Source organism: Vigna unguiculata, chromosome 2, assembly GCF_037176805.1.
Source record: "Vigna unguiculata cultivar grain cowpea cultivar isolate G323 ecotype 2 chromosome 2, ASM3717680v1, whole genome shotgun sequence".
NCBI lineage: Eukaryota > Viridiplantae > Streptophyta > Magnoliopsida > Fabales > Fabaceae > Vigna > Vigna unguiculata.
Genome location: NC_140793.1, coordinates 22,189,965 through 22,262,053, shown reverse-complemented (window position 1 = coordinate 22,262,053; position 72,089 = coordinate 22,189,965). Strand labels below are relative to the sequence as shown.

Here is a 72,089-nt window from a genome sequence, read left to right as displayed (position 1 = left end):
GTTTATTACAAATCTGGTTTGTCTTCTCGTCCTAATTCCAATTATCGCAAGTTGCTGCATTGTTCTCATTGTGATAGAGATCACCACACTAGAGAGACATGTTGAAAATTACACGATTATCCACTAGGACAGTCCAAGCATGCTATAGTTAAAAACCATCATTTCAAGCCAAATGACAACAATCAATCTTCTGCAAATCATGTTAGAGATGCCTCAACAACACATGTTTAGACCATTGTGAATGGATTAACTGAATTGTAATTACAACAAATTTTGTCTGATATTCAAGACAATGGAACATCTCAATTAACTACTCCCAAGGCAAATAATGTCAATCATTCTTCAGGTTTGTCCGCACCCAAGTTGATAATTGATAGTGGTGCAAAAGATCACATAATTTCCTCTACATATTTTCTTGTCAATAGTAAAGAAAATACATCTTTACCACCGGTTGTTATGCCAAATGGAGATCAGACTCTAATTCTTTTTACTAGAAATTTACCCTTGGATCCTATAATTAATTTGAAGAATGTGCTTGGGGTGCCATTATGTAAGGTGGATTTGATGTTTGTGAGTCGAGTTACAAGAGATTTAAATGTTCAATAACTTTTTTTCCTCAATTGTGTATTTTACAGGATTTGATGAAGGGGATCACGATTGGTTTGGGTGAACAAAGAAATAAACTCTATTACTTGTTTGAGATGAATACATCACACAATCCTATACAATCAATGTATACCATTAAATCATTTCCATAGTTAAGGTCAATGAGGAAGATGACTTTGATAAACTAATCTGAACATTTTTTTTCTTGTAAAAACATAAATGTATCACTTTGCCAAATCATTGCCTTCTAATACCATTAACCTTGATTTAATGAAAGAGACCCACTAGCTCCTTTCAATAAATATTGAAACCACATTGAGTTAAAAATTAATAAAGAAAAATATTAAACAATTAATACTTGATACCAATAAAAAGTATTAAGTTATGAATAATTCCTTTCTATGAATACATTTATTCATCATCGTTAATAATTTTTCTATCTTAGATATGCTTCTCTTCTCTATACAACTTGAATATATGAAAATTTATTTGAGAAATTTGAGTTTAATTTATGGGATTGTTTATAAAATTATTAATTAATGAAGGGTTAAATATGTTTTTGGTCCCTCAATTTTAGTGAATTTTGGAATTAGTCCATCTTTAAAACTTTATACCAATTTAGTCCTTCATTTATAGAAATGTGTGGATTTAGTCCTTCTTACCAAATTTTGTTAAGTTTATTTGACATTTTAAACGTATTTTATGATAATATTTAAGTTAACATTAAAACGAAAATGTGTCAAACGGTGTAAATAATTCAAATACTATCATAAAATGCACTTGAAACGTTAGATAAACTTAATAAAATTGGGTTAAAATGACTAAATTCACGCATTTTTAAATGTGAAAGACTAAATTGGTCAAAAGTTTTGAAGATGGACTAATTCCAAATTTCACTGAAATTTAGGGAACCAAAAACATATTTAACCCATTAATGAAAATAAAAATTTAAGAAATAAAATACTTACTACGTAAAAAATGTAAAACTTATTCACTAATATAAAGATATTTCTTAATGCATAACATTAGTGTATTTGTTAATAAAATTGAGAGTTACACAAATTGTTGACTTTAATTACTTTGTTACATACAAGCTTTTTACTTTTTTAAAATAAACATTGAGCTCAATCTAAATGCATAATTTAACTTTTGTGTATATACAATAAAAAAAAATGTATGAATTTATTTTGAGTATATTGTTGGATGAGTGTACATAAATCTAGAAAAGTCCATTTCATGAGATTCCTACACAAACATGTATTTTAAGTTTGTCATATGACTCACTTATAATGTATTTGTGTGGGTTTGTAGTAACATACTTTTGTTTCTCTCCTAAACTTCTTTTGTTGATTCCTTATAATTACCCTCTTTAGGAATGAGGAAGATGATAGTGAAGGAAGCACACTTTTTCTCTTTGATTTGTTCTTTGTCCACCTTCAACAAAACCCACTTTACTTTTTGCTTAAAAAAGAACCAAACTCAATACAACTTTCATGCAACAATTTTGGTCATAGTCACATACCCCATGGCCCATCTACCTTTATTCTTTTTTATTTTCATTTGCATCTTAGTTTTAAATATATATATATATATATATATATATATATATATATATATGCATGCATGTTGAATGAACTAACCATTACCACATATCTTCCAAGTATCACACCATATGATATTATTTTGCACTAGAATTGACTAAAGTTAAAAGAGAGATTTTTCCCTTAAAATCTTCAACAATGCTTTTGTTTTTATTTTTCATTAAATAATTTACTAAATGATAAAGATTTAGTATCAAATTCCTGTTTCATTTGAGATGTCATACTCCCACTTAATCCATTTTTCTAATGAATTAATTAAAAAAATTATTTGGTAATTATATTTACTTAGGGTCTTTCAGGAAGAAATTAAACAGTTTAATTTTAATTTTATTACAATTGAAAATCATTAAGAACTTTAACTTTATTAGCTATCGAGGACCTTAATTAGAAAATCTATGAAAAGAAAAATGTAAATAACAGTCATATCTCTTTCTTTATATACATATCTCTGATTCTCTTGTTACATTAAGTTAACAATATATTGTGGAAATGATAATTATTATTTATTGTTTTTAGAAACTCAAGTGTTCACAGTTAATGTTGTATGTTTAGTGTTTATTATTCAAATAATACTTTACTGATTAAAGTAATTTTAAAATATTTATAAAACGTTTTAAATATTTATTTTGTGCGGGACTAACCAATGATTGTAATTCACGTGGATGGGTCATCTTGTGATGTGCAAGTTTTATGCAGACCAGATCGGACCGGACCGGTCCATCATCGTTATGTTTTTTTTTATATACTTTATATTATAAAAGAAATAAAATATTAATTTGAACATATGTTTTTTTTTCTTAGAATTAATTCAAGTACACTTATACACATTTGTTTAACATGGGAACAAGAATAGTAGTTTCACTAAATGTAAGTTGGCTTGATGCTAATCTGCATCTAGCTTTTAATTTTTTATGCAAAGTGCATAAAAAAACACTGACGCAACTAGTAAGTAGAATATTAAGATTGATTCCTGGGATTAATATAAATAAATAAGATGCCATTTGTTTTTTAAATCAAGATCCTCTCCACTTGCAACAGAAAATGGAAAATAACACGAATTTTGTGGAATTCACTAAACACAACTTGGAGATTTTTTTTCCCCCAATTGTTCGTTCTTTTCATTGTTAATGGAAATACAATTGATCTAACGCATGAAGTTGAGGATTGCAGGATGCAGAGTTTTGCACCTGATACTGTTAAGGTTTGTGTCTTAATCGATCTCATTAAGATAAGATTACAATTTAACATAAGAATCTTCTTAAACTTTTGTATTTGTAAAAAAAAAAAAAGTAAAAAATAAAAAATTTAGATATATAAAACAAATACAGATCCGGTTTACTAAGACAGATAGATTATCTTTTAATCATTGAAAAAACGTTGTTTGACACAATTTAATAACCATTTAACATTTATATTGAAGTAAAATGATTATAAAAAAGATAAATTTTTATATTTGTAAAAAGAAAAATTGAAAAATAACGAAGGATAAGTAAAAAAAATTTAGACGTTAAAATACAATTATCTTAAATTTTTGGTGATACTATTGTGCTTCCAAAATATAAAATATATTGATTTTGATGTTTTAAAACTTAATAAAAATCATTGTAATGTACCAATATCGATATATTTTGAAAAACTAAGCACAGAACACAGAAAATCTATACTTATCTAACTTTCTAAATTATTTTTATCGAACCAAAGAAAAAAAAAAAGTCATCTGATTAGATATAATGTGCACTTTTAAAAATATCTAGTTAGTATCTTAATGTATAGTTTATGAAGTGGTTGTAGGGTATTGAAAAACAAAAGATTCCTAGATAGTGGCTATGAAACTTGAAACAGAATCTTGATCTTAGAACTTTAATGATATGAGAATGGCACCTCATAAATGATTGAAGAATAAGAACCCAGCAGAGAGATAAACAATTTCTGTAAATGGTTCACTTCTCTTTCACAAAAGAACATGTCCTCTTCATCACTCACACACACTCTTCCAAAAGCTTCCCAACTTTTTTTTTCATGCAAAGGAGATGCATTTAGGATTTGTATATCCAAACAGGACATTTCTTTTTTTGTTCCACAACTGCAACTTGCTATCCTAAATTGTTTTTTTTTTTTATTATTTTATTGATTCTCATATCTATTGATTCCATGGCCATAAATATTTTTCTGTTTTCTCTGTGCATTTATTTGACCATTTTACCGAGAATATTTCTTTGCATAATTCTCTTAATAATTAGAAATTTGACCAGGAAGAGAGCATTGATTTGGAAGGGAATATTTTTCAAGACGATGTTGCCAGCTTATTTTAGATATAAATGTAATGACAAATAATATTATAACAATTAAATTAAATTTTGACAATCTCTTTTTCAAATTGAAGTAACATTTTTTAAGTAATTTTGAAATATAATTCACTTTTTAATGTTTAATCGTATAATCTACTAACCATTTTTTTTCTTTTTTACTTTTAGATTACCCATTTCAAAAAGTTTCAAGGTTGTACAATTAAAAAAAAAAGATAAACCAAAAAGACAAAGCAGAGTTTTCATATTTGTTGGGTTGCAAAAGGAAAGCATGGGAATGCAAAAAGAAATCCTAGAACAAGTGTTTTAAAATTGATATGAGGGTCTTCTCCCTACACCCTCAACCCTTTCTCCCATATCTCCAAAAGCATTTTTAATTCCCGTTTTGCCCTTGTAGTAAAAATAAAAGTAACAAAGAGAAAAAAAAAGTATAATCCGAATGTCGACATTCGTAACGTAACTTGACATTTGTTGAAATTGTATTGTGAATGTCAACATTCACAATGCATTTTTTAATTATCATCGTTTTTCAATTTTTTAATGAAAACATACTCAAATAAATGAAAAAAAAAATATTAAACTAATATATTAATCTTTATACATATTATACAATTTTTACTGGAATTTATGGATCATAAATTTCATCCAAAAACATTACATATGAAAAGAAAAAAAAGTATGTTGCGGATGTCAACATCCGCAACATAACTTGACATCTGTTGAAATTGTATTGTGGATGTCGACATCTACAATGAATTTTTTTAATTACCATCGTTTTTCAATTTTTTTAAATGCAAACATATTCAAATAAATGATTTTTTTTTTATCAAACCACTATATTAATCTTTATACATATTATACAATTTTTACTAGAATTTATGGATCATTAATTTTATCCAAAAAAATTACATATGAAAAGAAAAAAAAAGAGTATATTGCGGAAGTCGACATCCGCAATGCATTTTTTAATTACCATCATTTTTCAATTTTTTTTAATGCAAACATATTCACATAAATGAAAAAAAATTATCAAACCACTATATTAATCTTTATACATATTATACAATTTTTACTAGAATTGATGGATCATCAATTTTATCCAAAAAAAATTAAATATGAAAAGAAAAAAAAATACGTTGTGAATGTTGAAATTCGCAACATAACCTCACATCCGTTGAAATTGTATTGCAGATGTCGACATCCGCAATGCATTTTTTAATTACCACCATTTTTCAATTTTTTAATGCAAACATACTCAAATAAATAAAAGAAAATTATCAAACCATTATATTAATCTTTATACATATTATACAATTTTTACTGGAATTTATGGATCATAAATTTTATCCAAAAAAAATTACATATGAAAAGAAAAAAAAAGTATGTTGTGGATGTCGATATCCGCAACATAACCTGACATCCGTTGAAATTGTATTGTGGATGTTGGCATCCGCAATGCTTTTTTTAATTACCACCATTTTTAAAATTTTTTAATGAAAAAAAAATTATCAAACTACTATATTAATCTTTATACATATTATACAAATTTTACTATTTTTACTAGAATTTATGGATCATAAATTTTATCCAAAAAAATTACATATAAAAAGAAAAAAAAATATGTTAGCAGATGTCGACATCCACAACATAACCTGACATTCGTTGAAGAGTTGATGTTGGAGGTGTAGGCTCGCAGAAGTAGAAAGCAAAGTAACAGTAACAACGTAGTAAATATTTTTAATTACGTTCAACCACCAAGATAGGGAAAAGTAGATAAGGGTAAAAGAGTAATTTTGGGGTACTTGAGAAAAGTTGGGGGTGCAAGAAGAAACCTCCTTATTTGAAGTCTAACACAAAAGTTCTCGTCACAATAGTTTCTTGAGTATTTCTTTCTGCACCCATAGAACTTCTTCCTACAGTTCTTCATTTTAAAATTTTTCATTTTTAAGCAATTCATACAAAATTATGTAAATTTATAATTTTTTTCTAGATTATATAATCTAAAATTTCAAAATTAGTATTTCAAACTACTCAATTTAAAACTTAAAAATTTAGGTATTATTATTCTGCATTACAATCTAGAATTATTTATTTTCTATGTTGATTAAACATTGTGAATTATCCAATTCAGATTAACTCTTTCATTTCGAGACTGGTTAATCAAAAATTAATCTTTTCCAATTCAGATTAGGAAATTGGGAACTTTCTCTTTCCTTATCCATTTTGAGTTAGAGAAAATGTTAGTGTGAGGAAAAAGCAAGAAGAAGCATCTTCTGGATTACAATTTCTCTATAAATTTCAGATTATTTAATTCTGAGAGAGAAAAAAATTATTCATGAACCAATCCAGAAGTGAAGAAATAAATTAAAATTGAGTAATTCAGAATATTAAACAACACCTGAAAATAAATAATTATGGACTATGCAAATTGGAAATATATATCACCCAAATTTTTAGCTTCTGAATTATTGTAATTCAAAATACTACTTTTAAGTTACGAATTACAGAATTAAAAAGTGTTAAAATTTACATATTCCTTAACAAATTGTTGAAGCCAAAAGATTAATAAATTACACCATCCGGTAAGAACTTTAATCTAAAGACAAAAGACTAATATAAATAACAAAAGGCAAAATATTTGCTTTCTTTTTTTAAAATATAGAAGCGTAGGAATACGTTATACGGCATATAAAGACGTATCCTGTAGTTTCTCTTCATTTAAGGAGATTGTGGTAAACTGGGACAGGATTCCATAGAAAATGTAATTTTAAGTAACACATACATGATTATACTCTACATAAAATTATAATAATATTTAAAAAAACTTTCCTATATACCATTTTTTATTAAATATTGATAACTTTTTATATTGCACAAATTTAATAATTTAAATAAATAAAAGTATTATAATTGTACACTACAACTTTAGTTATGAACATGTCAATGACAATGTTGTTCTTATCGGAAAAAAATAATAATATCGGAAAAAAAAATGATATTGATGTCTAATAGAGTTGGTCATCGAGCCTTTAGTGAGAACCAAAAATAACAATTTATGAAGATTTTTCAATGTTGAAATATGCAAAGACATAAAAAAAAATTGTATATAAAGTATATATACAAGAGATTGAGTGTGTACTCTATATAATTAAAAATAATTAAAATATATCATTTTTTCAGGATGTTGACTATTAAATTTGTTATTACGAATATGTGTCAGTAATAAGTAAGATCATGAAATTCCAACAATTTAGAGTATATTACAATATTTGATTAGATATCGATATATTATTTAGTTAAGTATTATTATATTACTGGATATAATTAAATGTCGGTGTACATGTTAATGAGAATGATAATATAGTAAAGGTTTGTAAGAAAATATTTTATTAATAATAATGATGAAGAATAAAATAAAAGTTTAAAATTAGTTACTAATTAATTAAAGTAATTTAAAAATAATTTTTTTTGATAAAAAAAGTTTTAATAGTTAATTTTTAGTGTTCATTTGGTAGTTAAATTTAGAAATTAATTTAGAAGTTAACTGTAATTTTTTATTCATAATAATGATTATTTTAATAATTAATAAATTTTTATTATAAATTAATATTTAAACCGGTCATTATAGTGATTAATAAATTTTTGATTTCTAAAATTAGTTATTAATGAGACTTTTTTTTTGTAGTGGAAGGAGGTTATGCAATATGGTTAGATGGATCTTTTGTATTGTTTTTTTATTATTGTATTGTAGGTTTAATTATTTCTTGTTTGCATTTTGGTTGAAAAGTTACACTTAGGTCTTTACTTTTATATTTGTTTCAGTCAAAATCTCAATATTTGAAAAAGAAAAATTGATTCAATTATGTCATTTTCGTTAGTATTTATAAACGGTGTTAAAAACATATCACGTGTCAATTTATAATTTTTATTAATTTTTTAATTTATTTTTTGCAAAAATTTTTGTTGTCATGGTCAAGTGCATATAATAGTGAGCTTTAACTATTGAGTGGGCCCAGACTCTTATCTTTTGAACCAACTTTATTTCTAAATATCAAAATAGGTTTATTTTACACCGTGTATTTTGGCTCAAGTAGTATAGCATTTTCTTTGGGCCTTATATTTGGGTCTTGATGGGCTTTTAGGCTTAGTAGGAAGTTTTGGGCCTAAAGGAGTTTGGACTTTGGAGGAGATGTATGAATTAGGATTTTTACCCTAGTTTGTGTGCTAGCTTGGAGAGCAAGCTAGGGTTTTGGCCCTCCATTTAAACCTCATGGCATGAAAAGTGTGACCTTGCCACTTAGGCAAGTCACACTTGTTGCATGCCAACTTTTGGCTCAATTTTTCAAATTTTAGAGTTTGAATTTCCTTCTTATTTTGGAAACCATTTTCTCTCCTTTGCTCCTATAAATAGAGGAGCACCTCTCATGTAAAATCATTCATAAATATGCTAGAGAAACTTTGTTGAGATGACTATAGACTACTCTCTTTTCTATTTTGTGAATCCCTTATGCTAGAGCTCTTCTTTAGGTTTCCTCTAGTCACCCTTCCTTGAGAGTTGACCTAGCCTCTCTTGAGACACCCTTCAACACCTCCATTGCACTTTCCATGCTTCTCTTCAAGCCATGCACACAGGATGGTTGGAGGAGGAGTTATCAAGTCTTGTGGTGTGACACATGACACTATCAATGCCATGTGGTAGGGCAATGCCACATGTTGGTGTCAAATAACATTGTCTTGTATTCAATTCAGTCTCAATATATTTCTTTTTATTTAATTTAGGTCTTGTCTTTTTAAAATAGAGTAATATTGTCTCTCCCTAAATTGAGACCAAATTTAGTATTTGTATAATATTATACTAATATTTTTATTAACATATATAATAAAAAGTAATGTTAAAAGAACAAGTTATTTTAGTAAAACTATATCAAAAGATGATAATTAGTATTATATTTCATCTAAGTGGAAGAAGTTTATACTAAATTTATTAGAGTGAAAGAATGAATAGTTAATCCCTTTATGGCAAACAATTCTAATAATTAGAGTCCTTAAGGAATCATTTGGGCACCTCACCAACTCTTTAACGGTAAGGCCCAGTTTTTCCTACTTTACGATTTTAGGAGCTGCCCTTAATCTAATGGGCCTAAGGGCTGGCCCAAAGAGGCAAAATCAGACCTAATGTGCCCTAATCCTAACGCTTTGCTCACTTTCGAAAAACAGAACTCTCACACCCTTGAGTTGTTGTCGTCTTCCTCTGCTAGGGTTTACTCCCAACCTTGATCTAGTGAGCTCAGTTTCGTCTTCTAGCCTCGTGTAAGTGTTCTACACCTCATACCTCGTTTTTTCGCTCGTATGTTCGTACTTCTAGTTAGGGTTTTGTCGTACACTTACTTCAATACTCGCTTCACTATTCTTTTCCAGCTTGGTAAATCTGTCCCTAGAGCTTCTGTGTTCCGCTGTTGGAGTCACACTCTTCTCTTAGCCTTTTTCCAGGTACGGGGAAGTTAGGGTTTACTGCTCTATTTCGTTTTCTCACATGTTCTGATATTGTTTCGTGAGTTGATATTTGGTTGCCATTAAAAATGATTTAGGAGCTGTTAAAAGTATGTTTTGGTCTGGTTGGAGGTATGTGCGTGCGTGAACAGTGACAGGTTCTGGTTGTCTCGCCCAAGCGAGTGTGTCTCGCCTAGGCGAGATTAGCAGCAACTCGCCCAGGCTGCTTGTGCGAGCGGTCGCTCAGACGACGAGTGCTTGTTTTTAACGAGAGCACATCTCACTCAAGCGAGGAGGTCTCGCCTAAGCGAGAGGGCGCGACAACACCACTGTTCCTGATTCGAGCCCTCGCCTAGGCGAAGGGAGCTCGCCTGAGCGAGGGGCATGCTTGTTTTCATATCTCTTTGTTTTTGGACATTGACCACATGTTTAGACTGATTATGCCTTTTTAAAGTATGAATTAAGTGACTTTGTGTGAATATGATGAACGATGGTTTGTGACTTATGAGCTTAACATGAATTGTGAATGATATACTTAGATAATCCTTGACATGTAATGAACATGAAATGGTTGGTTATGAAAGTGACATGGTATTGCTGTGGGATAAAATTCTATATTCATGGGTGGATGATGATGAGTTGGTAGGGATTTGACCTGGAATATGAAAGAGGTTGGTTATAAAGTTTGACACTATACATATATATATATATATATATATATATATATATATATATATATATATATATATATATATATGCATGATAAATATTACTTGGTTGTTTGCATATGATTGGTCTGTAGTCAGTGCGTAATTCCTTGAAACCTCTAGGTGAGATTTCAGGGTCGTGCTTCAGTGGTCGGGATGTAATTCCATGACCCCTATTAGTGGGAATTCATGGTGGTGCCCCATCTATATAATCTGGTAAGGATTCAAGGTAAGGTTGCATCCTGACACTTTAAGGAGTCAGTTAGTCTCACTTAGAGCGGATTGACTCTTGTGGTGAGGGTAGTAGGAGGCCTAAAACTCATTAAGAGCTAACCTTGTGTGTGTGGGATTGAAACATTGTAACACTTGTAACACATAGCTCGGGGGTGAGCAGAGTAGTCCACCACAAGTGCAAGCATCCGCTGAATCCGACTAGATTATATGTATCCGGATGAGTTGAGTCAGAGTTTAGTGTATTGCTTGAGAAGTCATAACATGATTGAATGATATATGTACTGCTTGGACTGTGTAATAGCATGTGACTGCTTGATATATGGTTTCTACTCTAGCTTACCCTGTTTGCTTGTTTGATTGTCTTGTATGTCGTTTTTCTTCTTTTGCGATGATCATCAACTTGTTGATGTGAGCAGATGTGAGAGGCACTCGAGGTCAACAAGGAAGGGATGATCTCGCTGCGTAGTCTGCCTGGATTGATTCTCCTACTTTGGGTCTTACTATAGGGCTATGGCCCATGTATTGCTTGGTCTTTACATTTAATGAGTTTACCTTTGAACCTTGTATTTTGTTATGGTTTGGCATTGTGGTGTGCCTCGAACGTTTGTAAGGAGTGAGGTTTAAACTCCTTGACCGCGTTTTTACTTTATTCAGTGTGACGTTTCTTTTAATTATGTTTATCGATTAGAGGAGACGTTACATTAACCACATTGATAATTATAATTATGCTCATTTACTCTTAATCACTTATAAAATCAAATTATTCAAAAGGTGATATAATTAGTTTTATCTTTCATCTAAGTGCATGAATTTTATACTTTTATTGAGGTGAAAGAATGAACAATAGTCTCTTTATGACAAGCAATGCTAATAATTAGGATCCTTAAGGAATCATTTAGACACCCTCATAACTCTTTAATGACTGATAATTATATATAATTATACTCATTTACTCTTAATCACTTGTAAAATCAAATTATTTACTATGGATGGAATTACTCAAAGGTATATTTAGTGAGATTAATTTTTGTATTTCAAAAATCCTTTTTCACATATAAGTTATAAGTCACGTGTTAACACAATATTTGTTATTAAAAATTACTTTTACCTTCACAAAAATATAATATATGTTGATATATTGTTAAAAAGTGCAAGTATAGACGGTAATAACATAAATCTAACTCAAATAATTTGTAAAAATTATATTTATATTTATGTTATACCTATGGGACACTTTTATATTATTATATGTATGTATGTATGATGAAATGGATAATCTCCTCTCTTATGATTTAGTTCGACATGTTAAATAATTCTATTATAATCGATAATTAAAACTTAATTTATAAATATTAATGATTTAAATTATAATACTATCATATATTTACATTTTAAAGTAATATAATATAAAAAATTTAATCTTTAAAATTATTTTTTATTTTAATTTTTAATTTACAAAAAACATACCAATTTACTCTAATATGCAAATTTAGCAAGTTAGAAAAGACATGCCAAAATAAGCTGGCAAGTTAAAAACTCTCAATCCACTAAATTTTAGTAGACTGAACTTGCATGTCTATGAACTAACTCATTGTCACTCCTACTTATATATAATATTTATATAATATTGTAGTGTGAGACAAATTTGATGATTAAATACTACATTTACTCAAAACAGCTAATATATAAAGTGATGGGTTACCATAACAAAAAGAAAGAAAGAATAAGAAATAGAAAAAAAAAATGTAAACTTGTATAACTTGAACTTAGATGTCAATCATCAAGGTACAATGTAAAAATCATGTATGTGATATCATGTTATGAATAATATTATATAGGGTGTAGGACTTATTTGAACCCAAAAATCAGAAAAATGATCGGAACTAATTCATATGAAGAAATGGGAAGACCTAAAATAACCCTAAAACTGATAAATCTCTTTAAATCTTCTATATCTCTTGAGAAGGTTGGGGTCATTTCTCCCTTAATTTCTTGGCTATAGCAAATGCAGCTCCTGCCAAAGCCACAATTATACCAGAAATTATAATTGCTGATTTTACTGTTCGTAGTGCATCCTTCTTTTCTCTGTCATGTTTCTCTTGTTTGGCCTCCTTTTGTGTCTGAAATCAATCAAGCAATGACATGATATGATTAAGAAAACTAAAAGAAAAAAAAGTTAAATATATTTTTGGCATTCAGATTGTTGTATAAAAATATGTTTAGTTCTTAAACTAAATTATAAAATATTTAATCATCAATGAAAACATCATTCTTAACAAACGACATGTAGAAGCTATATTTTAATTTATTATGAGATTCCGTTTGTCACATGACAAATACTCAATATGTTTTGTTTTGAAAGGATGACTTGACTTTCACAAAATACATGAACAAATATTTTATAATTTAGTTTAGAAACGAAATACAATTTTTTACAATAATTTAGAGATAAAAATATATATTTAACCAAAAATAAAAAAAGATATTCCAATAGCATGTTGATCATAGGTGATGATCCATTGTATATGAAAATGATGAAATGTACCTTCTTTTCCTTGTAGGCTGCCATCTCAGAAGATGAAGGATCAACCTGAACATTTGTGTTTATCTCAGGATGAAGTTCTCCCACAACATCTGCTGGTGGGAATGTAAGATCTGAATTTTGAGGTTCGCTTGCCATTTTTGTTTTGGCTAGCTTTCAAGCAATGCTGGTTATGGAATAATCGTGGGAAGGGGAAGAAGAGAAGAGACAGAAATAATTCCCAACATTATTACCAAGGATTCATACAACAAATGCCAAAAAAGGTTGTTCATTATAGATTGACACGTGTAAGTATTGCAAATTCTTAGGTTGTTATAGCTTTGTGGGTCTCAACCACGCCTTTTTCTTCTCAAGCTTGCCGATATACTTGCTCAATCTTAGCTAAATTTTCGATAATAAGAAAATAATTATATTTTTCTCCCTGTAATATTCGAAAAAGGAAATCAATATACTAAGAAGAGAAAAGAGATATAATAATAATAATAATAATAATAATAATAATTTTATTATTATTATTATTATTATTGCTGTTTCGGGTGTAGGTTAGAATGTCTACTAAAATACTTTGTTGATCTTTTAAGTTAATGGTTCACCGTTCGTCATTTTTGTTTGTCAACTGAACGATGATACATGTTAAAGATGTTCCAACATTAAAGTCAACTTATGATCGATCGATAAAAACAGTAAATGTCATAATTAATGCGAGATAAAAAGTCTCAACAACCATACATATTATTTATATCTATAGTTTTTTCCATGGAGGTTTGATTAAGATGGCCTTATCATGACTGGATTCTCCTTAATCATATTATTGACCTTGCTTACAAATAGGATGATTAACTGATTTGAAGTATAACCAATCCACATCTATAGTGACCCGAACAGTCAATGGCATATCATCGTGGTCGATATACTAATTAATCGGTATACAATACGAATACAGTACAATAATTATAATAATTAAAGAAAAAAAATCACTTTGTTTACCCTTCCTTCTTCTTTTCTATAATTAAACAAAACAAAACCTGCAATTATTCTACATGCTGGTAAAGACCATTATATAATGGCCAAGAAAAAATGTATGAGTTTTTGAGACATTTATAATGGCCACTAATATTATTTTTTAAATGCTTATACCTGACCTTTTTATTTTCCCCTAAAAAATTTAAGAAATTATTACTGATATATATATATATATATATATATATATATATATATATATATATATATATATATATATATATATATATACTTTTCTTTTTTTTTATCTTTAATAAATATATAGGATAGTATGTTGATGATTTTCCTTTTTAATTAAGAAAGATGATTTTTCTTTTATTTATATAGTATGATCTTTTATCATATTATTAATCTAACTTAATTTTATAAAATCAACTTAAGAGTCACATTTCATTTATTATATATATATATTATCTTATTTTTAATTGATGTAAAATTTAATTTTTTTAATAAAATAAAGAGTTAATAAAGAAATTGACACGCCTTCATCTTCTCCATAAAAATTGAAGAGCCTACACACATAACCTAGAGAATTGGTCCAAACTATACAATAATGGAGAAGATGGTTTCAGTAATAAGATTCATGAAGAAAGGTAAATGAAGAAAACTTTATCCTCTATTCTGTCTTAGCAAAAAAGTGTTTGTATAACAAGACACCTATATTATATAGGCTTAGGTAGGTGGAAAAGAAAAAAAAAAGGGAAAAACAACCTTAAATCATCTAAAAACAATAAAAAGCTTATCCTATACAAGTGGTGACAAATTCTAAACAAGCAGTGATTGTTTTACAAAAGGAACTATAACCCTACTTGGGTTCCAATACCCTCCCCTCAAGCAGGATGATGGATACTCGTCATGTCGAGCTTGTGAATGATGGTCTTGAAAAAGATGCGATGAAGTGCCTTGGTGAAGAAATTTATTAATTATTCTTCAGAGCAAATAACACTACTAAAAAAACTCATATTTCCTGTCAATTTTGTTTTGAAATTTTTTTGGTAGAAAATACTTATAAATTTTGTTATGAAAAAAAATTTGCAGGAAATTGCTGCCAATTTTTTTACAAAATATTTTGTATAAAACACTTTTCGCAACAAATTTTGTAGGAAATACTTGCAAATTTTATAATTTTGTAGGAAATAATTACCCACGAAGGAATTACCCACCAATTAAAATTCTTAGAAAAAATGGCAAGAAAAAGTATTTTCTTGCAAATTTTTTTAACAAATTTGCAAAAAAAATTCCCATGTAATATGAGAATTTTTAGTAGTGTAAAGAGCAAATGGAAAAGATTACGTTGGAGTTGTTCATGAACCATATGACAATCTATATCTATGTGGTTTGTTCTTTCATGAAATGTAGGATTATGTGCGATGTATCGAGCTAATTGGTTGTCACAATATATGACAACTTGAGTAGTAGGATGAACTTGTAACTCACGAAGAAGATAGTTGAGCAATTGAAGCTTGCAAGTAATGCTAGCAAGAGCCTTGTATTATGCTTCTAATGAAGATTTGGATACAATGGTATGGTTCTTTGATTTCCAGGAAATTAAAGAACTCCCTAGGAAGATACAATACCCAATGACACTTCGCCTAGTATTGGGACAAGTAGCTCAATCTGAGTCACTAAACCCCTTTATTTTTATGTCTTTGTTAGAAGCAAAGAAAAGACCACGCCCTGGGTCTGCTTTGATATATCGAAAAATGTGTTGCATAACTTGTTGGTGATATGAGGTTGGTTCCTACACAAATTGAATAAGTAAATGTATAGAATAACTAATATCAGGTCTAATGTTGGTTAAGTATAGTAATTTTCCTATTAAGCGTTTGTAGGAGTCACCACTGCTCATAGGTTCAATATTTTCAAACAGATTTTTGACATCCTTCATAAGAGGAGTTTGATTGGGCTTGTAATCCACCATCTCTATTTCAGATAAGATATCCAATGCATACTTACGCTAGCATAAATTTATTCTTTTATTGGATCGAGCTACCTCAAAGCCTATGAAGTATTTTAGAGTTCATAAGTCTTTAATTTTTAAAGCTTTGTGGAGAAGAATTTTTGTTTCATTGATTTTAACAATAGAATTTCCTACAAGGATAACATCATTTACATACACAAGAAGGGTAGTGAAAGTATTGGTAGTTCCTTTTGTAAATAATGAATAGTCTGATTTAGATTGTATAAACCAATTGAGCTAAGAAAAGAAGGCAATTTTGCAAACCATTGACAGCTTATTTGTTTTAATCCATAGAGAGGTTTTGTTAATCTGCAAAACTTGTCCTAGTTTAGGAATTTGTAATCCTGGTGGTGAAGTCATATAGACTTCTTCTTCTAGCCTTCCATGTAGAAAACCATTATCTACATCAAGCTAGTGTAGGTACCAATTTTAGTGGTACAAGAACTAACATAAGGCTTAATTGGTGAGTTTAGCAACAGGTAAAAAAGTGTAAGACTCGAGGAATTTAAATAATTATTTAATAAAGGCGAGTGAATGAGCCTTTATGACAATTAATAGTAGCATTTATGATGTGTAATAGTACTAGCTTAAATGGTTGCAAGTGCTTGGTTATGTTGAGAGAATTTGGGTTCGAGTCTTTTGTATGACAATGGTGTGTTATTTTAATTGTTTATTATTTTGGTAATATGCTTCATCATGAGGAGTGATATTATAATCCTAGATTTATAAAAATTATCATAAAACATGAATTGGTTGAATGGTTGTGCACTAACTTGACATTGGCATGGTTGTGGGTTAGAACCTTGGTTGACACAAATCAAGGTTTCTTTTTGCTAAAATTACTTTTGGGCATGAATGCGAAGAGTTAGAAACCCTAGCTAGTTAAGAGCCAAATTAAGGGAGAAAGAGTGGATTTTTGGAGGCTGCCATTGTAGAGTCTTGTGAGGAGAGAAATTTCAGAGCAATGTGTGTTTTAGTGAGTGAGAGGGAGAGTTGAATTGAGGAAGAGAAAATGAGGTCATTAGTGATCAAGGAAGGGACTCTAAAGAAATTAAGGTTGAGCTAGAAATCCAAGTTAGGGGAGTTTTATTACATTTTTTCTTATGAACTGTATGATTCTGGACTGATTTATATGCATGTAAGCTTTGAATCTTGTTAAAAATGTATAAATCATTTGTGTTTCTAGAAATTTCCAGAAATCGCCTAGCGGCATTGAAGACTCGTAAGGCAACTTAAGCTTCAAAACCCAGTTTCTAGGTTTTCTTTATGAATCGCCTGGTGGGTTGGCTGCCAGTTGTTCTATTTTCTTGAGTTATATGATGTTGGTGATGCCTGGTTGGAATCTTTATATCAAATTATAAACATGTTCATGTGTTTACATGTCAAAGATTGTATGAATTGGTGATAATTGTATGAATGGTGGTATGATTGGGGAATTAGGGTTCATGTGGGGATTGAGGATTAGAGAATATGCATTGGCTATGATTGGTGTGTTGTTTTTCATGAAAGTTATAATATATTTGAACAAGTATGAAATGTGTAAATTTGACAGAACGTGAAAAAATTGACAAAATACATGTCTGAATTGATAACTAGGGTTTTAGGATTTGTACTGGTGCAGGAAAAATCTAGGCAGAACCCATAATTTCTATGCACTGCCTGGTGGTTAGATTTTGCTTCGCGTTAGATTTTTGGGTGTGGTTATCTGGAAATTTTGTACATAATACTGAGTAATTGGGCATAGGGTGTGAGAAGAAAACATATGTATATCATTAAATTAAGCATATATATATATATATATATATATATATGAATGTGTAATGATTGGAATTAAAAGAGGTTAAAGGTGATTTTATTCTTGAATGTGATGTGGTACAATGTTTGTTTTGGAGTCTTTACTTGTGTGCAATAGGTTGTAATTCATGGTGATATGCTTAATTGGTAGCAAATTATGTGTGAGAAAAGTTACATTGATAATTGAATGATTGCATGACCTCAATTGTGACATCGAGAATGTGTGACTTGTGATTCAGTCATATGATTATGATTGAATGACTATATTTGTTGTGAATTGTGTGTGGAGTGTTTGGGGTTCATTAGAACCTGCCAAAAGTGCCAAAAACCAGTAGCATTGCACTACTGATATGGCACTTGGAGACGCGGGGCGAGTCGCCAGACAATAGTGACTTAAGACAGTGGCAGTGGCCATTGGACTCGCGTGGTGCCTAGCGGCAAAGGTGGTTCTACAAGTGGAAGTGATCTGGCAAAGGTACTAGAAGGCGTTTAGCGCCTAGCGGTGTGTGGGTTTTGCCAGGCGGTTTGAAACCAATTTCCACCTAGCGATGTGTGTGATGCGCCAGGCAGTTTCGAGTACAGAGTTAGATCGCGTGGAGGATTCTACACAACTTTGAATGGAGGTCTTGATGTGATGCTTTGTCAGGGGCCTATTTACGAGTGCATCTTGTATTGGGGTAACACGTTGCCACTCAAGGTTGTAGCCTGGTGGTTTTTTAAGTCAGTGGAGTGTGGGAGATCGTGGCTCATACGGATGGGTTCCGGAAGATTGTCCTCCTCAGTGTTATCCGACTAGTTTGGTAGTCTTAGGACAAATACGGACTACGGTTCGTATTAGGGAACTCCACTTGATGTTGCGGATTGTGGTCGTGACAAGCTTATTCCTGCGTGTAGACTATAGGTGGTGGCCTGTAGTCGGAGGGGCGAGTAGACACTCGTGGCAGCAACGATCGATCAATGTAATCATCAAAGGGTGTAGAATCAAGAGGAGTCTAGAGTAAGTGATGAAGTCTGGACTGTGAGACTTGGGGGTTATTAGAAGTGTTTGAAATAATGAATGGTTAGTTGTGTTATTGTGTATTGCACTTTTATTCTGTTAAGCTCACCCTATTTGTGTGTGTGTGGCGATGATCATGTAACTGATTACATGGGAGCAGATGATGTTGCAGGAGATGCTGGTGAGACTTAGTGTCAGTGAGGCAACTTGGGAATTTTATTTTCTACAGTTATTTTTATGATGTTGTAATCTAAATATTACATTTGGTTTTGGATTTGATTATTTATGAACGAATTAATATATGTTTTAAACATTTTTTGCGCTTAAAATAATTTTTTTATTTCCCGTGTCTTGGGAGATGTATTGAATAAATGTTATCTCTTTAATTATTTATTATTAAATTTACTTAAATAAGAAATATTCGACTAGGATGTTACAAAAAGTATCTAAAAAATCTATCCCTTCAAGTTGAGTATACCTCTTTGCTATAAGTCTAGCTTTATGTCTTTCTATGGTTTCGTCAACATTATATTTAATTTTAAAAACCCACTTATATCCTGTAGGTTTTTTTCCTTTAGGTAGGTCAATGAAGCACCAAGTTTCATTTTCCTCTACGGCTTTAATTTCTTTATTGATGGCATTAGTCTATTCAGATGTTTTACTAGCCTCAACATAAGTATGGGGTTCTTGATAAGTATACATAGCAAGAGTATAACAAATATAATCTTTAGAAAGGGTGTTATAGGAGAGAACAAAACTAATAGGATATTTAGTGTTTCTTGTAGGTTTATTATGATCAAAAGTTTTAGGATTAACGAAACTATTCAATTGGTGTAAGAAATCTTTAAGGTATTTGGGTGTACTTTTGAGTCTATTAGAGCGTCAAAGGTTATCTTGTTCTTCCTCTGGGTTTTGATCCTATTCTTCTGTCGTTGTATTGAAATCCTTATTGTTTTTTGTATGTGTCTCGGTTTGTAAATGTTTAGTGTTGTTATTAGTGGTAACTCCTCTGTTAGTATGAAGATATTGTTGTGTGAACCTGTCGAACTTATTACCACAAGTATCTTCCAATAAAAAACTAAAATCATTTTTGTGTAATTTCCTTTGGTTCGGTATAATCATCGAGAGATCTATAGGGAAATACATTTTTATAGAAAATCACATTTCTAGAAATAAAAATTTCTTTACTTTTAATATCAAGAAGCACATAACCTTTGATCCCAAATTTAATCCCCAAGAACACACATTTTTTAGCCCTAGGATCAAGTTTACTTCTATTGTTATCCAGAGTACTACTAGAACATACGAATCCAAATATTTTCATTTTCATATATGTAAGTTGTTTTTCATATAACAACTCATAAGAACATTTATTTTTCAGAACAATAATAGGTAATTTATTCATAAGATGAATGGCATGAGTAACAACATAATAAGAGTAAGCCTGTAAACCAGGTTGAAAAAGGAAACTTCTAGTTACATCGAGAATATGTTGATGTTTTTGCTCCACAACGGAATTCTGTTATGGAGTTTCTACACAACTCCTTTAATGATTTATTCCACAAGTTTAATGAAGATTAGTGCAATTAAATTCCTATCCATTATCATATATGATTCCTTTAATGGTTTTATCAAACTATTTTTTAATGTGAATTATAAAGTTTTGTAACAAAGTTCTAGTTTCAAACTTGTTGTGCATGAGAAAAATCCAAGTATACCTAGAATGATCATCTCCTATAGTTAAAAAATATTTATGGCCATGTATATAAAGAATAAATATAGGACCCGAAATAACAACTTACACAAGATCAAAGCAACTATTAGAAAGATTATTACTATGAGGAAAGAGAAGCTTATGTTATTTAGAAAAATGGCATATATCACACATATGTTCAACAACAAATTTAACATAAGGAAAGATGCATATTTGTTCAATTACTTTACCTGAAGGGTGTCACAATCTATAGTACCAAATGTCAATATTATGTTTGGTACAATTCATAACAGTGTTAAGAGAAAAATTAGTCTCGGCAACCATAGGAAATTCATTAAGATAGTACAACCCTCCAGTGAATTTAGCTTGCCCAATCATCCTTGATGTAATAACTTCCTATAAAAATCAGATGAAAAAGTCAGTTTACAGCCCAAATCCTTAATTAAGGTTTGGACTGATATTAAATTGAAAGAAAATTCAAGGATGTATAAGACATTGTATAGAATAAAAATCCTTGAAAATTGAACAATCCCGATATAATAGGTTGTAACATGATTATTATTAGGTAATTTTACATGAATTGGTTCAATTTTATGAGAGGTAGCAAAACAACTTTTATTGTAAGTGACATGATCTATGGCACTAATGTCTAGAATCCAGTGATTGTGACGTTACTGGATTTTGTCAGGCTTTGTATTGTCTTTGCACATTGTTGATACTATGTTCTGAGTTTTTAGAATCTTCAAAAAGTTTAAGAAGTTTCTTCATTTGTTCAGTAGGGAATCTACTAATTTCTTCTTTATTGGTCAGTCTATCATAATCTGAGGAATCAACCTTCACATTTTTGTTGCAAACCTGTTGTTCTTTTTTATCTTGACTTCCTCTTTCTTAAGAATTGCCATTCTAATTACCTCTTTGTTTGTACCAAGGGGGTACCCATGCTTGGAATAACACTCATCAATGGTATGGTTCATCTTATGGTAGTAAGAGCACTGCTTAACTTGATTTGAGTTTCCGCTTCTCCCTCTTCCTTAAGAGCAGGATCCATATCCTCTTCCCTCTCCCCTCTAATTGTTTTGTTCTTGTGTTTAGTAGCCTCTTTCAATAGTGTTAGCTAAAACCTTATTCTCAACCTTCAAATTTCTAGAATTACTATGTTGCCTTAATTGTTGCATTATTAAGGAAAAGGCTTTGTTTATGTTCGGTAAAGGTTCCATCAAGAGAACTTGGGTTTTTACATTACTATAATTTTCATGTTGACCTTCTAGAAAGCAAATAACATATTGAATTTTCATTTGCTTCATAAAGATCTTGGGAAGATCATAGTCACATGACTTACCACAAGTGCAATTTGGAATAGGCCTTAGAAATTCTAACTCCTTTCACTGTGTCTTTTCCTTCACTCAAATTTGGGGCTACAAGTTAAACAACCTAAGCAAGGAACATTTTTTTAAGCCATTCAAAATGTTGTTTTGACTTGTTGGAAAACTTTGAAATGGAGAATTGCAAGGAAGTTTCCACTAGAACAGCCCCCAATTTCTATATGGATTCAGATGAAGTTGGACAATCAATTAATGCAACCAAATGTAGAGGGTTAATAGGTTCTTTGATCTATCCAACTACAAGTAGACCTGACATATAAATGAGTGTATGTATGTGTGCAAGGTTTCAATCCAATCCAAAGGAGTCTAATCTAATCCAAATGAGTCACATTATAAGACAACAAAGAGGATTCCTAAGTATCTGAAAGGGACAATCAATGTTGGATTGTGGTATCCAAGTAACTCAAAGATAAGCTTAACTGGATTTTTAGATTCTAATTTTGTTGGTTGTAAATTTTATAGGAAAACCACAAGTGGAATCTACCACCTACTTAGCTCAAGCTTAATATCATGGAACAACAAGAAACAAGAATGTGTAGGACTCTCCACAGTTAAGGCATAATACATTGCATATGGATATTACTATGCACAAAATGTGTGGTTAAAGCATCAACTCTTGGACTATGAGTTAAGTTAGTAAAGGTACCTCTATATTGTGATAATACAAGTGCAATAAACCAGACTAAGAATCCTATACAACATTCTAAAACCAAGCATATTGAAATAGGACATCACTTTATAAGAGATCATGTGTTAAAAGGTGACTGTGAAATTAATTTTGTTAAAACTAAAAATCAATTGACTAATTTGTTTCCTAAACCATTAGCTTGTGGCTGATTTTATAAGCTAAGAACTGAATTAGGGATTTTAAATATGGAAAATGTGTTATAATACATTTTTAGCCTATTAATCTTATAATTCAACATGTTTTCACTTAAAGAGTTAATGTGTGCATGAAATAGATCTTATTAGTATACTTGGTCAAATCCTTATCACATGGTATGGTACAATCTGTTGCAGCAGCTATTGCACTAGTTATTTGTTGCTTTTTCAAATTCTCTTAACCATAAAGCATATGTTATGTGTGGTTCCAATGTGCATGCAACTTCCATGACTTGAATTGATTGATTCACTCATAAGAAATATTTGAAATGCAATGTTTTATGTTGATACACCAAATCATGTTCATTAAATTGCTTCTGATTGCATAAATAGAATTAATAAAATAATCTTGCAATAATAAACCAGCTAATTTTGCATTTAATGCGTTGATCTATAAATATTGCACCATCATATATGCATTTTCATCCATTATTTGTAGCAAATGGCCAAACCAATTCAGCATTCCTAGATGTTAATCACGTCGTGCTCAAGAAGAGGAGGAACACTCTACCCCTCTCACTTCTAATTCTCCAACAAATAAGCATCATGGTAGATTTAAGGCTTTGTTTGATAGCAATGTGGACAAGATTGAGGCGTTCTTGATTGAAATGACCAGAAAACATATCAACATCCCTAAGATTGTGCGTCTTTCATGGCTCAAAGTTAAGAACTTTGATAACCTGAAGAAACAACCTTAGCATCAAAGGTTGAAGATATTCTTCGAGCTCTCAAGTAAGACTTATTAAGATTTGGTGAAAGTGTTCTTCACCAACCTTTAATTCAAAAGTGGTGTTCTCAAGTCCTGAGTCAAAGGTGTGGAGATGGGTATCTCAAAGAAGGCGTGGAAGGATGTGGTTGGCTTGAAGTAAAGAAATGTTCAAGTGAGAAAGGGTGAAACTGATGTTGTGGAAGAATTTAACAAAGTGCAATACTACTCAAGCTACCTGCATAGGCCTGATGTAGAGATAAAAAGCTTTCATGTTGGTGGTCTAAAGATGGATGAAAGATTGCTAGCTATGATAGTTACAAAAATTATGGTACCACGTGGAAGCAACCACTCAACCTTGAATGATGGTAACTTAGTTCTCATGTACTGCACCTAGAACAACATTCAAGTGGATCAAACTTTTGTTATGCATTACCACATGATGAAGGCAAAGAGGTTGACTGATTTCATGGTTTTCCTATGTTGTGCTAATCTCCAAGTTCATTAAATATTTTGGTGTTGATGTGGAGGAAGAACTTGAAGAATCAACTAGTACCATAAATCATATTTTTTGTCTCAAACTACACAAGATGGGTTTCTCAAAGGTGAACAACTTCTGGACAACAAAGGATGATGGTGGAACAGTTGGAAATAATGATGATAAAGTTGGCCCAAGTGGTACAAATCAAGGAAATGATGATTCAATTACTACAAAACCAATGAAGTTGGTCCCCTAACATCTATAAGAGGATATAGGTTTTGCATATCCACCATTTGAAAGGCTGGTTCTTAATCAACTACATGAACTTAATGTGGCACAAGATGAGCATCACAACTTTCGTAATGTGCATTTCCAAGACTAGTAATGCCAATGAGATGTTAGCTAACCTTTACTATAGAGATTACCCTAAGCATCTTGTGTTGTATTTCTGCATTTTTATGTGCTTTGTCAGTTTTTTAGATGGTTGTTTTTTCTTTTGACTGGTTGTTTCTATCAATTTCTTAATCATTTTCTCAATTATGATTTTGTTAGTTTTTGTTGCTACTATTATGAACCATGCACTTGTTATTTCTCTTTATTGCTTTACTTATGTTTGATGAATCCAAAAAGGGAGAAAAATTAAACAAAACTCAACTAAATCTGAACTAGTATTTGACCTTAAACTAAATCAAACAAAAACCATGTTATGTGATAGGGGAAGTAATCTTGGTATATAAATATTGTTTGTTATCATGTATACATTGGTTCTGTTATTTTTTTATCAGATCCTCAAGCTTGATAGTAATAAGTGTAGCAATGAAACCATGGATGTTGGCTTCATCAAATCAAGGGGGATTGTTAGCACAAGTGCATTGGATGCATATAGATTTGATGAAAGATTGAAGATCTTATTGAGATTTGGTGAAGAATTGTGATCTGATCAAGCTTGAAGCAACTGTTGTAACTAGCTACGTTAAATATCTCAAAGCTTAAAAATGTTCTTAAACTTGAAGACGCGTTGACTTGGAAATAGAATTTTAGTGCTAGTTGTAGCTAATTCAATATGTTAAAATAGTTTTTAATAGGTTAAACAACTTGGTATTATAGTTCTTCAAGTAACACACTTGATTAGCTGAAAAATTAATCAATCAACTGGTTTCATTTAAAATAATGGAAATCAATGCATTGAGCATAAATTTTAACCTATTCAATATGTCAACTGCCAAACTATATAGCCTGACTTTTTCAGTGAGAATGGAGAGAGAATCACTTTTGTGTGAAATCACTTTGATACTTCTGGAATATCTCATTCTCTTTAAACATCTCAATGCTAGAATAGTTCATGATCATCTTTGGAGTCTTGGAGCTCTAAGTGCTCTTGGTGTGCGCATTGAAGAAGGTTCTTAGTTGGCTAGGGAGAGCCACCATTAAGGTTTGATCCTTCTTGTGCATCTATAGTGTGTTTGGTGTGATTCTAGAATTTGCAAGAAAGGTTCTTCTTGTGCTGTGTGGGGCTCTTGTGTTATTCAAGAGCCATTACTATGTTGTATTATATTTTTTAAAGTGTAATCTTGTAAGGATTTTGTAAAACTTTTGAAATAGTGGAAAGTCAGGCTAAGGTTCTTTTGACTAACTAAATGTAGCTGAGTGGAGTGAATCAATATAAAAGTATTGTGTGATTTGATTTACTTTTTCTGTATTGCTTTGTTCTTTTTTGAATTCATCAAGAAAATAAGTTTAAGCAATCTTTCTTTGTAATTCTATTGTGTTTGCATAATTAATTAGTAAAACATTACTTCGACTATTAATTGGCATTGTTCTTGACTAGTAATTTCATCAGATTTGAAATCTTGTGTTAATTGATATTTTTGTGCATTTATTGTCAGTATTTTAACTAATTGATCATGTTTTTCAATCAGTTGAAATGTATGATTCTGAAGTGATTGCTTGCTAAAATCTTTGGTCAGTCAAATTTAAGTAAAGAGATTTTAGAAGCTTAATATTGAACATAGTTTTTTTTTTTTTTTTTGAAAAAAAGCCAAATTCAAAACCCCCTTCTTGGCTTAATACATCTTTTACTACTTACATATGTAACATATCAAGCAAGTCATCTAATCTAGGAATGGGATGCCTATACCTAATGGTGATGTTGTTTATGACCCTACAATATATTCACATCCTCCAACTCCTACCCTTTTTAGGGACAAGAATCACGGGCATGACTAAGGACACATGATATGTTGCACCTACCCATTTTCCATTAACTCTCCCACCTACTTTTGGATCTCTTTGGACTCCTCAAGGGTAGTCCTGTAGGCCAGCCTATTAGGCAAAGATGAATTTTGTATAAAATCAATTTGATGTTCAATATCCCTTTAGAGGTGAAAAACCCTTAGGAGGATCTTGAAAAACATCTTTGAATTCATTTAGCTTTACAATATGTATGTAGATTTTAATCATACAGGTTTTTCCACTCAAATCTTTTAATAGCTTCATGTTTTAACTTTTGTTTGATGACTACATAATTAGATATATATATATATATATATATATATATATATATATATATATATATATATATATTATGTTCTTTTTCTTATATGTTATTACCTTTAGTTAATTTGTTGATTAATGCTTGCATTCAAAGAGGCACATGACATCATTTAGCTTTTATGGTATACTTTCATCAAGATCATTCTATTATCTATTTGTATTCTTCTTAAGCATCGGGTGTGTAACTCAAAATTCAAGGATGAACGCTTTGAGAATTAACTAAATAATTTTGTGACTAATTTTAACATATTGTTAGTTATATATCAAATTAAATTTACATTTAATTTTAACATTATTCATGTGCTAAAACCATCCTCCGCATCAACTTTCTATGAGAACATATTTGCTTAAGAGTTATTTTGGAAGTTGATAATTAGTTGATTAATAGTATTTATTATTAGTTTATAATTGTTATAAAATCTAGTAATTAATGATAAAAGAAGAAAGACAAAAATTTAATTTATGAAATATGTCTCGATGCTTCCTCATGCTTACCTTTTTTTAGCTTGGACGTCAATATAATACTACACAACAAATGGAAAAATGATTATTCAAGAAATCTCTAGATTTTGCAAAGCAAATGCTATAATGTTTTTTTTTTATCTTTTAAATCTTTTAGTTGTAATACTTACAATATTTTTACTTTTAATATACATCGGATTACATATATGTCACTTTTAACTCTTAATTTTAATGTTTATTATAACTTATTACTTTGAACTCTTATTAATTTTTATTCAATTATTATATATATTACACGTTTTGTAATAATTATAATTATGATATAAAAAGACTTAGTTATATTTTAGTTATAATTAACATGTGACATAACTCAATAACATATAAAATAATAAAAAATTGTCTAAGTGAATAATTATAATTTTAAAACTATTGATTTACATGTACATTTATATTCTAAACCAATTTAAAAATAAATTCAAAAGTTTTATGATCTTTAATATTTATTTTTTGGCCATTTTAGAAAAATATTCTCTAAAAAATAGACAATCGTTAAAGAGGTATGATTTCTATTTGACAACATTTCACAAAATGTTGTCTAAGAAATAAGCAACATTTTAAATACGTTGTCTATAAATAATAAACAATATTGAAAATGTGATGCCTACAAACAATAGACAACATTTAAAATTTATTGCCTATAAATAATAAACAACATTTAAAATGTGTGGCTTATTCTAATACTATAAGGCAACAATTTTGTAAATTTTGTAGCCTTAGTAAAAAAAAACGTTACCTATAATCTAAGCCCATGATCATATCTTCCACGCTTAGAAAATTGTTGCCAAAGTGTTGCCTAAAGTTTAGGCCACCAGTGGCGGAACTTGGACAAAAAATTTAAGGGCGCCAAATTAAATTTGTTATATATAATTTTTTTTTCATTTTTTCTCTTCATTTTTTCGACTTAAAACAAGCACACATAATAGTATAATTCAAAAAAATATGATTATCATTCGATATTATATCATGCTATTATATCATGATATAAAATACCATTTTGATAAGTCTTTCATACCCCATCAATTTGATTTTGTGGGTATTGTCAAATTTAAGGACGTTTTTCCCGGATCGTGTTCTAATGAATTCTTAAATTCATTATATATAACCCTAGGAAATTTAGAGATTTGTTTTTCATTGTCTTGAATTCTTGGTTTTCATGAAATTTCTTAAGTTTAGTTAATGTAGATGCTTTTTTTTTCATCTTTATCACAAACCTTCCTCTTTTCAAAAAAGAATCAATTCTTTTAATCTTTATCATAATCTTTCTAATATAAATTTATCACCTCTCACTTATTTAGAAAAAAAAAATTGTATTCACAAATCGCAATTATCACAATACAAAACATAACAAAATTCATACAAATTTAATTAAATAAGCAACACTATATAAATTCAAAACTTTAAAAAAAATTTACCATAGACAGTAGAAAACATGAAATCCCTAAATTTCATAATTAAGGGTTATAATAATTTGGGAAAAATTATAATTAAGGTTCATACAAATTTCATAAAACAATCCCTAAAATCAAAATTAGGGTTTATACTCATTTGGAATAAACTTAATTTAGGAGAAACATCTTAAAAAGAATTATAAATTTAACATATATAAATTATAATAAGATACTAACCTTGATAGATGAGAGATCATCCGAGAATGTATACTTCAATCTCAATTTATGTGTTCCCCAATCTCTGTTTTCTAATTTATCTCTTTATATTTATTTCTTCTCACACATTTTCATGATAATTTACACTGTGGAAAGTTTTTATAGCTAGAAAAAAAAAACTCTAATCTCTTTTATAAATCAATGTCTCCATTGAACTTTTTATTTTATTTTTTATTATAAATTTTCATAATATAAATTTAATATAAATAATATATAAATATAATTTTAATAAATAAATAAATATATATAAAAAATAAATTTCAAAAATTTTGGGGGAGCCGTGGCTCCCCCTGTCATTTAATAGTTCCGCCGATGTAGGCCACATTTTTTTAACTTCATACCACAATTTTTAGCTAATGCCTAAAGTGAAAAATGTAGTGTATAAATAGGGCATACATCCACATATTTTCTTCCTACACATCCTATTTTCTAAAATGTGATTTATAACTCCTTCAACCTGCAAATGCTTCATGATTGTGTTGCTTGCCATTGGTGCACTTTCAACTCTTACTTTGGATAGTATATCTTACAAAGAATATTGTTGGAGATAAATGTTTTGAAGAGGTATTTGTTGGAGATAAATTAGCTAGCTCCTCGGGCTAAGTATTTCTTCTTCTTTTTTTTGCAACAAATTCAAGTAACAAAAGAGGTGTCCTTGATTTTCACATTATTTCCAAATTAAATATACTTTAAAGCTTTTATTTGTGGAGCAATTTGGAATAGATAAATTTCCTTGTTCTATGTAGTTACTTATTATACAATTTGGAAGACCCATGTTTACATTCTATGTTGTATATTTGTAGTTACAATAAATTAAATTTTAGATTGCACAATATGGAATAAACACCCATTAGAAGAATTTCAATTCAAAATTCTAATTTTAACTTAATAATGGATCACAACGGATTGGCTAATTCTGAAGTTTGTATTCAAAAGTAGTCAAAAGAAGCCACTATATGACACAATACACGGATAATTGAGAAATAAGCCAAAATTATAATGCTTTACAAGTTCCCAAATTTATGCCATGGTAAATTTCTGAGACATAGAATTCAACAAAATCATAACACCATTTTCATAACCACATTAAAAGCATTAAGTAGTTGTCAAAAAATATCACCTCATCTAATATGTTCAAAATAAAGTATTGTAAAAAGCCTCAAAGTCTCCTAAGGTGAAATTAAATGCAAACTTAAATTCTCAAGAATATTTCAAAAAAAGAAAATAAAGGTGATAAAAATTGTGCTAATGAAGACGACCCATAAAGTAGTGATAAATGTGATGAAGAAGTTTAGGAGATGGACAAGTTAGAGAGTGGTGGGAAGAGCGATTGACTTTTTCACCGTGTTCTTATGTAGGTAATTATCGTGCAGGGATGATAGGGTGCGATAATTGTGAAGAATATTTGTGTGCTTTTTCCTATATTTTGAAGCGAAGCAGAGCGGTGATTTGAAGGATGTTTGGCTGCATCTGATCCCACTACCATGCAAAGATTAGAGAGTGATTGGGATCATTTTAACGTATTTCCCTCGTTATTTTATTAAAAAAATAACCAACACATCTCTTTTTTGGAACCAGATATATTTTTTGGGGTAACCATATATGTTTTTGCATGGAACTTATTCCCTTTATATTGGATCTGATTCCAACTTTGTCATGCTCCCTTTTAACTGGTTCTGTTTTTTGTGTAACCTATTCCATTCCATTCACGGTGTCTAGTGTCAGGAACTCATTTGCGTTTTGGTTGTTGAAGGGCTTCACAACAGTGGAAGGAGGAGGAGGCATCGTCGTTGCCAATGGTCGTTTTTGTGGTCAGCTTGTTGTGAACGTTGGGTTGGCCGTGATGTAGCGTTGAGTTGTAGTGACTTATGAAGTGGTAAGTTCTTTTCATATCATGTGATTTTTGAAAATGTTTTTTTAATTAAAATATTAAATTTTCTAAATCAAATATATTTTAATATTTTTTTAATTAATAAATATTTTTAATATTTGTATTTATGATAATAATATATGAAAAACTAATTACAGCTTATCTAAATATCATTTTATTATACTTTAATAACATCAAGGACAATTAGGTCATTCTACATTTTCATCTATTAAATTTAATTTTTTTTAGTCACATTAGTCAAATCTTTGACAAACTTTCACAAAAATTACTCTCAAATCCATTGTACAATCACCCCAAATCCATAAAAAAGAACAATATAAATATTACCTTCTAATCAATCCAAATCAATCTTCTTCCTCTCTCTCAAATCATCACTCTCATAAGATCACATCCTTTAACTTAAAGCATCTAAAAAAAATGTCATTTGTATGATTAGGAAAGCCATGACATTGATAGCCATTAAAGTAAAATATTATGTTTTCAAAACTCATCCAAACATTTTAAACCTTATAGCATGAAATTGTGTTCATTAAAAGAGAAGAAGGAAAAAGTATGAGTGAACTTTCATTTTTGTTAACCCTAATCATATTTTGGATTCTAAAATGCATTTCGAATTGCACAATTTAAAAATACATTACAAATTATAATTTTTCAGATTATATTGTTGAACATTATAAATAAAATAATGATTAAATATACAATTTAAAAATATTTTGCAAATTATCGGATTATAATTATTAAATATACAATTTGAAAGCCTTTTTCAAGTTATGGGATTATATAATCTAAAATATAATACTGAATTTTTTAAGTTTTGGATGAATTGATTTTTAATGTTATACTGTACTAAACAATTTAGAAATATTACGAAACAAACAATTCAAACTTTTTTCCGTAAAAGGTGCATGAATGAAAAAAAAGTGACGGGGTTGCAGTAAGTAAAAATCAAAGAGAGAGAGAGAGAGCCCAAATACAGCAGACCCAACAAAAGGCCAGTAAACATCGTAGGCATTCTCCGTCAGCGGTGGTGGCAAGTTGAGTGAAAAGGATTGATTCCTTTTTTCACTCTGTTATACCCTCTCGGAGTGGAAAAATGGATCGGAGTTCTTTCCGGTCGGGAATGCGAAAATCCCATTCTAAACCCGACATTTACTCAACCTTCGTGGTTCACGACGACGAAGGCGATGACGACGACGGCGTAGAGACTAACCGCCGGCGGAAATCCGGCGGCGCGCAGCCGCGTGAGGATCCTTACGCGACCATGGTGTACAAAGACAACGGCCGCGACGACGACGACGACGACGAATATTCCTCTCTCCCTCCGCTACTCAAGCGCCTCCCCAAGGACTTCGGCGGCGGAGCGCCGCTGGACTACGATGACGATGATGACGATGCTGGCGACTTTGGCACCATGATCGTGAAGAGCGACCGTAGACGGAACAGCGATCGCCCTTCTTCCAGCTTGGCTTCGCCGCCGTGGAAGTCTCGGAGTTCGTCTCAGGCGAGTCCTCTGAATAGATTCGGCGAAGGGGAAGACGACGGCGATGAGGAAGAGGACAGCGGAGGATTCTCGACGTTCGTCGTTCGTTCGACGGTGAAGTCTGTCGAAAGAGAGGTTGTAAGCGGAACAGTTGTACGACGGTCCTCCGGCAGCAGCGGCGGCGTCGGTTCGACGATGGAGAGAGCGGTGGCGAGCATGCAGGGGATGGGAGATTTTGGATTCGGAAAGCAGAGGAAGGGAAGTGGATCTTCGCTGAACGACGAAGGAAGGCATCACTCGATAACGACGAAGGTTTCGACGAGTTCGATTCCTGAAAGTATTACCAGAGAGGACCCTACGATTAAATACGAATTGCTCAATGAACTTGGTAGAGCCATTCGAGTTCAATCTTTCAATTTTCATTCATTTCTTACTTTGCTGAGTCCATTCTTTTAATTTTTCATTCGTGTTGTACTTTTCTCGCATTGCGAATTATTGTGGTGTTTGTGTTGGGGATGATGGAATGCAGGGAAGGGGTCCTATGGAGCTGTTTACAAAGCAAGGGATTTGAAAACCTCGGAGATGGTTGCTATCAAAGTGATATCGTTATCCGAAGGGGTGAGTTTAGGTTGCTTTATGTCTAGATAATATGGTGTTTTTATTAGACTAAGTTTGAACTGTTGAGAATGACTTTTTGGATGGTTATTAAGGAGGAGGGGTATGAGGAAATCCGTGGTGAGATTGAAATGTTACAACAATGTAATCATCCTAATGTTGTCCGTTATCTTGGAAGCTATCAAGGAGAAGAGTATCTTTGGGTAAGAAGTCATTTTATAACCTTAGCTTGTGGTTCATATAACACTGTCTTTGTGAAACACGTTATATTTAGAGTATTCTTGTGACTTTGGTTTAATGGTGACATATTTTTGTTTGTTTGGCCTTCCTTGGCGTTATGGTGGTGATTGGCTAATTTTTACTCTAAACGGATGCCTTTGACAAAAAATGAAGAGAGATTGGCAAGATTGTTCTTTTTGGCTTTTGTTTGCTCTTCGTTCTCTCCCTAGGGCCCCCTTCTTAATTTCTAATTCTTATCTATTGTCTTTCTCTATGCTTTTGTATAAATTTGCTTGATTCTAGTTACGAGTTTGATTTTGCTTGTTAAAATGCGTTTTCTGAATTCTGATTAAGTTTTTGGCAGATAGTGATGGAATACTGTGGTGGTGGTAGTGTTGCTGATTTAATGGGTGTGACTGACGAGTCATTGGATGAGGGTCAAATAGCATATATCTGTAGGGAAGCACTGAAGGTATAGCTGATGGGCTTCGTTAGCACTGATTGTTTGACTTCTACGAAGGTTTTCAATTTTAAGTATAGTTAATTGATTTTGATAGAATTTAGAGAGCAAACTACTTCAATAGATTTGTTTGAACCAAGTTTTCTGCTGTGTCTGTATGTTATTTTTGTTTAGTTTAGCCCCTAATAGTTTACCTAATTATGTGTAGGGTCTTGATTATCTGCACTCAATTTTTAAAGTCCATAGAGACATCAAAGGTGGGAATATCTTATTAACTGAGCAGGGGGATGTCAAGCTAGGTGAGTACAAATGTTATATGATGATTGTCATATTGTTTCTTTGCAAATGAGAACTATAATAGTAATATGCCTTAGAGGAGTTGATTATTTCGTTCTTACCCTCTCAAATAAATGTCAAATTCATTTACTAAATTTGTGTAATAATTTTTTGCCTTGAATGCTTAGTTAGCAAGTAGCTATGATGTTTTAATTTATGTAATTGAGATGTTGTATTAGAACAACTACTCTAAATTGTTATAATCTACCACTTGTAAGCTATTATGATATGAAAAAGTGATTGCATGGTAGACAATTCCATTCTAAATAATGATTTCTGCAACTACAATGTGATCAAGTAGTTGGGTCCTCTTTATGGTCATAGTCAACCCATGCTTTATATAGTTAAAATTATCAATGGAATGTTCTCCAATTCATCACGTGGTGTACAATTAGAACTTCTTTTCTGTTTTGAGCAAATGCACTTGTTAAACTCAAGGGAAGAGAGAGACATTGAGCTGAAATAGTGTTTTTGAGACAACATGGGGACTTCATTTATATTGAGAAAAAGGAATCAACACAATAGGGGAGATTTGATATCCTCTAATATCAAAGATATGATACTGGAATAAATAAAAACGTTCCTAATAATACGTATATAATCTAGATATTTTATATTATATAGGATAAACTCCTTATTTCCATAGTTATAACACTCCCCCTCAAATTGAATAGTATAAGTTGTGGGTGCCAAGGTTGATGCAAATATAATCGACCCTCGATTCTTTTAAGAGACTTTGGGGAATATGTCAACCAACTGTTCATTATAGTTGACAAATCTAGTAATGTCTCTAGACTCCAGTTTTTATGTTTGATCCTCTCATGAAGGGTAGGATTAGAGGAAATATAGGATAAACTTCTTATTTCTATAACTATACACTTCCCCTCAAGTTGGATCGTATAAAGTCGTATGTGTCCAGGTTGATGCAAATATAATCTATCCTCGATCCTCTTAGAGACTTTGGTAAATATGTCAACCAACGGTTCATTAGAGTTGACAAGTCTACTGATGTCTCTAGACTCCACTCTTTCTCTTATGAAATAACAATCTATCTCAATATGTTTGTTCTTCTCATGAATAGCAAGATTAAAGGCAATGTATAAGTTGCGTAGTTGTCATATACATGGTGCATTTTGGAACTTTCTTCAAATTTGAGCTCCATGAGGAGTTGTTTTAGATATATGAGCTCACGAGTGACTAATGTCATTGCCCTACATTTTGCTTTTCTCTTGATCTTGCCATAACATTTTTTCTTACTTTTCCACATTATTAAATTACCTTCAACAAACAAACAATACCTTGAAGTGGAGCATCTATCGCTTTGTGACCGTACCTAATCAATGTAAAAATATACTAATTAATTTGAGTATTTTCCTTATGATCATAATGAGGCCTTTTTCAAAGCCTTCGTGATGGTATTGACAATGAGAGTTTAAAAATTGACTTACTATGCTTAATGTAAAGACAATGTTGGGATGAGTCACAATGTTACGGGTACAGGTACCTTTTCTAGTAGCATTGGGCCAATCAATTTTAAAAGAGATCGGATCTGGTACAGGAGATGGTGTTGGGGAGGATAAAAAACATGGCCTTTACTACATTATTATCTGTTAATGATGGATCGTATACCGGAATATCAATAGGTTGTGAATGACATTAATAGCCTTAAGTAGTGTAGTAGAAGCATCTCAAGTTCTAGAAGAGTCATCTAGTGGTGATAAAGGAAGATTGACTGACGTGGGTAAGGGACTAAATATATTGTCATTAGGGGGACTCACTCACAATTCAAATTAAACAAATGTTTTGGATTTTGCATCATCTACAATTTTGTCAACCTGAGATGTCTTAATTGTGCATGAATTGTCATTAGGGAGATTGTTGATGCGCATATTGAATATGGAGAGATATTAAAGGCCATGTGATGCATGTTCAACGCTAACCGCCTATCCTGATATTTGAACCTGACAAGTAACATTTCCTTTTAGGGAAGGTTAGGATAATATCATAAGATTGAGTGAGTTAGGTATTGGTAGTGCCTATCCATGTTGTCTTAAAGAACCCATGTTGTCTTAGAAACACATGGTTTCAAAGCCTATTAGTGCCTATCCTATTGAGGTTTGTGGGGCTTATCAACTTGCTATTAGATCCTCCTCCATTCCCATGCTTGAGATGTTAAGTTTACGAAGGGTGTGTATTAGAGATTCCACATCAACTAAAAATATTACCAAATATATAGTATATAAGTGGAAGCAAATATCATCATACAAATAGGTTGTGTGAGTTTGAGTTAGGTTTAAAGTTTACTTCCTTAGTACTATTGTTAATATCTTCTAATTGGTGCATGACCATGCCCATGCCTGCATCACTATTGGGTGTTTAGAAGGAGAATCTAGCATTTTATATAAAAATTAATACATTCTTCCACTGTGTGTTTCAAACATTGAAAATGATTGATGACATATGGATTTTCATATTTTAATATTCCTTTCTAGATGAAGTTTAGAGTTACAAACATCTCTAATCTGAATATTTTGTACTGTATTCTTTGCCAATTCGTACATGCAAATATATTGAATATATTTTTGGATCTAAAAACACATGTACTAAAATTTTTATTTATAAAAATTAGTAATGGATAATTAAAATATCCTAATGACATTATTCTTAATTTTCCTTTCAGTATAGCTGTTAGAATCATTTTTTTCACCCTATGGTTTCTTCCTTTCTTCATTTATTGAAAATTAGATTTCCTATCTAAGGCATTGATATTCTTGGACTTTAACAACTGGCAGTTAAGACTCTTATTATGGTGGTATATACTCTTGTAATTCACAAGTGGCTAGAGTTAGATCTATATTCAACTTTTGCACTGCACAGGGCAACAACATTTTGTTTCTTGCGCTTCTTACAGGCAATATTTCATAATGAATACATAATATCCTATAGTGTATCTTCTTATAGCTGGACAACCAGCTCAATTTGCATCACAATACCCTATAATTTGAGTACTTATTGTGTTGTCATACGACATTCTAGTTTCACCTTTGGCCAACATCAACTTTGGATTTGGATCTATGGGACTATATACATGTTGGCAATTTGCCAACCTTGTCTTATGTGGAATGTCAAGAACATACTTTATTTTTGTAAAGTAACAACACCTTCCTTTAATTGAGCTACTTCAATAGCATAAAGTATTTCAGAAAACCTAGATCTTTAATATGAAAATGGCTTAATAAGTGCTCCTTTAGTTGAGATCTTAGTGGTATCATTTTCTGTAAGAACTGTATCATCAACATAGACCATAGATAAAACACACTTCCCAAGAGTAGTATGGCAATAAACTAAATGATGTGCCTCACTTCATTTTAATCCAAAAACCAGCATAGTATGATTGAACTTACCAAACCAAGCTACTGGTCATTCATACCAAAGAGAGAGTGACATAATTTACACACTAGACTAGATTTCCCTAGAGTAACAAATTCAGGAGGTTCTCCATGTAGCTTTTCTCCTCAAGATCACCGTGAAGGAAATCACTTTTAATGTCAAGTTGGTGAAGTGACCAATGGTGAATAACAACCATTGGAAGAAAAAGCTTACCTGTGCTGATTTTGGTCATGAGAGAGAAAGTATCATCGTAGGTCCAACTTTGATAATAAATCCACTTATGACGAGCAATCTTCTTTTTAGAGGGAAGAGGGAAAAGCTCCAAGGTGCTATTTCGAGCAAGAACCAACATTTCATGAATCATGGCTTATCATCATCTATGATGATAAAGTGCCTCATGTATAGTTTTAGGAATAAGTGTAGACAAAGAATAAACAAAAGAATATGATGATGGCATACAATAATTCAAACAATTATTAATAGAATATAGAGTCATGTAAAGAGTTGTTGGAGAAGGATCCATGGCATGTGAAGCTGATGGATTAGAATTTGGGAAGAGTGGATCTGTATCTGACGTTGGTGTGTAAGGAAAGGTGGTTGGCAATGGTAGATTGGTTTTCATTAGGGTTGGAGGCAAAAGGTGTTGGAATCAGTAGAGGGCCAAAGGTTGGAACAAGTAGAAATTGTTGCATGGAAATAGGAGTTCCCATGGGGGACGAGAAAAAAAGTGTTCTAAAAAAATGTGACATTAACTGAAATACAATATGTTTTGGTAGTTGGAAAATGTCATTTATATCCTTTTCGAAGGCAGTAATATCCTAGAAAAACACAATTAATAGCCTTTGCAGAGAGTTTGTCTAAACTAGAGAGACAATGTTAACAAAAGAAGTACAACCAAACACTCTTGGAGACATGGAATAAAGGATCATTTGGAAAAATAATGGAGTGAGGAATTGATTTTCAAGAGAGGAGGAAGGCATTCTATTTATTAAAAAACAAATGAAAAGTCCAATCTCCCCAATGATGTAAAAGAACATTTATATTTAACACTATAGAGCATGCAATTTCATTTAAATGTCTACTTTCCCACTCCGAAATTTCATTTTGTTGTGGCTTGTGAGGACAAGTGGATTGATGTAAAATACCCTCTGAGGATAAGGAGGAAAGCTAAAAATATCTTAAGCCAAAAGGCCTGACATTGCTAGGTCCCACGTATATGTATTAATGATAAAAATTATGTATAAATAATATATATATATATATATATATATATATACTTTTTTTGTTTGTTTTGGAAATAATGAGAAAATATTAGTGTTGGATTGGGTTGGGTTGTATGACCCAACTCCTTTGTCAAATGGAGGAAAAGAGTGTTTGCGTTGAGAAATGTTTGGCCCAAGGAGAATAAGAAAGAAATAGATAGCATTAGGGTTGTCTTCTCTTAGGTGCCTTCATTTTCCAAGGGTGCTGCTGCCTCTTCATTTTCGCAATGGGTGGCATTGCATTGCTAACTAAACAATTCATGGAAATCGGAGTAAGTCAGAGCATGAACTTGTATGCATCTCTTCCAACTCAGTTCTGCAATAAAACGAAGTAGATTAGGGTTTTTTCAACTTGGGTCATGCATGCCCCCACCTGTTTCTAAGTGAGACTGAAATTTGGTTTAACCCACAATTCGGGTTGTGATTCTTGTTAGAATCGTGATTCATGCAACTCTAAGTGGGAGACAAATGATATAACACCGATTTGGGAGCACAAACGAGTTTTCCTATGATTTCTATTGTGGGGGTTGCGAATTTTATCATAATGTGCAATAATTACTACCATCTTTATATATCTGTCTATTTGAAAGAGTACAAGTGAAAGGTATACCCTATAACACTCAACCCTCAGGCTAGGTGCATACACTGAAGAATCTTCTTTGTCTAAGCTGTACAATACAATAAATTTCATAATTTTACTAGTTATACTCAATTAGTTAGTTAGTGATAACTTCTGAGGTGTGTTGAGGCACTCGGGGGACCCAGCCCCAAAGCTAGTTATTAGGAGAGAGGGGGAGGGGGGAAGGGACAAACACTTTAATACTACATCAAACATTCCATACTACACAACTAGGTAGAACTTAAACACCCATAGTACCTAAGTTTCTATCATAAGCATTGCCCTTTAGAGTTATCTTTCACTGAGAAGCTAGCTACTAAGGGGGAAGAATCAAGTACTTAAATGTTCCACCTGGCATCCCATACTTTTCAATGTGAGACTTAATCACCCACAATGCTGAAGTTCGGCTAGGTTTCTCACTCCTTTTTGTTTGTAATCAGTTTTTTGGAAATACAATTTACCTTTCCATCTCTAGAGTTTTTGCTCAATTGTATTTTAACTCTAGGTTTCTTGAGCAGGGGATTTTGGTGTTGCTGCGCAGCTTACAAGGACCATGTCAAAGCGGAATACGGTAGTTGATGCGATAACTTATTATTTTTAGTTATTGTGATTTGTACTTTTGTTATTATTTACTTGATTACTTTATTTTTTCCCCCATATAGAATAGAAATGCTAATTGTTACTGATTTCAATCCCTATGATTTAGGGAATCTTGATTTGCATGTTATGTATATAAATTAAGTGGGCTGATAGTTTTTACTTTCAAGCAATTCACAATAAAAGCAGTTTCAACTATCAGAATGTTATTCTGTCTTATTAATGAAGGGAGGAGGAGGAGTAAGAACATGGTTTTGAATCCTTACATGACGGAGTTATAGCTAGATGCAAGATTATTATTTTTTTAATAAATTGCAAGGGGTCATGAATAATGTATTTTGATTTACATCACATTATTTCAGTTTTGGAACAATGTTAAATAGGTGGGTGTCATTAAGTGGCTTATTAAGTATGTTATTTCTACCAAATTGCATCCTAAAAGGAGTTGGAAATGGTTCTATTATGTTCATTGCATGAATATCCTTCTAGTGGGATTGACTTTGAATCCAACTACACATATTTTGAATTAAATTTATTCTATCATTTCTTTACTCAGATTTTTGGGGCACTTGTTTCTGATTAACTTGCACTACTGTGGGGGTATTGAAATCCCCGCCTGCCACTTGTTGTGGCTACAAACACAGTTGTTTTTAGTCCCATTGTAGTTACTTGAGAGTGATATGAGCTTATAATTATATCCAAAGTATTTGCCCAAAAACTTTGGCTTCGGTGAGGTGAGGTGTTGTTTACCTTATACATGCTCTTGAGAATTCTTGGAAATGACACGCACTCACATTCTAAAGAAGTTGATTTAGATTAAGGCCTCCTGCTTCTTAAATGGACATCTGATTCATTCTTCCTATCTTATAAGATTTTTTATTTTCCATTTAATATAGTTCATTGGAACTCCTCATTGGATGGCTCCAGAAGTTATCCAGGAAAGTCGCTATGATGGAAAGGTATTGTATTTTTCTAAAATTGTGAACCTTGTTTACTTGGTTGCATTATTTTTTTATTTCACTGTACTGGATCTCCTCCATGCTTTATATCCATCTGCCCTTCCTTTTCTTCTGTAGATTGTTCTTAGGTTAAGGATTTAGGCGAAAAAGTTGCACACTACATTGCCAGAAAACATCATTTAAATGTATCTTTAAATTTGGACAAATAAAAATGAATTTGGTACTGGTGGGTTTCAAAATTCATCTTCCATGCTACCGCATGAAGCTCCTTCAAAATGAATGTCCGACCCTTATGTTTTGTATGTTTGATAATCATTCCTTATGTTTTGTATGTTTGATAATCATTGAATGAAGTGGATGAAGGAATTTTATTGAACTGGAAACTACAATATTTTTCATATGTTAGTGGTTTAAATAATCAGAAACAGGAATACATAAGGTTTTTATTGGAGGTAAGTGATGTTGAAGTATAGGAGGTAATTATTATATATGAATATAATAATTGGAGTTCATCACTGTTTTAAAATTTTTGGAATAATAAAGTCTACTAGTTAGTAGGACTAGAGTAGGGAGTTGTGTGTTGGGTTATCTCTACTTACTATACCTAGTTTTGTATGTAGCAGTCTAGGACGTCCCTTGACCTTCCATCTTCATATTGTATCAACTCTTTATCAATATAAATAGAAGATCATGCATGAGAAGGGTCCTTCAAGCCCTTTAAACATATATTTTCTCTCTGTTTTAATCTTAAGTAAAATATTAGTCTTAAAAGCTTTTTCAAAATATTGCTGATTGTAGTGTGGGGGCAGTGATATACTTGTTAACAAATCTCTTAAAAGACGATGTTAGTTTATCATGTTAGAGTGTATACTTAGTTATATTTTGTATATACTTTGTTTGAGATCTATAATCTATTACTAATAGCTATATCTTTTGTTGCAAGCGGTTACCTTTAAATACTTTTGTAAGCTACTTATTCAGTAGTGAAGAATGAATACATTTCAATTTATTATAAAATCATCAAGTTCCTTTCACATGGTATCTAGAGCCAAATTTTGACGTTCCTCTTCTCAAGTTCTAGGGTTCCTCTTAGCAAGTTCCTCATTGCAAGTTTCTTTTCACGTTGTCTTCACTTTGCATTGTCTTCTTTGCAACGTCTTGTTTTGTTTCCATGGCAATTGCTTTGCAGTCATTTCCAACCTCCATTGATGAAAAGATTGATGACATGAATTTTCTCCATTACCAATAACATGTTGAACTGATAATAAAATTGCATAAGATATAGTGATTTGTCATGAATCACGTAGTTCCACCATGTTATCTCGTTTAAGATGATCATACCCTTGATCAAATTAATTTGAAGTATGAAGCATGGGGAGGTGAAAACCAAATGTTACTTGTTTGACTATAAATCCATTTTCTCTAAGTCAGTTTTGTGTCAAGTTCTTGGGTCGAGTCACTCCTATGGGCTTTGGGAGAAGTTCATGAATATTTGGTCTTTAAATAAAATCTCACATGATTCAATGCATAATGCGATGCGTACAGGTCGCTTGATTCCGAATCAATGGAAGAGTATTCTTAGAAAATAGACTTTAAGCTTAGCTCAACTTCACAAAATCACCTTGTAAGTTGAAGTTTGCACCCAATTATGTACTACAATTTGCTCATGTTGAGGATTGGACATCTCGAATGTTGGACTAAATATTTGTATGTGATTTGATAGGATAGGTCCTAGATAAGTTCTGATATAGTCTTAGAAATTGGACTTTAATCCATGTTTAACCTCATAAAATTGACTTGTAAGGTGAAGTTCACACCTAGTTGTATACTACAATTTGGTCATATTTCTAGTTGATATGAAATCTCTAACAAGTATTTTGTAAAGATTAAAAGTTTTGTTGATTAGCTAGCTGGTGTTGGAGTTATGGTCTGTAATGAAGAATATGTTGATGCAATTCTTGGAGGACTTTTGTCTAATTATGCACCAATTGTTTCAGTTACTGAAAGCAAAAAGTGTACACGGTCCATTGCTGAAATACGAAGCTTAAGATTATGAAAGGAATGAAGTCCATTAACACCAATAATTCCTTGAAAAAGAACTTTATTTTTCCCTTGATATTTGACAAGACAAGATGAAATTCTAGGAAAGCTAAATTATCTTTGGCAAATTGGCGAACACTCAACAAGTTTTTAGGAATAGAAGGAACATATAACAAATTATTTAGTTTAACACCATAAAGAGGAACATATAACATGAGGTAACACAAATAAAGAGGAACCAACACCATAAATACTTTAACTTTCACCATTGCCTATGAATATTTGATCTGGACCATCTAAATGAGTAAGTTGTTTGATATGTTTTGGTTCATGAGTCAGTCACATGAAAGCTTGCACTAGAATCTGGTATCCAAGAAGCATTTCAAGTTTCTTGAGAATTTGGGTTTGGCTGAGCAGTGTTTGCAGACTTAGTATTAGGATTAACCCAAGAATGAGGTTTTAAAGGATGTAGCAGAATAAGTAATATATTGTTGTATAGCTGGATCAATGAAGTACATTGACTTATGAGGCGGATAAGAAATATCATATCTAAAATGACAGTCATTTGCTGTGTGCCAAACTTAGGCAGATCTAACATTGAGAATTAACAAATTTACAATCATTGCCTGAACTGGAAGCACAATGAGTGACTCCACCACTAGAGGCACCGCGATTAGTGAACCCACCACAATTACCACCATCAATGCAACAATACTAGCCAAAGTAGTCTTCAGTATAGTTCATTGAGGATATACCAAACCTTGCATCTCATTAACATATCAAACAAGAAATGTTTCATGACCATAATGATTTCAAGGCATGTGAATTGTTTATTTGCTCAAGTTGAATATAAAGTTAATGGAGAGAATTAAGATCAAGAATTTAACATAAAAAATTTCAGTATAATTGACTGTGATTTATCTAGTATATGTTTTAAACAATTTAAATAAGAAAAAAACGAGGCCCTTTATGTTATTTTAGAATCAGAAGTATTTTGCTTCAGTACTGTTCCCAATGTGTTGTTAATCAGAGTCTAAAAAAAAATGCATATTGCCAATATAATGTTTACATTATATGATTAAATTATTGGACTCACCCATATTTTGATGTGGTTACATTTATTTAAATGATTTTCAGGTTGATGTTTGGGCTCTTGGCGTGTCTGCTATTGAAATGGCTGAGGTATATCCAGTGCTTGTGTTTTTATTCTAGATCTTCCAAGTAAATTGTTATTTTATCCAATGTGGGTTACCTTTTTTCTTTCTCTTTTTATGCTTCCACCAAGGTATTGTCAATTTAACACTTTCTGAGGTGATTTTAGCCGATAAAGGGGTCTTAGATTTTCTGGGTTTGGTCTTGACCCAACCTCATAAAGCTATCTTGTAAGGGGAAGTTTTCATTTAACTTGATATTTTTAGCCATCTCACTAGTAGATGTGAAACTAGACTACAACCCTTGAGATTGTCGTTTAGGCCCATCCTAAAGTGACTGCAACTAAGGTGGGCTAGGCCTGACTGCAATTAAGGTGTCCAACATTCCCCTTCATGTCCAGGACTTTAAGCCTGGAGCATGGCAAATGCAGGTGGCCCAATAATGGATCTAGGATAGGCTTTTGTACCATCTTAGATTTTTGGGTTTGCTTCCCACTTCTATATTCTATTTTAGCCATATCACTAGATGATTTGAGACTGAGATTAAACCACCACCAGGAGATTGCAATTAAGACAACCTCCAAAGAGGTCACAACTAAGGCGGGTGAGGGGTGGCTTTAATTAAGGCGGCTTTGCCAACAGGTAAAGTTTAAGCCCAACACACTTCTGGATAAACAATGTTCTGGGTATCTTCCATGAAGTTCAAGTTTATAGGTTTTATGAAGAAATTTCTTATCTTTACATGGGTTGGTCATTATTTGTGGGCTGTTATTTACAGTTTCAGATATTGCAATTGGATAAAAATCTTCATATTAGATATTTTTTATCCTGATGTTGCATTAGAAAAATAACTCATTGCCATGCTTAGTGATGCTCAAAGTCTGTTACCACAATTTTCAGGGTGTTCCTCCAAGATCTGACGTACATCCAATGAGGGTTAGTAACTTCATACATATTTGTATTGACTGTTGTTTAATTGATAACATATGATCTATTTTTCCCCTGCCTCCTTCTCATAAGTAATATTCAACTGGTAATATATGTTGATCTTCTTAAAATGTTTGGATTATTTGTCGTTTGATCTACTGTTTCATGTTTTTCAGTTAGTTAGGATAAATTTTAATATTTGAATGGGTTAATTTGGAAGGAGAAACATAAGATTAGCTAGATAAATAGAAGAGTAATTGAATAGGTGAGTTTATGGATATCATAATATTGGATAGCTGTATGGTGAGATTTACTCCTTTTTTATTTAATAATAAACACTTTGTTATTTTATGATTTATTTGGCATTTTTGAAGGTATATTTTTTTCTCTCTCTTTTCTTTGAGGGGGTTCAGTGTATAATAATGTTTTTTTTTTTCTTTTATAATTGTAGGTTTTATTCATGATATCAATTGAACCAGCTCCGATGCTTGAGGATAAAGAAAAATGGTTTGTTTCTATAGTCTGTTGTCATCCAAGCTGTAAATTTACAAATTTTTTAGTAAGTGAGCTTGAAGAGTCACCTGTTGATGATCTAGAAAGAATTATAGTTTAGATAATCCTAATGATCTTTTTCCATGTGCTATATATTATGTTTTATGTTGCGCTCATTTTATAATTTTGTAAAGCCAGTAGTGTGTAATTGCATGCTGCAATTCTTCTACTATACAATTTTTGCCTTTGATACTTTATTTTTATCGAGATGATGTTGAATGGAGAAACCACATGTAAATTTGAAAGTATAACTTTCTATCTTGAAATGTATATTTAGCTAGGTTCTATCTCCTATTAGTTGTATATCTATTCTACATACTATAAAGTCTTGTATTGGCTAGAAACTCATCTATTAACCTACACAAACGAAGTTGCATACATTATTTGTTCCTTCCCACTTCCTAGTTTATGAATATAGCACATCCATTCAAATGGTAATTCACTGTCGTGTTGAAGTTTAATAATACAAAGGTTGGTGCATTTAAGGAGACGGGACTTGATGTACCCAAAATTCATCGTGATCTCTTCGCTTGATCTTAATGAGATTTCTTTTCTTAACCCAGAAAAAAATAGTGCTTGGTTGGTGCTTTCATTGTCTAATGGTAATAAATGCAACATAAACTACCCTGTTAATATTTTCCATCTAGGAGTGACTCCAAAATCCTATTTTCATGTTCATGGTGCCAATGTGATATCTTGGTGTATGAGATAGTGTCTCTAATTAGTGATGATACCTTTATGTGATAATGATTTGAATTTGAATTTCTCTTTAGGTCTCTGTATTTCCATGATTTTGTTGCGAAGTGCCTAACTAAAGAACCTCGGCTCCGCCCTACTGCATCTGAGATGTTGAAGGTATGCTTAGTAATATTGTTTCTAATCAAATTTAATTACTATTATTGGGAGTTGTAAGTTTTTGTTTTAAGTTATCCTTATATGTTAAATAGTTGAAGGAAAATATAACAAGAGTGACAGACAAAGAAGAGATGAAATCCAGTAGTCTCATCTCAATATATTTGGTTCTGTCATGAAAGGTTAGATTAGAGACAATGTGTAATGCTTCCTAGGTGTCACATGTAAGGTGCAGTTAGGAGCTTTCTTCAAATTTAAGTTCTTTGAGAAGTTGTTTTAGCCATATCAGCTCACGAGTGACTATTGTCATTGCCCAATATTTTGTTTCTGCTCTTAAATTACCTCCAAGAACACAGTAGATTGAGTGGATCATCCATTTTTTTCAGAATACCCAATAATTTTAGTAGTTCCTTTATCTTCATAAACGAGGTCTTGTCTAGACGCATTCTTAATATTAATATATACTTAGGCATTCATGCGACTGCATTTAATGCTCTTGACAAAGAGAGTTCAAAAATTGACTTGAAATAAATTGCTATCTCTAGAAAGAGGAGGGTGTTTGAATAGCATTTTTAAGACCTTTTGGAAAATTTTCACAAGCTTGATAAAGTAGGCACTGACGGGGGACGTCTAAAGATTTGAATTAGTTCACAATCTTTTCTCAAAAAAGTAGGAGCTTACTCTGTGTAGACTTCTGTAGGAAGATCATCAAATGAATGCATTTTTATGTTAGGCTGAAACATAGTCTGGTAGTGAATAGTTGCAAGGCAAAATACAGATCAAATAAATGTCATTTTGGCAATAGGAGATAAAGTGTCAGTATAATCTTGACCATGAACTTGGGTTTCCTATGCAACCAACCAAGATTTATATAGCAATCAATGTTACCATAGGTTTTGTTTTAAGTGTATAAGACCACAAGTACCCATCAATTGATTTGCTAGCTGGAAGAGGAGCCAATTTCCAAGTACCACTGCTTTGAAAGACGAGACCAGATCTAGTATGAGAGATAGTGTCGTGGAAGGATCGGACATGACCTGCACCATATTGTTGTCTGTTGAAGATAGGTCTCGTCTGGAATTTCAATCCGTGAATGACGTTAGTGTACCTGAAGAGGTGCTGGAGAAACATCTTGGGTTATGGCATAGTCATCTGATAGTGATGAAGGAAGATTGGCACTGGTAGGAAACTGATTACATATGTTGTCATTAGAAGGAACATGTGTATAGTATGAACAAACAAACTCGATAAAAGGAGACAGTAGCAGACACAATACCTATGAAGATCAGGAGAGAAACATCATTACCCTTTCAGAGAATGATGATATCCCACAGACATTTGAGCGACCGAGGAGATTGTGAAAAAGGATAGTGTGGTAAAATGGTGGCATTCAATTAATGATAACATGTTGTAAGGACAACGTCCTCCCAGAAATGGTGAGAAAGATGACTTTGAAGAAGTGTTTGATATACAATGTCAGTAATTGCAGTTGGGTGCTCCATTTTGTTGAGCAGTATGTGGACACAAGGTTAGGTGAAGAGTTCCACTAGATGCCACAAACTGCTGGAATTAATGAGAAAAATGTTCACAAGCATCATCATTACGAAAAACACATTGATATACCAAATTGTGTTTTTGGTTTCATTAAAAAGGTTTGAAATATAGAAAACACTTCTAGTTGATTTTTCATTAACCAAATCAAAATACATCTAGAATAATGATTGGGTAATAAAATGGTAAATACCCCAAATATCAGAGTAAACTAAAAAAAAGGATGTGAAACTTGTTTATTGAGACCGTTAGGAAAGGACAGGTGAATATGTTTTTCTAACTCACAATTCAAAAGTAGACAAATATTTTAGACTTGGAACCATCTTTTGCAATTTTGTCAACCTGAGATGAACTATTTATGTATGAATCATCATCAGAGAGAGCAACGATACACATACTGATGCTAAGGTCATGTGACTCATATCCGATGCTGATTGTTTGACTTGATATTTGATCTTTCAAGTTAATATTACTATTATAGAAAGTGAAGATAATATAATGGGATTGGATTAGTTGGCTAACAAACAATAAATTGAAGGGGGCACGTATGGAAATAAAGAACAAAATCAATTGTAAACGGAGAGGGGTTGGGTAGTACCAATGAGTTGCACTAGAATCATAAACCCAAAGAAAAAGGAAGGGAGATTAAGAGAAACAAGCATGTGAATGATCAGTGTGACTCAACGAGAAGTAGTATTACTAGTGGTTTGGTGTCACACACCATTTGGTAAAGTCTTCATATATTGCACACATTTTGTCATTGGTAAAAAGGGCACGCGTCTTACTCCAAAGTGGTGCACATGTCTCATGAGAACCAAAAATAGGTTTGGACAAAAAGTAGGTTTGTGTCAGGATAAATAGTGGATTTAAGAACTCTACATAGTTGGGCCCAAGTGGAATTTTTAGACTCTTCCATCTTCTCAATACTAATAATATGGTTAGAAAAGATGGAAGAATCTGTTCTGGAGGTATATTTGGTCTTCAAAGACATTTTTTTTCTTGACATTTGGAAAACAGATAAAAATAAAATAGCCGATGGAGAGGGGAAAGTAGATTGGACCACTAAACAAACTCTAGTGGAGCCACCACCTGGGTGAAGTTTGGTCGGCAGACAGGTGCCACTGCACACCAATCAGAGTTGTGGCTGGAGTGGGAGACAAGTCGCATCATAGGGCCCATGGATGGGTGGTTTGCATCGGCATATGGATGATTGGACAGATTGGTGCGGTGCGATCCCAATCAGGTGTGTCAATGAAAACACTGGTGGTCGGCAGAAACTTTGCTGAAAATCTTGTCATAGGAAGCACCAGAACAGTGAACAATAACTTGGGGAGTAAGGTTTGCCAAGAAAAAAAAGTCATCTAGAGACAGTGGGTCCTTCAGACCAACATGTTCTAAAAAGGGCTCTAGATGTCATGTTAGACTATAGGAAAGAGAGAGACATCGAGATGAAGCCATATTTTGAGACAACATGGATGCTTTATTTATATTTAGAGAAAATAATTAATACAATAAATAGAGGATATTTGATATCCTCTAATGATAAAAATATGATACAGGAATAAATAGAAATGTTCCAAATAATATTTAATCTAGATATTCTTGATTATATAGGATTTGCTTCATATTTCTATAATTATAAACCTGCACAAAATTTTGAGAAAAGTTTGTCATCTAATATTTCAGTTAGTTAAAAAGGTGCACGAGGTTAGCCCTATAAGTGGAGAGCCTAATTTCAAGATTTGAACTTCTGACCATCACAGGGGTTGCATCTCATGTTGCACCAGGGCTCAACTGTCAAATACAGATGTCAATTTATCCTTGTCTTATACTTATATTTAATTATTTAGTTATGCTCAAACTTACTACAATTAGATATTGGTATCATGTTAGACCTGCAGTTTTTAAGTTCCCGTGATTTGAGTTATATGTAAATTTATTATACATATAATCCTCATCTGATTGATCAAGATCCACTAATTAAGATGTAAGTTACTGATATTTTTCTTAACTGATTTTTTTTTTCTCTTCCCAATTTTTTTTCTCAATATGATATTGTTTTTTACTTTCACCTATTAAATCAGAGTGTTAAACTTGATTCTTGTTATGACTTGAAAGATAATAAACATAATGTGAATGATTATATAAGGTGTTTCAAAATTCAAAATTAACACAGCATAAAGTAATAAGTAAAATAGTAATGAATTCTAAGGAAGTCTGGTTAGCTAGAATTACTAAATTAATTCTTTTAGTGATGGCTAATCAAACGCGTTAGCTTTATTTTTGTTTTGGCTGCTTCTTATAATAATAGGTGACTAGAAAACTCCAGACATATGCTTCCATTTGTCCTCAAACCAATTTGATTTGCTACTATCTGATTTGCAATGGCATATTTAAACTTTTTTCAATGCTGTATTTTCCATCAAGTGAAAGTTATTTTCTATTGTGTGTAGCACAAATTCTTTGAAAAGTGGAAAACTGGATCTGCTGCAATGTTGCCAAAATTAGAGAAGGCAAGGGAAATCAGGGCTTCAATGGCTTTGCAGGCGCAAACACTTGCTCCAGCAGAATCAGAAGATCAGGTATGACAAAAACTCCCTCCCTCTTATGCACATCTATGCATCTTGTTCCATCTACCTTCTACATTGTAAAACTCAATAATGAAAGTAATTTCCATGTGAAACTCAAGTTCTTAATCTGAAGTACCCCATGTTGGTCTCAGAGATTGAGGAATTATTCTTTTTCTGATAATGCATGCATGTTATATATATATATATATATATATATATATATATATATATATATATATATATATATATATATATATATATATATATATATATACACACACACACACACACATATACGTACATACACTGGAGGCAAATTCCATAACTTGCGGGTTTCATATCAGAGAAAAAAGCACTCGTAAGTATCCTTGATTTAGGGGATACAATCTGTTATGGAATATTTGCTAAAATAACTAACATGTTCTTGTTTTCGTTCTTTTTCCAGTTAGTTTCAAAACCAAATGATGAATATGGAGACACTGTTCCATCCAAACCTCATAACATTGGTGTTGAGGGGGCTGCTAATCTGTCATCACATGGCACTGTGAGGAAGCTACGTGAGGTGGAAGATATAGACATGAGTGAAGGTCTGTGATTCTTGCATCTTGTTTGTGAATTGGAAATTTTTTCTCAATTTTTATCATCTGATGTTAGAATGTTTGCTGTGCATGCGTATTTGTATGTATGAGAATCTCCTGGAAGTCAACTACTATGTAATATATATGTTTCTTTAACGATGTCTGAATGTTATCTTACTTCTTGTATAGTACCTCTTCCAACTGAACAATTGTATACAGTTTTTCCTTGGATGTTGTGCTTCCTATGGTTTATAATTGTTTGGTCTTGACATATTGCTTGGAATATTGATTGGGAGGGAAATTCGGAAATGGTTTTAAATGTTCTCTTTGCTTGAAAAGACAATGAAAAGAAAAGGTATGGTATGGTGAGAAAGAAAAATGTAGAAACAAAGAGTTCACAATTTTATCTGTTTCTAACTTCGCCTACCATTTTCTTCCTTCAATCCATATAAAGGGTTATCTAATTTATTTCTTTTCTAAAATGTACAGTTCTTAAATTTTGGAAAATGGAAGAAGACCTTGTTTTTGTTTTATTTAGGGGTTGAATATTATGATTTATGTGGATTATTGGCAGGCAACTTTGGCACTGTTATAGTCCATGCTGATGAGTTTCATCAGAAGACTACACAATATGCTGATTCTGCAGTTTCCGACTCTGCTGTACCCAGTGGCACAGGAGGCAGATTGGCTAACTCTGGGTACTTTCCTGTCTGTTTACCTTCACTACCTATATTTTTTAAGAAAGCAGTTTTCTTTTATTCTCTCACTCTGATTTTCAAACTGTCTTAGCTTTGCAAATTTGTGAATTGTACGTCATTTTCAAATTATAGACTGTCCCTCTCTTTTCCTTTTCATTTTGCATGTCTTAACGTAGTTTGCTTTCTTTTGGGATAATCTTTTAGGATTGAGAATCAGAAAGTTGACTTGACGAAGACCACCTCCTTAAGAGAATCTAGTGCTACCACCAATACTATTCGATCATCTATACCTTATGCTAGTGATTCAACTGAGCAGACCCTCAAAATCAAAGGTAGTTATCGAGCACCAGCTGGAATGGGTAGTAGTGATATATTCAGGGGTGAAACCGGCAGCCGTAAAGCATTTGCTTTACAAGATAAGGTATTTTTGTGATTTGATTTGCGCATGGGATGTCAAATCCTATTCTGAAAGGGATATCACCCTCTTTGAGCAAAATTTGATGTTTTTAGTTATTAGAGTTGTTGCCTCTAGCTTCTTTAAGAAGTATGTCTTCCTTCATCCTTTGTTTGGCAGATTTCTAGCCCATTTCGTTTCTTGAATTAATTGTCCCATTAATTAAGTGTATATGTTGTCCGTTATGAATGTCTTGTGTGATTGCAGTGTCAGACTTACCTTTTTACTTCAATTTCTGTGCCAATGCAGCTCTGGTCGATTTATGCTGCTGGTAATACTGTGCCTATCCCATTCTTAAGGGCAACAGATATATCACCTATTGCTCTCTTGTCAGACAACGTACTTGGTGGCCTGCAACAGGATACTGCTGGAACCGGAACAGTGGAAGCACTGCAAGAGCTTTTCAGTGGTGATGGACAGTCCAAGAAGGGCCGCAGAGCACTAAATGAGGTAACTGTGTGTGGTGCAAATTTGCGCATGTATATGTGCAGTGCAGTACACTTGTTATGGCCATTTATGTTGGTTTTCCAATTGATGCAGCAGATGCCTCTTCCTCCAAGCATTTACCAAAGGTTGACATCAAGTTCTACACTTATGAATTTGGCACAGGCTTTAGCTTACCATAAGATGTATGTCTCTTAAACTTTTGATCAGCAAAACTTTTACCATTTCTACGTGAACAAAATTACATTCATGTATTCAAATGCGTAAATAGGAGAGCTTCACCAGATTTCACCAATGGGCGTGTCAATTAAGCAAACAATTTTAGGGCTCGTGATATCCTGATGCAGTGATTCCTTTCAGCTCCTCCTATGTTGATGTTAATTATTCTGTACCTAATTGTTTTGCTTGTTAGGTGTTACGAGGATATGCCACTGCAAGAGCTGCAAGCGACCCAGGAGCAGCGGACTATTCAAAATCTCTCTGACACACTTCGAACCATACTTCGGTTGTAGGTAGGTACAATATCTTCTTGCGACTATTTTCGTCCCCAAACATTACTGGCCTCAAAGATCATCATTCTTCTTTTGTCGTATCATTGATATATATATATAAATTCATGCTAATCAATGGCAGATAAGCCGCAGCTGCCTTTTATTTATTATACATATTTTTTAGGTGTATGATTGTGTAACTAGTACCCCTAAAGTTTTGCCGGTTTCTTTCTCTCTTTTCTTAGTTTTGTTAAGTAAACCCTAGAAGAATAGGGTTTTGTAAGTTGCCACATATTTGTATGTAAATAGTGTATGCATGTCTTTCAACTAACATTGTTGCATCTGTGCACGTTGTAGTCATTAGTAGTGGGAGTTTTAAAGGAATGTAAGAATTTTTTGTACCATATTTCAACTATAATATGAATGGATGGATGAATTAGTTTCATTCACTGGTTACATATTGTTTCATAAATCAGTATTTTGAGAGATCTCTGTTCAAGTTTACGTGCGGACCTTTTATTTGTCAGGTGAATGGGGATTTGTTAAAAAAAACCCTAAAACTTTTGTAAGCTTGTTGATAATCTTCTCATAAGAGAACCTTTGACCTGTTTAAGCTTTCTTTTTTTTCTTAATGAAGTCGGGTTAAAGCCATTTACACTTTTAAAGACTTTCAGAGGTCTCAGAATATTATTAGTATACAATATAATCTAAAATCCAGAAGGTCGGTCTACGAAGACAATTGTTTAGAACAGTTAAGATTTCTCACTTTCAGCTGGTTTTGTAGAAAAAATTTGAAAATAATCAGTGTTTCAGATAGGTGTTGAAATTTACTAATCTTTTTTAAAAGAAAAATTGTTTTCATTTAGTTTCAAGTGCACTTTTGTAATTTATTATTCATAATCGGATTGCATCTTCTGCAATAAATGCAATTCCGGGAAAGTTTAGAAAGGTTTATGATGCATTACTGAACAACTTGGTGTGAGGAATTGTTTTGGATTTTGTTTTCGCTTACACGTTTTGTACAACAAATTATATAAAACATCGTTGAAATATGTAATTCAAAATAATGTAAAACATCATATAATTTCGAGATATATATATTCTGAAAAATGTGTTTTCTGCAGTAACTACTCCAGAATGTTACTTACACTGTTATATTAAAACACCGTTGCATTGCAGTTGCAGATATATCTCCACACTCGTTTGAATTTTACATAGAAGTTTTACATAGCGTGTGTTTCGATGCGTTTTTCCCAGGAAGAACTGTTCTAAAATAACTGAAAATTGAAGTAAATTTTTATATAAATTAATAGTAAAGTCTTTTATTTAAAAAGAAAAAAAAAACTCGTCCAGTCAAGTATGTAAATAGGCTGGAAGCAAAATAGTAAGGTTTAAAAATTATACCTACAAAATTTGGGAAGTAAGGAAAACTTTCAATAATTAATTGTATGTATTAATTTTGTAGTAATCTTATTTAAACAACTATTTTGAAATACATACATAGACTTGTGTATGTGTGTTTTTATTAGTGAATATGAAATATTTCAAAAAAAAAACTGTCTCCCGAAATAACTTGTTTACAATTAGTTTGTTTTACAGCCCTGTGTATAACAAACCCAATGGTAAACATGTCGTTCTTTATGAATTAAAAGCAAAAATAAAATGAAAAAAAAAGGTAAAAGAATGATAAACTTATTCAGTACTTTTACTTTTAGTGGGCATTCTAAGTTTTAAACAATCGTAATTTATTTTTAACAATTTAAAAGGACATTTCTATATTTTACTTATTTTTCTTATTTTTTGGACACAACATGAATTCTATTTGTAAGTACTTATAGATGTTTTATACTTTTTAATTTAAAAAAAAAAATTAAAAAAATCAAAATATAAACTTACATAAAACAAATAATCGTTTAAGTACATCTCAAATCAAATTATTTATTTTAATACAAATAAATTTGGTGTGTGTATTTTAGCCACACTCTAATAGGTTTTAGTCGTAATTGTGGTTAGGGATGACAATTAGAGCGGGGATGAATTTTGCTATCTCATATCCATTTTATATAAAAAATTAATCCTATTTTCTTACTCAAATCAGACGGGTATTAAATTTTTGTCACATTAATGGATATATTCTTTACTCATACTTGTACTCGTTTTTTTAATATTAATTAATTAATTTTTTATAAAATATTAAAAAATTATGATAAAGGAAATTTGATATTATCAAATATTTAATATTAAAAGGGTTGTTTCTTCGATATATCAAATATTTAGAAATAAATTATAATTATATATATTTTAAATTAGAATATCAAATAAAAGTTCAGGAGAACCAAAACATTTATTAAATTTGCAAGCATTAAGCATTAATGGAATTTAATTGATAAGTTTTAAAAATATTTTAAAACAAATATAAAAGGAAAATAAATATTTAAATTAAAATATATTTTAAATGTCTCTTTACTTTAAATTTTTAAATTAAAATGAATCTTTGTTTTATATACAATTATAATAAATCAAAATTACACACAGAACAAATATTAAATTAATAATAATAAAATGTTAACATAGGTCTTGTATCTTTCGAACTTCAATATATCTTAGATGGTGATAAATAAGGTTAAATGTTTATATTATAGTAAATTGTTATGAAATAAAGTGAATAACATAGAGAATGACGACAGATAATAGAGAAGAGAAGAAACAAGAGAAAATAGAGAATGAGAGAATAGGGAGCAACTCATCTGTGTCTTATTATTGATAGGAAGAGTCCTATTTATAGATACAATATGTAATCCATAAAGGAAACAAATCAACTTAGTTAATACAAATATATACCATAAAGAGTAATGAATCATATGAGTAAATGTATCAAATCAATGGACAATCATTAATTCATAACACTCCCCCTTGAGTGTCCATTGATAAAGAATGTGCCTCGTTAAAACCTTACTAGGAAAAACCCTTTGGGATAAAAAAACCTAGTGAAGGAAAAAGAGTACAACATTCTGTATTCTTTAATACAATATTGTTTATCACATATTCTATTTCTCCCCCTCATGTAAAATTTACATCATTAAGGTGAGTCCGAATTTGTGAGTCATTTGCTCAAAAGTTTTTCTTGGCAAAAACTTTACAAATAGACTTGTCATATTTTCAGATGAACGAATTTTTGGATATCTATATCATCCTTTCAATTGAACAATATACTATTGTCTTCATATATGGTTGTTGATTCCATCTTTCTCGGGGATAGTCACAAGTTTCTTGCACATGTTGAATTATAAACCTTAACCAAACATATTCACAACTTTCCTCGTAATTTGTATGATTAGACGATGTTGCTACTATGGTTTGTTTCATATACCTTCATGAAACTATTGTGCTACATGTGAACAAACATTTTGTTTGTGATCAACCATTGTGACATTGTAAGAATATGTAAAATAACATGCATATCCATAACCCATTGGTCTGAATTTGAATCATTTGGATGGAATATATTCGTAGTACCCTTAAAGTAACGAAGTATATGTTTTACTCCAAACCATTTTCTTCTTGTAGTTGAAGAACTATATCTTGCTTAACAAATTTATAGCAAATGCAATATTAGATCGAGTATAATTCGCAAGATACATTAGTGTTTCTATGACACTAAGATATGGTGCTTCTAGACCAAAAAGATTTTCATCATTTTCTTGAGGTCTAAGAAGAGTCTTTATCAACATCTAACGACCTCACAACTATTGGAGTGCATAATGAACATGACTTGTCCATTTAGAACATTTTAAGCACCTTAATCATATAAGCCTCTTGACGTATAAAAATACTTTTATTTAAATACTCAATTTCTAATTTCAAACAAGATTTTGCCCTTCAAAGATCATTAATCTCAAATTCTTTCAATTGCCTTGTGAGCTTATTAGTAGTTTCAACGACGTTTATGTCATCTACATAAACAATAATTATGGCAAATTCATTATTTGGATCTTTTCATATAAATACAAGACCAAATAGGATCATTTTTTATATCCTTCTTTTAATAAGTACTCAATAAGACGGTTATGCCACACACGTCTTGATTTCTTTAATCAATAAAAGAGCATGTTCAATTTTATTGAATAATCCTCTTAAGAATTTGTCTTGTTGGGCAAATAAAATCCTTCAGGGATTTTCATATAAATATGATTCTCAAAAGAATCGTACGAATAGGTTGTAACATCATCCATTAGATGTAAATGCAAACCTTGTTGTGCAACTAGGATAATCGAATATTGCAATGTTGTTGCATCCAATACTAGTGAATATGTTTTTTCACAAATCAATACAAGGTTTTGTGAACAACCTTGAGCAACCAATTGTGCTTTGTATCTAACAATTTCATCATTCTTAATTTGATTTTTGCGCAAAAATTCATATGTACCCAACGGGTTTCATAACTTCAGGTGTGCGAACTATATGTTCAAAAACCTTTCGTTTAGCAAACAAATATAATTATGCTTCTTTGCATATTTTCATTTTGGCCAATCTTTTCTTTGCCGACAATCTTTTGTTGATCATTGCTTATTGATCCTCATTGTCATTCATAGCATTCATCGCTATGTTATAAGTAAAAGTTTCGTCAATGTTAACTTCATTTTGGTTCCATATTGTATGATTCATGACATAATTTATTGAGATCTCATCATTTCCAACCATTTCAGGTACCTGAGGTTCTTCTAGAATCGAACCATTAATTATGTCAAATGAATCTTTTGAGATTTCAACCTTTTCGATTAGGTTATTTTGCATATTATCCCCCTTTCTCATTCAAGAGTTTTTATCTTTGGAACCAAAGGTCTACCACGCTTCAAACGTGTTCATATGAGTTTTTCAACCCTTTTTTTCGCATCATAATAACTGATCATGTCAAACAAGGCAATCATTTTGATTTGTAAACTTCTGGTTTACCATGACATGCATTTAAATTGTACTAATAAACTTGTAGTACAAACTATAAGAGAATGTTGATAATTTCTCCAATACACTTTCTTTTTCAACTCAATCATAGAGATATAAAAATATTTCATATCTTTTTCATTGTTTGTCTCAATATAATATCCATTTAGACAAATATCATTGAAACTTAATAAGTTTCTATTCAACTTCTTGGTAGAAGTATAATAGCTCTTCTAGAGTCTTCAAATATATTTGTAGTACTATAAATAATACTAACATCGATGTCTCACATTATCAAACAAGAGAAAAATTTATTACTCTTGAGAATTGTATAAGTTGTTGCACAATCAATAAGACACATATCTTTTGGTACTAGTGCAAAACATTCGTTTTTCATATAAACGTAAATATCAATATGAGATTTTTTTTTTCAACACTCTCATAATTAATTGGGTGATCAATGCTTTCATTTGCTTTAGCAAAGAAAATAACAATATCAAGATGAGTAGCATCCATATGGCCATAATCAGAATCACCATCTTCATAAGTAAAGTGTGTTTCTATGTTCTTCTCATTATTTGTAAGATGCTTTGGTGTACAATAAGTACAACTCAAATGGCCTTTACCACCATAATGATAATATATACTTTCATCTTTTTGTCAGCATTTTCACATTTTTCTTTACCCTTTTTCACATTATTGTGTCACTTCTGGTGACAAAATGTGTCTTTGAAATTTTCTTTATAACCATGTCCATAATCAATATCATGATCACGATCATGAAAATATAAATCAAATGTTGCGGCATTCACTTCTGGGAATGGAGCAGAACCAATTTGGACAGGTTTCTTGATTTTCTATCAAAAGCTCATTGCTTTGTTCAGCCATACAAAGGCATGAAGTAATGAAATAAATTCATAATATTTATTGCTGCATTCACTTCTGGGAATGAAGCATATTAGGCGGATCTCATGATTTTTCATCAAAAGCTTTATTGCTTTGTCCAGCCAGCCATACATAGGCATGAAATAAATCCATAATATTTGTGAAATCTCTTTTCACAATATTTTTGTCGCATGAGCAAATTAATTGCTTAGATGCTTTATTTCTTTATTCAATGGTATCCCAATATCAATTGCATATAAATGTATTTCAACATTTAAAATTCCAATATAAGGAATTCTTCCTTGTAATATCAAGAGTCACAAATCCAAATTTTGCAACTTTTCGCGTGTTTAGAACTAGCATATAACATAATAATATTAATAATAATAATAATCACCGTCATAATAAAAATGAAAATAATAAGATGAAGATGAAAATTGATAAAGTTAAACAATTCTTATCGCAAGAGGAAGAATATAAGTTAAAATTATAATTTGAGAAAGGATTAGAAAGAGCCTGGATTGAGACACGCAGAGCACTGTTGTTATAGAGAAAAAGCTTCCACTAGTCCTCAATTGGTTGAAGCATCGTGCTGATAACGTGTTATGAAATAAAGTGAATAACATAGAGAATGACGACAGATAATAGAGAAGAGAAGAAACAAGAGAAAATAGAGAATGAGAGAATAGGGAGCAACTCATCTGTGTCTTATTATTGATAGGAAGAGTCCTATTTATAGATACAATATGTAATCCATAAAGGAAACAAATCAACTTAGTTAATACAAATATATACCATAAAGAGTAATGAATCATATGAGTAAATGTATCAAATCAATGGACAATCATTAATTCATAACATAAATAAGTTTATTTATACAATTATAGTGACAAAATTATAGTATGATTGATAATGAGTTAGAAAATAAAAAATAAGTATATAAAATATATCAAAATAATATTCTACATGATAAAAATAAACAACAAATAAAAATATTAAAAAATTATTACATGTCAAATGTATAATTAATGGTATGATAAGATGAAAAATACTTTAGAGATCTAAGTAAACTTTTTCAAATATCAACATAGTCAATGATAAATAACGAAATTTTTTTTAGCGAAACAAAAAAGTTCTTCAAATGAAAAAAAAATAATAGTAATAGAGTAAAGAAGATGTTTTTTTTTATATTACATAGTAAATGAAAGATTTATTCTATTAAATTAAATTGAAAGTGTTAAATATTCTCATGTGAAAGAAAAATATACAATAAATATAAATATTTAAAAAATATAAATATTCAAATGTGAGACATAAAAAAAATATTTAATTGATATACATCATAAAAAACTTCCGTATATCTAATACATAAATTGTTCTTTTTCTCACATTATTTGAATCCATCTGTTGAGAGTATATATAATTCTATTATGATTAGTTACTGTAGTTTGTTATTACATCTTCAGTTACGCTAGTTTAGCTCCAAGCTTGCCTATATTAACCTTGTGTTTGGATTGAGCATTTCAACAATGCTTAGAAATTGAAATGTTTTGTATTTGAATTGCTTACAATTAAATCTCCTTCATTTTTTAAATAACTTTTTTGGATAAAGAAATTAAAATACCTTACATTTCAATTTCTTGTTTAGAAAAAACAATTGAATTTCTTGTGAGATAAAATTTGGGTCATTGGGTCCATCGACTCGTTTATGTTATCGAGCTAGTTCGACACATCTTGGTCGTCGGGCCCGCTCAGACGATGTGGGTTGTCGGGCTTGACCGACCTGCTTAAGTTGTCAAGCTTGCACGACCTGTATGTGTCATCAGGTTACCCGGTCCATCTGGCTAATCAAGCCCGCCTGACCCATCTGGGTTGTTAGGCCTGCTCGACCCGTTTGTGTCGTCAAGTCGATCTGATCCGTCTGGATCGTATGGCTAGCCCAGCCTGTCATGGTTGTGGGGTTTGCCGGGTCCGTTTGGGATTGAGTCTAGAGTGTGAGGTTGTGTGAGAAGAATTTCAAATTTCACTTTTTTTTAGGGTATTTGAATTTCTTCTAATTTAGCTAATTGAAATACTTCAAAAAAATGCATGCATTTTAAATGCTTTTTAATTTCTCTATCCAAACAAAGCATTTCATTACAAAGAATTTCAAATTCTCCAAATAAATGAATCACCCTCTTGAATTGCCTCATCCAAACACACTATAAGGCTTTCTCTCTCTGTATCTTTTCATTCAATATACCATGCAACGTTCTGTTTCTTTCTCTTTCTCATAATAACATGGTATCCAGAGCTTGATTTTTTTTCTTCATCATGACTTCCGCAAGCACTACCCAATCTGAAACTGCCTCCATACCTTCTTCTTCCTTCTCCCTCCATTTCTTCCCCTCCACCCTTAGCATCAAGTTAGATGATGAAAATTTTCTGGTTTGGGAGCATCAAATCCTGGCAACCATTTACAATTTGCAATTCTTCCATTTTCTTGATGGCACTCCAGCTCCACCAAAGTTATTGACGCAAAGTGCAGCAAAATCCTCCATCGTCAATCCTACATATGTTCACCATCAATAACAAGATAACCTCATTATAGCGTGGCTATTGGGATCAATGTCTGATCATATGTTAACAAAAATGGTAGGTTTACGTACGTCGGCCGCTATTTGGAAAAAATTAACGATATACTTCGCAAGTCAATCCAGAGCGCGTGTGAAAAAGTTGAAGCTTCAACTAAAAGCATCCAAGAAAGATCGTTCCATATCTACAAACATTCTTGATATCAAGAAGATCGTAGATTCGTTAGCCGCCATCAGATCTCCTCTTTCTAACGCTGATCATATTGAAGCCATCCTTGATGGATTGCCGGATGATTATGATGGGTTCATTACATCAATTCTCTCCCGCATAGAACCATACACTGTTGAAGAAATAGAAACATTGCTTCTTGCGCATGAAGAACGCTTAGAGAAACACAAACAAGCTGATAATGTCTTTCAGGTCCATGCCACCACATCTTCTTGGCATTCTTCCACTCGTGGCAGGTTTCAAGATCGTGCTGGTCGACAACGATCGCGTCCAACATCTTCTGTTCGTGGAGGCCGAAGCTTCAAGAACAACTCCTCCCAATCCACAACTTCTTCATAGCATCAGAATTCAAATATGCGTCTTCAATGTCAACTATGCATGAAATATGGGCACACCGTAGCTTCGTGTTGGCATCGCTTTGATCAAGATTTTCAACCGCCCATTCAATTACATAACTCTCAGGTTTCTCCTTCCAATATTGATAATTGTGATCAATTGTCTTCTATCTCTACTATGCCTGAAACTCTTTGGTACCCTGATAGTGGGGCTTCACATCACATAACAAGTGACTATTCAAACTTCACATCTAAAACCAACTACAATGGATCTGAACATGTTAAACTTGGCAATGGATCAAGTTTAGCTATTACTCATGTTGGATCTGCAAATCTTTCTTCTCTATCAAATTCATCTAGTTTTGCCTTGCATAATCTTTTATGTGTTCCAAACATCACAAAAAATCTTTTGAGTGTTTCTCAATTTGCCAAAGATAATTGTGTTTATTTTGAATTTTTTCCTTCTCATTGTAATGTGAAACACCAGGTCACAAAACAGATTCTACTTCAAGGACAACATAAAGATGGCATATATGTCTTTCCTACGCTGAAATGCTCACACAAGCCCCAAGTTCATCAAATCTCAACTGTTTCCTCATCGGTTTTGGACCTATGGCATGAACGCATGGGCCATGCTACTCTTCAAACGTTAAAGAGAATTCTACAAAGTTGTAACATTTCTTTTAACACTTATTACCACTCTCAACAACACCTTCTCACTCAAAGACCTTGGCAAACTTCATTTCGTCATTGGTATTGAAGCTCATTAGCAACCAAGTGGCTCTCTTCTCTTTACTCAAACAAAATATGCAAATCAGATTCTCCTTAAAGCAAGCATGACTTTCTCAAAACCTCAACCAACACCAATGGCAACCTCTCTTAAGCTCACACCTGATGGCTCTGAGGCGTTTTCGGATCCCATGTTATATCGACAAACTGTTGGGGCTCTTCAGTACCTTACTTTCACACGTTCGGATCTCACGTATGCGGTTAACAAGGTTTCTCAGTTCATGCACCAACCACAACTTCATCATCGGCAAGCGGTCAAACGAATTTTAAGATATGTTGTTGGCACTACTCATTTTGGCATTCGTTTCATACCAAACACGGATTCTACACTTCGTTGTTTTGCAAATGCTGATTGGGGTTCAGATCCAAGTGATCGAAAGTCGACTTCGAGTTTCTGCATATATTTTGGATTGAATCTCGTCACTTGGTCGTCGAAAAAGCAGGCAGTTGTTTCTCGCAGCACCATTGAAGCAGAGTTTTGCAGCATTGCTTCTGCAACAACTGAACTCTCATGGATGGTTTCTCTTCTCAAAGAGCTTTCCCTCTTTCCTCATGCGCCCACTATATATTATGATAATCTTGGTGCAGTGTTACTCACAGCCAATCCCATCTTTCATTCCAAAACCAAGCACTTCGCCCTTGATGTTCACTATGTTCGTGATCATGTTCGAAAACAGCATCTTCGTGTTCAACATATTCCAGCCCAGCTTCAAGTTGCAGATGCTCTTACGAAACCTGTCTCGAGGGATAGCTTTCAAAACTTTCATGATAAACTTAGGGTTCATAGCTTATAGCCTCCACCCTAAGTTTACGGGGGGCGTGTTGAGAGTATATATAATCCTGTTATGATTAGTTACTGTAGTTTGTTATTACATCTTCTGTTACGCTAGTTTAGCTCCAGGCTTGCCTATACTAAGGCTTTCTCTCTCTGTATCTTTTCATTCAATATACCATACAACATTCTATTTCTTTCTCTCTCTCATAATCACAACACCATCGATAATTAAACCAAAACTAAAATTTAAAATAATTTCTTTTTTAAAGGTAAATAATCATATTGTGTGCATGAAATTATCTTTCGTTTCATCTTGAAGTTTTATTTTTAAAAATTACTACAATAAAAAAAATTATTTTAGCTTAAATAAAATGTATTTCCTATTCTTGTAAAAAAATCAACATAATTCAAATATGATCGATGAATTCTTTAAATTTAAATGACTAAGAACATCAACAATAACACATGCACAACCACATGGTATGTTCGAAGAAGCGACGCCGATAAATTTATTCAAAGCTCCTACAACAATACAAAACCCTGCTTTCGCAGATAATGGATACGGAGGCGCAACCAATAACCTAAAGTACAATGGGTACACGAAGAAGGGTTCAAGAAATACAGGAGTTGAAGAAGGTTTGAAGAAAAGGGGTTTGAAGACAATGATGAAGAGGATGAAGAGGGCATTTCACTTCACTATGTCAAGAACGAAAATAGTTGGAAAGGGCGGTAGGTTTCGTCTCACTCCATGAAAAATAACATACCTTCCCTAACTACAATACATCATATTGTCACTATCTTCACCATTGTCATGCTTTTGTACTATGTTATAAAGAAAGAAAAGAGAGAATTTCTTTTGAAAAAAAAAAAACTTGTTTTAGCAAATTTATTATGAAAATTCTATTTTCAAATTTTTATTTCAGAAAATCTATTCTGAAAATTATGTTACAAAAGGTTTGTTCTGAAAATTTTGCTTTAGAAATTTTGAAAACACCAGGGAACCATATTCGTAAGAAAACACATAATATTTTTTCTTCCGCTACATTGGAATTATGTTGAGAAAATTTAAATAAAATATGTGGAACCAACACAATCTTCCATACTACGAAGGAAACAACTTTCAATTTCGACATAATGGGAATTAATTTTAGAATTTTTTTTAACTATTGAGATATGTATTTTTGGTTAAAAAGGGACAGAAAGTTATATCATATTATACAATATAATATTAGTGAAAAATTAAGGATAAAAAAACAAATTTCATAATAAAAAGTCCACGATGTATTTTTTTTTTAAATTAAACCAACACTGAATAAATTAAACTGCATTTACTATTAGAATACTTAAAGAAGCGAGAAATGTGCAATTTTTTATATGGTTAAATATGTTTTTATCTCTTAATCATAAGTAAAAATTAGAATTAGTTATTTTTTGAAACTTTAAATCAATTTAGCCTCTCATCTTTAAAAATTGTTGTGTGAATTTAATATTTTTAATCAAATTTGGTTAAATGTATTTAACGTGTTTCAGACGTATTTCTTAGCTAACATATATAAATGTGATAACATCTGATAACATTTGAGTTGTTTCAATCATTTAACATATTTTCACTTCATGTTAATTAAAAATACATTTAAAATATCAAATCAATTTAACGAAATCTGGTTTAAAAAACTAAATCCACCTAATTTCTAAAAGTAAGAGATTAATTTGGTCCAAACTTTAGAAAATTCACTATTTTTTATTTTCGTAAAGGAAAAAAAAAACATATTTCTACCCAAAGCATTTTTAAATCAAAATCACAACTAAGATAATAATTGAGCTTAGCGTCGATTAATTGGGCTAAAAGGTCCGGTAGGCCCATATAAACACAAACCCTAGGGACAACGCCTCTATAAGTACACACATTTCTATGATATGTGTATCTGCATCGTGCGGTATTCTTCTCTGTTCTCTGGTTTGTTTTTCAAAATTTTAAAATGGTTGAAGTGCAAGTTCAGCTTCTTGAGTGGATCTTGTTAACGCTACGGTCCAATCAATCGTTTTTATAAACTTGCAAAATGAAATTCTGCAGTGTCACTCGTCTGAATTTGATTTCTCTGTGATCTTTCAGGCCCTTTATCACTGCAATATCTAACTCCTTTCTCTTAATCTCCCCTTAATTGCTTCTACTTTTGAATCTGCTGTTTGAATTTCTCTTATTATAATTTGTGGATCATTCAATATTATTATAAAGGTAAATATGTTAATTGTTTAGAATTTTTCAAAAAAAAAAACGAGATGTTGTCTAGAAACATTTATTCCAAAAATAAAATTCAAGAAAATATTCCTAATTTATGTAATATTGTTTACTCAGGACCCTGACAGCTCCTAAACTTCTATCCCATATGCATTTATAAGAAGGGTAGAAAAAGAATAAATTATATTATAAAATATATGAGAAGAATTTAAATGTCAAACATAAGTCACACGTTATTTTCATTTTCAGTTTCTAGTAGATTAATAAGTCATTGAAAATTCATTACAAAAATATTAACCTTTGATAAATATAAGGGACTTAAACCAAGAATAAAAGAATCTTTTGTTTAATAAAATAAAATTCAACATATAACAAAAAGGAAAAAATCAATGACAATCAAGCTCCAATTAAAAGATAGTTATGAAAAAACACATAGTACAAACCTTTTTATTTCAAAATCATAAAAAAAAATGAAAATAAGGCTCATGTGTAAAAAATAATGTTAATTATTAAACAAATATTTCAATATCACGTGATGCAAGAGAATTACCTTTTTTCTCCACGAATGAAAAAAGAACAAATGAGAAATGAAAGCAAAATTAATAAGTTTGTATTTAACTTTTTTTTTTTCAAAACAAAAGGAAAACATGTGAGAGTGTGAGATCATGATAATTTGTGGAAAACTTAAAAATACAGTGAGAAAGACAATAAAAAATATCTTAATAAATATTTTTATTCTTCATTACATTTGATTTTATGTTTTATTATTTATTAACATTAAATGTTATGGCTTATAAAATAAATATAAAGATACATACTTTAACTTCCATCGATTTCCAATATATGTTACATATAGTTTTAAAAATTAAGAAAATTGAAAATAATATATATATATATATATATATATATATATATATATATATATAATATAGGTATGACTTTGATCAATGTACTATACCTAAACGGACTTGGATAACTATACGACCAAAACTGCCTACCTATAGTCCCACAATAAAAATAGTAGATGGATAATCGGTTAAACAAGATCAAATAGCGGCCTAGGCCGCCTGCTATAAAGTGTCATGTTGTAATGTAGAACCGTTACATTTCAAACTTAGGCTTCTCACATATGCTCAAAACTTGGGCTCTGTCCAGGTCCATAGAGAATCTAGATATTGGCCCAAAATGACTCAAAAGGGGCCCAACCCACAAGAAAGGACAGACACATTTAATGATTTTATAAATACGTGTGGACCCCAACAATTAAAGGTACACTTTCATTAATTCCCTAATATGAGATTTGATTTTTGAGAGTCTTTTGCTGACTTCATCGTCGGAGCCCTTTTCGCATGTAACCCCTTAAGGGTCCAAACCGCCTACAGAGTAGGAGACAACATATACAAGTCAAGAAGGAGCCAACTCAAGAGATTAAGGATTGAGGTAAGACATTACTTGTGTTCCCTAACATCTCTTATTTGTTTCTGTAGGAACAATCACTCATAGGTTTGTTTGGAATGGATAAACAAGCTAATTCATGAGCATATATTTCTAAGCTTGTGCCCTCCTTTTTTATCATCATTTATTCTTCCCATTGTTGATCCTATTGTTGCTTGATGAACAAGTCTTTTGTAAGATCTGAGAAAAATAAATAAATAAATAAATATTTATTTAATATAAATGCTGCAAATGAAGGGGTCTTATAGTAATTAATGCGGAGAGTTATGACAAGAAGGAATAGTATTAGGTCAAGTGGTTGAGAGGAACTGGGTTCATGTCTTGTGTATGTTATTAGTGTGCTAATCTTATTATTTAATTGTTTTGCATGCATGCATGGTTGTGGAATACAAAATTATAAAGCCCGCATGAAATGCAAAGAAACATGAATGGATTGTGTACTTAAATTATAATTGTGTGGAGGTGAGCTCGAATTGGCTAGAGCAAAATTCAAATATTTTATTTTTAGCTTTAGTGGAATTTTGGGTAGGTGAAGGTAGGTTCAATGAATCTAACGCATACAAGGTGTTAATTGGGTTTACTTAGACATTAAGGACTAAATTAATTAATTAAATTTATTTTTTTAAAATTCGTTTTTTTAACCTAATTAAAAGAATAGAGGGATGAGAATTAGGTAAGGAGACATGGTGTTAATTGGGTTTAATTAAACATTAAGGACTAAATTAATTAATTAAATTTATTTTTTTAAAATTCGTTTTTTAAACCTAATTAAAAGAATAGAGGGAGGAGAATTAGGTAAGGAGACAACTGAAACAATGATGGTGGAGGAGGCACATGTTCAGGAGTTTTCTGAGCATAGAGGAACTTCCTAGGAAGGAAGCTAAAGCTAGAATAGGTCGCCAAAATTTTATTAGTTTTGGAGTTTTAAGTAAGGGAAGTTAATTAGATTTTGTTTTTGAAAAATTTCTTTGGTATATTTTATTGGATTAAATTAAGAAATTGTATTTTACTTTGTTAGTTAAAATAATTTTGGCACTTGGTAGATTTGTGATTTTTCTTTATGTGGTATTTATCGGGGCAAACTCTTAGCATTCTGAGTTGCTATTTGTTTTTTTCGTGATTTTATTGCGATGATGTTTTATTAAGTGCAATTAACATGGGTTGGCTGATTTGATCCTATTACTTATTTCTATATTATATGGATAAAGTTGAAAATTGTTTCGGACATTTGTATATTATTTGATGAATGATGTTAAAGTATTAAAATAAAATATTATTAATTTGGTTATCATAGTTACGGTTGAATTTTTAAGTGTTATGTTTTGGGAATAAGCAATTGGGATTTGCAGTACTTTAGTTTTAGTTTGTATTGGCAACTTTCGAGTCTTTATTTTCTTATTATATTATTATTTGTATGTGATGAGTGTTGTGAAACTGTTGTGATATGGATAGTAAATGTTCAGTTGTGCAATTTATGTATTGGGCAATACTTTTGTTATTTGACAAACCTTGGTAAGCTTATAAACAAAGTGTAGTAGTTGAATAATGTTTATTTCACAACAATAGATTTGGTGTGTATACAATTCTATGGATAGGATTAATTTTAGTAATGTATAAATTTATATTCGCCTGAAAGATTTTGTAAACTTGGGTTAGTAATTTTTGTTAAGTGTGGTTTATTATAAAGCCTAGAATTTATAATAATTTATATTTTATAGTGGGAAGATTTGTAGAGATAGTATAAGTATATTTATAAAAATAAAAAAGACAGTATTTTATTAAGTTGATTTCGTGGTAGTTTTCTTCTCTTTATACTAGAATGATGCATAATAAATTAAATAATATTATTTTAGTTAATTAGTGTAAATCCCATAGTTGCTTTATTGGTGAGTTTAGGGGTTACTATTGATAGTAGAATTTATATTATTAAGTTGGGTTAAATAAGTCTTTTTTTTCCTTTAACTTTTAGTAAATTTTGAAATTAGTCCATTTCGAAATTTTGAATCAATTTAGTCCTTCATCTTTTGAAATACATGGATTTAGTCTTTTTAATCAAATTTTGTTAAATTTATTTAACATTTCAAACACGTTTCATGATAGTATTTGACTTAATATTAATGCAAAAAATGTGTCAATAGTATAAATAACTCAAATACAATCCTAAAATGCGTACGAAACATCAAATAAACATAACAAAATTTGATTAAAAAGACTATATCCACATATTTCGAAAGATGAAGGACTAAATTGGTCTAAAGTTTCGAAATGGACTAATTCCAAAATTCACTTAAAGTTAAGGGACCAAAAACATATTTAACCCTATTAAGTTTAATAGTTTAGGGGTTAACATTAACAATAGAGTTTAAGGGTTAACATTGACAGTAGAGTTTATGGGTTAATATTCCAGTGTAAAGGGAACCGTGAGTCGCGTGTTGGACTACGGGCGAGGAGGTCTGTAGAGCTGGACCACAAGCAGGCAGGTTCGTGGAAGCATTGGAATCCCTAAGACCTAGGTTGAGTGTGTACTGATCTGGTATAGGTCAAGTTAAATGAGATTGAGGGTTTTACACAACTTGTGGTGATGACTTTGAGTACGAGAATTGTTGGGGCATTCCTTGAATTATGGCTCATAACACGTGTTTCTACGAGTTGTGACTTGTGGCGACAAGTATCATCTTAAAGTTATTACCAGAGTTTTATTTTCAGTTTGTGTTTAGCGATGATCATGTAACAAGAACATATGATGTTTCAGGAGGAGCTGGTGTCCGTTCTAAATCCCATCAAACCAATCTTATTTCTTCAAATTGTTAAGCAAGATGGGATCAAACCCACAATCTTCCCTTCCATTTCTTTTCTTCTAACCACCGGTTCATCTTATCACTCCAATTTTTACAAAAATAAAATAGTTCTTTTAAAAATTACGAGTTGCATTTAAAAATTATGGTTACAACTATTGAGTTCCCATCTACTTTGTCACATTAATAATATTAATAATACATTGATCAATCAAGAGTTAAATATAAGTGGTTAATGTACTGAATCAAAGTTTTAATCCTTAAATAGGCTTTAAATACATTCTGATCACGAAGATTAGTTTTAGGTGAAATTTGGAAACACTAGGGAACCATATTCGTAAAAAAAAAAACGTAATAATTTTTTTCTTCCGCTAAATTAGAATTATGAAACTTTAAATAAAAGATGTGGAACTAACACAATCTCCCATCACTGCGAAGGGAAGAATTTTCAATTTCGGCATAATGGGGATTAATTTTAGAATTTTTCTTTTACTATTGTGATATGTATTTTTCGTTAAAAATAGACGGAAAGTTACATTATATTATGCAATATAATATTAGTGTAAAATTAAGAATAAAAAAGACAAGTTTCAGAATAAAATGTCCATGATATTGTTTTTTTTTTCTAAATTAAACCACTACTGAATAAAGTAAACTACATTTACTATTCGAATATGTAAAATAAATGTGCAATTTTATATTACAGAAAGCATTTTTAAGTCAAAATCACAGCTAAGATAACAATTGGGCTTAGCGTCGATTAATTGGGCTAAACGGTCCAGTAGGCCCATATAAACACAAACCCTAGGAAAAACGCCTTTATAAGCACCACACAATTCCTTCATATTTGTATCTGCATTTTGCGCTATTCTTCTCTGTTCTTTGGTTTGTTTTCTCAAATTTTGAAAATCGTTTAAGTGCAAGTTCAGCTTCTTGAATGGATCTTGATAATGCTACGGTCCAATCAATCGTTTTTATAAACTTGCAAAATGAACTTCTGCAGTGTCACTCGTCTGAATTTGATTTCTCTGTGATCTTTCAGGCCCTTTATCACTGCAATATCTCACTCCTTTCTCTCATTTTTATTTCCTTAATTGCTTTCATTTTTCAATCCGCTGTTTGATTTTCCTTGTTTCACTTTATTTTGCCCTAATTTTCTTTCACTTTTGAATCTGCTATTTGAATTTTCCTTGTTATGAAGCAAACGCACTCTGTCCCAAAACTGTCTTTGACACTGATGTTTTGAGGCAATTTCTTCGTTTGCGACATTAACAGCTTCCGTTCTAGCAAACTCGTCCATGAAATTTCCATTTCATGGCTTCCCTATTTCGGATACAATCAATAAATATTTTAATTCTCTTCTCTTAAACAAAGATAAGTACTTTCAAGGATAAAACAAAAAAAAATGTTTATGCCTAATTCTTTTAACTATTCCCTTATCCCACTTTTATAAATTCAATATTTACAATAAAACATTGTTATTTTTACTTAAAAAATTATGTAAAATGTTTGATTAAAAATATTTTTTAAAATCATGGTCGAAAGTGTGGTAAGTAATTTGATATTAAAATTGACAAAACATATATCTATATTAGAATTATATAAAATTGCAAAAAATAGAATTTAAATATAAGTGTAGGAAATATTAAATGAAATAAATCATATTTCTTTTGCCAACATTGACATTACTAGAATAATGTTTGAAGAGATTTCGTTCAATATTTTGTATAGAAAGTGGACACGTATTTCAATTGAGTGCTGGGTTCATATTACTGC

The 72,089-nt window shown here is 31.6% G+C and overlaps 2 protein-coding genes and 1 pseudogene across 3 annotated transcripts; 2 read left to right on the top strand and 1 right to left on the bottom strand.

The window, feature by feature from the left end:
• Positions 1 to 670, top strand: part of LOC146888446 (uncharacterized) — an 865-nt pseudogene extending 195 nt beyond the window's left edge.
• A 12,005-nt stretch (positions 671 to 12,675) lies between these two features.
• Positions 12,676 to 13,724, bottom strand: LOC114169163 (uncharacterized). The gene is made up of 2 exons (XM_028054205.2): positions 13,490 to 13,724; positions 12,676 to 13,064 (listed from the first exon to the last, which is right to left on the bottom strand). The coding sequence occupies exons 1-2, from the start codon at positions 13,622 to 13,624 to the stop codon at positions 12,918 to 12,920; spliced, it is 282 nt and encodes a 93-aa protein (XP_027910006.1). The 5' UTR covers positions 13,625 to 13,724; the 3' UTR covers positions 12,676 to 12,917.
• Positions 13,725 to 31,995: 18,271 nt separating this feature from the next.
• Positions 31,996 to 53,742, top strand: SIK1 (Protein kinase superfamily protein). Of its 2 annotated transcripts, none has more exons than XM_028057789.2 (18): positions 31,996 to 32,920; positions 33,062 to 33,150; positions 33,243 to 33,350; positions 33,731 to 33,838; positions 34,035 to 34,125; positions 39,952 to 40,004; positions 40,927 to 40,989; positions 44,167 to 44,211; positions 45,081 to 45,116; positions 45,559 to 45,614; positions 46,433 to 46,514; positions 50,516 to 50,644; positions 51,078 to 51,219; positions 51,785 to 51,908; positions 52,113 to 52,329; positions 52,612 to 52,812; positions 52,903 to 52,991; positions 53,219 to 53,742. In XM_028057789.2, the coding sequence occupies exons 1-18, from the start codon at positions 32,146 to 32,148 to the stop codon at positions 53,316 to 53,318; spliced, it is 2,508 nt and encodes an 835-aa protein (XP_027913590.1). In that variant the 5' UTR covers positions 31,996 to 32,145; the 3' UTR covers positions 53,319 to 53,742. The 2 variants fall into 2 exon arrangements, with proteins under 2 accessions (XP_027913590.1, XP_027913591.1); XM_028057790.2 differs by having other exon boundaries at positions 31,998 to 32,920; positions 52,906 to 52,991.
• The last annotated feature ends 18,347 nt before the right edge of the window (positions 53,743 to 72,089 follow it).

Bases quoted from the DNA above. Each gene is read 5' to 3' on its own strand.
- LOC114169163 (XM_028054205.2), bottom strand. From the start codon at position 13,624: ATGGCAAGCGAACCTCAAAATTCAGATCTTACATTCCCACCAGCAGAT. The intron at 13,065-13,489 runs GTACATTTCATC...GATTGATTTCAG, and splicing joins CAGCCTACAAGGAAAAGAAG to ACACAAAAGGAGGCCAAACA.
- SIK1 (XM_028057789.2), top strand. From the start codon at position 32,146: ATGGATCGGAGTTCTTTCCGGTCGGGAATGCGAAAATCCCATTCTAAA. The intron at 51,909-52,112 runs GTACTTTCCTGT...ATAATCTTTTAG, and splicing joins GGCAGATTGGCTAACTCTGG to GATTGAGAATCAGAAAGTTG. The intron at 52,992-53,218 runs GTATGTCTCTTA...TTTGCTTGTTAG, and splicing joins GCTTTAGCTTACCATAAGAT to GTGTTACGAGGATATGCCAC.